This window comes from Pimephales promelas, chromosome 2 (genome assembly GCF_988280905.1).
Source record: "Pimephales promelas chromosome 2, fPimPro1.hap1.1, whole genome shotgun sequence".
Lineage (NCBI taxonomy): Eukaryota > Metazoa > Chordata > Actinopteri > Cypriniformes > Leuciscidae > Pimephales > Pimephales promelas.
Window position 1 is genome coordinate 9,096,613 of NC_142770.1, and position 50,841 is coordinate 9,147,453.

The 50,841-nt window shown below is 42.1% G+C and overlaps 1 long non-coding RNA gene across 1 annotated transcript; it reads right to left on the reverse strand.

Moving 5' to 3' along the window:
- Positions 1-42,209: 42,209 nt before the first annotated feature.
- On the reverse strand, positions 42,210-44,448 carry LOC148995793 (uncharacterized). The gene is made up of 10 exons (XR_016168832.1): positions 44,314-44,448; positions 44,180-44,230; positions 43,916-44,039; positions 43,482-43,581; positions 43,299-43,400; positions 43,078-43,188; positions 42,857-43,002; positions 42,591-42,747; positions 42,449-42,508; positions 42,210-42,330 (listed from the first exon to the last, which is right to left on the reverse strand). It is a non-coding gene; the product is annotated as an uncharacterized LOC148995793 (long non-coding RNA).
- Between the last annotated feature and the right edge of the window lie 6,393 nt (positions 44,449-50,841).

A 50,841-nucleotide genomic window follows, 5' to 3' on the forward strand; every position in this document is an offset into this window, starting at 1 on the left:
TCTTCCCAAAACTCTGGATTCTGATAGAGGGCCATGAGACTTAGACCTGAGTGCAAAAATGGAGGCTCTAGCCCCTTCCAGAGCTGAGATATCGAAACTCAAAAATTCGACCCGAAAAAAAAAACGACAGTGGTACCCCTTACGTTTTTTTTTTTGGGGGCGAAAAATTAAGTTTCTCCAATCTTCCCAAAACTCTGGATTCTGATAGAGGGCCATGAGACTTAGACCTGAGTGCAAAAATGGAGGCTCTAGCCCCTTCCAGAGCTGAGATATCGAAACTCAAAAATTCGTCCCGAAAAAAAAACGACAGTGGTACCCCTTACGTTTTTTTGGGGGGGCGAAAAATTAAGTTTCTCCAATCTTCCCAAAACTCTGGATTCTGATAGAGGGCCATGGGACTTAGACCTGAGTGCAAAAATGGAGGCTCTAGCCCCTTCCAGAGCTGAGATATCGAAACTCAAAAATTCGGCCCGAAAAAAAAACGACAGTGGTACCCCTTACGTTTTTTTCTTTTTTTGGGCGAAAAATTAAGTTTCTCCAATCTTCCCAAAACTCTGGATTCTGATAGAGGGCCATGAGACTTAGACCTGAGTGCAAAAATGGAGGCTCTAGCCCCTTCCAGAGCTGAGATTTTGAAACTCAAAAATTCGGCCCGAAAAAAAAAACGACAGTGGTACCCCTTACGTTTTTTTTTTTTGGGCGAAAAATTAAGTTTCTCCAATCTTCCCAAAACTCTGGATTCTGATAGAGGGCCATGAGACTTAGACCTGAGTGCAAAAATGGAGGCTCTAGCCCCTTCCAGAGCTGAGATATTGAAACTCAAAAATTCGGCCCGAAAAAAAAAACGATAGTGGTACCCCTTACGTTTTTTTTTTTTTGGGCGAAAAATTAAGTTTCTCCAATCTTCCCAAACTCTGGATTCTGATAGAGGGCCATGAGACTTAGACCTGAGTGCAAAAATGGAGGCTCTAGCCCCTTCCAGAGCTGAGATATCGAAACTCAAAAATTCGTCCCGAAAAAAAAACGACAGTGGTACCCCTTACGTTTTTTTGGGGGGGCGAAAAATTAAGTTTCTCCAATCTTCCCAAAACTCTGGATTCTGATAGAGGGCCATGGGACTTAGACCTGAGTGCAAAAATGGAGGCTCTAGCCCCTTCCAGAGCTGAGATATCGAAACTCAAAAATTCGGCCCGAAAAAAAAACGACAGTGGTACCCCTTACGTTTTTTTTTTTTGGGCGAAAAATTAAGTTTCTCCAATCTTCCCAAAACTCTGGATTCTGATAGAGGGCCATGAGACTTAGACCTGAGTGCAAAAATGGAGGCTCTAGCCCCTTCCAGAGCTGAGATTTTGAAACTCAAAAATTCGGCCCGAAAAAAAAAACGACAGTGGTACCCCTTACGTTTTTTTTTTTGGGCGAAAAATTAAGTTTCTCCAATCTTCCCAAAACTCTGGATTCTGATAGAGGGCCATGAGACTTAGACCTGAGTGCAAAAATGGAGGCTCTAGCCCCTTCCAGAGCTGAGATATTGAAACTCAAAAATTCGGCCCGAAAAAAAAAACGATAGTGGTACCCCTTACGTTTTTTTTTTTTTGGGCGAAAAATTAAGTTTCTCCAATCTTCCCAAACTCTGGATTCTGATAGAGGGCCATGAGACTTAGACCTGAGTGCAAAAATGGAGGCTCTAGCCCCTTCCAGAGCTGAGATATCGAAACTCAAAAATTCGGCCCGAAAAAAAAACGACAGTGGTACCCCTTACGTTTTTTTTTTTTGGGCGAAAAATTAAGTTTCTCCAATCTTCCCAAAACTCTGGATTCTGATAGAGGGCCATGAGACTTAGACCTGAGTGCAAAAATGGAGGCTCTAGCCCCTTCCAGAGCTGAGATATCGAAACTCAAAAATTCGGCCCGAAAAAAAAACGATAGTGGTACCCCTTACGTTTTTTTTTTGGGGCGAAAAATTAAGTTTCTCCAATCTTCCCAAACTCTGGATTCTGATAGAGGGCCATGAGACTTAGACCTGAGGGAAAAAATGGAGGCTCTAGCCCCTTCCAGAGCTGAGATATCGAAACTAAAAAATTCGGCCCGAAAAAAAAACGACAGTGGTACCCCTTACGTTTTTTTTTTTGGGCGAAAAATTAAGTTTCTCCAATCTTCCCAAAACTCTGGATTCTGATAGAGGGCCATGAGACTTAGACCTGAGTGCAAAAATGGAGGCTCTAGCCCCTTCCAGAGCTGAGATATCGAAACTCAAAAATTCGGCCCGAAAAAAAAACGACAGTGGTACCCCCCTTACGTTTTTTTTTTGGGGCGAAAAATTAAGTTTCTCCAATCTTCCCAAAACTCTGGATTCTGATAGAGTGCCATGAGACTTAGACCTGAGTGCAAAAATGGAGGCTCTAGCCCCTTCCAGAGCTGAGATATCGAAACTCAAAAATTCGGCCCGAAAAAAAAACGACAGTGGTACCCCTTACGTTTTTTTTTTTTGGGCGAAAAATTAAGTTTCTCCAATCTTCTCAAAACTCTGGATTCTGATAGAGGGCCATGAGACTTAGACCTGAGTGCAAAAATGGAGGCTCTAGCCCCTTCCAGAGCTGAGATATCGAAACTCAAAAATTCGGCCCGAAAAAAAAACGACAGTGGTACCCCTTACGTTTTTTTTTTTTGGCGAAAAATTAAGTTTCTCCAATCTTCCCAAAACTCTGGATTCTGATAGAGGGCCATGAGACTTAGACCTGAGTGCAAAAATGGAGGCTCTAGCCCCTTCCAGAGCTGAGATATCGAAACTCAAAAATTCGGCCCGAAAAAAAAAGACAGTGGTACCCCTTACGTTTTTTTTTTTGGGCGAAAAATTAAGTTTCTCCAATCTTCCCAAAACTCTGGATTCTGATAGAGGGCCATGAGACTTAGACCTGAGTGCAAAAATGGAGGCTCTAGCCCCTTCCAGAGCTGAGATATCGAAACTCAAAAATTCGGCCCGAAAAAAAAACGACAGTGGTACCCCTTACGTTTTTTTTTTTTTGGGCGAAAAATTAAGTTTCTCCAATCTTCCCAAAACTCTGGATTCTGATAGAGGGCCATGAGACTTAGACCTGAGTGCAAAAATGGAGGCTCTAGCCCCTTCCAGAGCTGAGATATCGAAACTCAAAAATTCGGCCCGAAAAAAAAACGACAGTGGTACCCCTTACGTTTTTTTTTGGGGGCGAAAAATTAAGTTTCTCCAATCTTCCCAAAACTCTGGATTCTGATAGAGGGCCATGAGACTTAGACCTGAGTGCAAAAATGGAGGCTCTAGCCCCTTCCAGAGCTGAGATATCAAAACTCAAAAATTCGGCCCGAAAAAAAAAACGACAGTGGTACCCCTTACGTTTTTTTTTTTTTTTGGGCAAAAAATTAAGTTTCTCCAATCTTCCCAAAACTCTGGATTCTGATAGAGGGCCATGAGACTTAGACCTGAGTGCAAAAATGGAGGCTCTAGCCCCTTCCAGAGCTGAGATATCGAAACTCAAAAATTCGGCCCGAAAAAAAAAACGACAGTGGTACCCCTTACGTTTTTTTTTTTTTTGGGCGAAAAATTAAGTTTCTCCAATCTTCCCAAAACTCTGGATTCTGATAGAGGGCCATGAGACTTAGACCTGAGTGCAAAAATTGAGGCTCTAGCCCCTTCCAGAGCTGAGATATTGAAACTCAAAAATTCGGCCCGAAAAAAAAAACGACAGTGGTACCCCTTACGTTTTTTTTTTTTTTTTTGGGCGAAAAATTAAGTTTCTCCAATCTTCCCAAAACTCTGGATTCTGATAGAGGGCCATGAGACTTAGACCTGAGTGCAAAAATGGAGGCTCTAGCCCCTTCCAGAGCTGAGATATCGAAACTCAAAAATTCGATCCGAAAAAAAAACGACAGTGGTACCCCTTACGTTTTTTTTTGGGGGGGCGAAAAATTAAGTTTCTCCAATCTTCCCAAAACTCTGGATTCTGATAGAGGGCCATGAGACTTAGACCTGAGTGCAAAAATGGAGGCTCTAGCCCCTTCCAGAGCTGAGATATCGAAACTCAAAAATTCGGCCCGAAAAAAAAACGACAGTGGTACCCCTTACGTTTTTTTTTTTGGGCGAAAAATTAAGTTTCTCCAATCTTCCCAAAACTCTGGATTCTGATAGAGGGCCATGAGACTTAGACCTGAGTGCAAAAATGGAGGCTCTAGCCCCTTCCAGAGCTGAGATATCGAAACTCAAAAATTCGGCCCGAAAAAAAAACGACAGTGGTACCCCTTACGTTTTTTTTTTGGGGCGAAAAATTAAGTTTCTCCAATCTTCCCAAAACTCTGGATTCTGATAGAGGGCCATGAGACTTAGACCTGAGTGCAAAAATGGAGGCTCTAGCCCCTTCCAGAGCTGAGATATCGAAACTCAAAAATTCGGCCCGAAAAAAAAACGACAGTGGTACCCCTTACGTTTTTTTTTTGGGCGAAAAATTAAGTTTCTCCAATCTTCCCAAAACTCTGGATTCTGATAGAGGGCCATGAGACTTAGACCTGAATGCAAAAATGGAGGCTCTAGCCCCTTCCAGAGCTGAGATATCGAAACTCAAAAATTCGGCCCAAAAAAAAAACGACAGTGGTACCCCTTACGTTTTTTTTTTTTGGGCGAAAAATTAAGTTTCTCCAATCTTCCCAAAACTCTGGATTCTGATAGAGGGCCATGAGACTTAGACCTGAGTGCAAAAATGGAGGCTCTAGCCCCTTCCAGAGCTGAGATATCGAAACTCAAAAATTCGACCCGAAAAAAAAACGACAGTGGTACCCCTTACGTTTTTTTTGGGGCGAAAAATTAAGTTTCTCCAATCTTCCCAAAACTCTGGATTCTGATAGAGGGCCATGAGACTTAGACCTGAGTGCAAAAATGGAGGCTCTAGCCCCTTCCAGAGCTGAGATATCGAAACTCAAAAATTCGGCCCGAAAAAAAAACGACAGTGGTACCCCTTACGTTTTTTTTTTTGGGCGAAAAATTAAGTTTCTCCAATCTTCCCAAAACTCTGGATTCTGATAGAGGGCCATGAGACTTAAACCTGAGTGCAAAAATGGAGGCTCTAGCCCCTTCCAGAGCTGAGATATCGAAACTCAAAAATTCGGCCCGAAAAAAAAAACGACAGTGGTACCCCTTACGTTTTTTTTTTGGGGCGAAAAATTAAGTTTCTCCAATCTTCCCAAAACTCTGGATTCTGATAGAGGGCCATGAGACTTAGACCTGAGTGCAAAAATGGAGGCTCTAGGCCCTTCCAGAGCTGAGATATCGAAACTCAAAAATTCGGCCCGAAAAAAAAACGACAGTGGTACCCCTTACGTTTTTTTTTTGGGCGAAAAATTAAGTTTCTCCAATCTTCCCAAAACTCTGGATTCTGATAGAGGGCCATGAGACTTAAACCTGAGTGCAAAAATGGAGGCTCTAGCCCCTTCCAGAGCTGAGATATCGAAACTCAAAAATTCGGCCCGAAAAAAAAACGACAGTGGTACCCCTTACGTTTTTTTTTTGGGGCGAAAAATTAAGTTTCTCCAATCTTCCCAAAACTCTGGATTCTGATAGAGGGCCATGAGACTTAGACATGAGTGCAAAAATGGAGGCTCTAGCCCCTTCCAGAGCTGAGATATCGAAACTCAAAAATTCGGCCCGAAAAAAAAACGACAGTGGTACCCCTTACGTTTTTTTTTGGGGCGAAAAATTAAGTTTCTCCAATCTTCCCAAAACTCTGGATTCTGATAGAGGGCCATGAGACTTAGACCTGAGTGCAAAAATGGAGGCTCTAGCCCCTTCCAGAGCTGAGATATCGAAACTCAAAAATTCGGCCCAAAAAAAAAAAACGACAGTGGTACCCCTTACGTTTATTTTTTTGGGCGAAAAATTAAGTTTCTCCAATCTTCCCAAAACTCTGGATTCTGATAGAGGGCCATGAGACTTAGACCTGAGTGCAAAAATGGAGGCTCTAGCCCCTTCCAGAGCTGAGATATCGAAACTCAAAAATTCGTCCCGAAAAAAAAACGACAGTGGTACCCCTTACGTTTTTTTTTTTGGGCGAAAAATTAAGTTTCTCCAATCTTCCCAAAACTCTGGATTCTGATAGAGGGCCCTGAGACTTAGACCTGAGTGCAAAAATGGAGGCTCTAGCCCCTTCCAGAGCTGAGATATCGAAACTCAAAAATTCGGCCCGAAAAAAAAACGACAGATGTACCCCTTACGTTTTTTTTGGGGGGCGAAAAATTAAGTTTCTCCAATCTTCCCAAAACTCTGGATTCTGATAGAGGGCCATGGGACTTAGACCTGAGTGCAAAAATGGAGGCTCTAGCCCCTTCCAGAGCTGAGATATCGAAACTCAAAAATTCGGCCCGAAAAAAAAACGACAGTGGTACCCCTTACGTTTTTTTTTTTGGGCGAAAAATTAAGTTTCTCCAATCTTCCCAAAACTCTGGATTCTGATAGAGGGCCATGAGACTTAGACCTGAGTGCAAAAATGGAGGCTCTAGCCCCTTCCAGAGCTGAGATATTGAAACTCAAAAATTCGGCCCGAAAAAAAAAACGACAGTGGTACCCCTTACGTTTTTTTTTTTTTTGGGCGAAAAATTAAGTTTCTCCAATCTTCCCAAAACTCTGGATTCTGATAGAGGGCCATGAGACTTAGACCTGAGTGCAAAAATGGAGGCTCTAGCCCCTTCCAGAGCTGAGATATCGAAACTCAAAAATTCGGCCCGAAAAAAAAAACGACAGTGGTACCCCTTACGTTTTTTTTTTGGGGCGAAAAATTAAGTTTCTCCAATCTTCCCAAAACTCTGGATTCTGATAGAGGGCCATGAGACTTAGACCTGAGTGCAAAAATGGAGGCTCTAGCCCCTTCCAGAGCTGAGATATCGAAACTCAAAAATTCGATCCGAAAAAAAAAACGACAGTGGTACCCCTTACGTTTTTTTTGGGGGGGCGAAAAATTAAGTTTCTCCAATCTTCCCAAAACTCTGGATTCTGATAGAGGGCCATGAGACTTAGACCTGAGTGCAAAAATGGAGGCTCTAGCCCCTTCCAGAGCTGAGATATCGAAACTCAAAAATTCGGCCCGAAAAAAAAAACGACAGTGGTACCCCTTACGTTTTTTTTTTTTGGGCGAAAAATTAAGTTTCTCCAATCTTCCCAAAACTCTGGATTCTGATAGAGGGCCATGAGACTTAGACCTGAGTGCAAAAATGGAGGCTCTAGCCCCTTCCAGAGCTGAGATATCGAAACTCAAAAATTCGGCCCGAAAAAAAAAACGACAGTGGTACCCCTTACGTTTTTTTTTTGGGGCGAAAAATTAAGTTTCTCCAATCTTCCCAAAACTCTGGATTCTGATAGAGGGCCATGAGACTTAGACCTGAGTGCAAAAATGGAGGCTCTAGCCCCTTCCAGAGCTGAGATATCGAAACTCAAAAATTCGGCCCGAAAAAAAAACGACAGTGGTACCCCTTACGTTTTTTTTTTGGGCGAAAAATTAAGTTTCTCCAATCTTCCCAAAACTCTGGATTCTGATAGAGGGCCATGAGACTTAGACCTGAATGCAAAAATGGAGGCTCTAGCCCCTTCCAGAGCTGAGATATCGAAACTCAAAAATTCGGCCCGAAAAAAAAACGACAGTGGTACCCCTTACGTTTTTTTTTTTTGGGCGAAAAATTAAGTTTCTCCAATCTTCCCAAAACTCTGGATTCTGATAGAGGGCCATGAGACTTAGACCTGAGTGCAAAAATGGAGGCTCTAGCCCCTTCCAGAGCTGAGATATCGAAACTCAAAAATTCGACCCGAAAAAAAAACGACAGTGGTACCCCTTACGTTTTTTTTTTGGGGCGAAAAATTAAGTTTCTCCAATCTTCCCAAAACTCTGGATTCTGATAGAGGGCCATGAGACTTAGACCTGAGTGCAAAAATGGAGGCTCTAGCCCCTTCCAGAGCTGAGATATCGAAACTCAAAAATTCGGCCCGAAAAAAAAACGACAGTGGTACCCCTTACGTTTTTTTTTTTGGGCGAAAAATTAAGTTTCTCCAATCTTCCCAAAACTCTGGATTCTGATAGAGGGCCATGAGACTTAAACCTGAGTGCAAAAATGGAGGCTCTAGCCCCTTCCAGAGCTGAGATATCGAAACTCAAAAATTCGGCCCGAAAAAAAAACGACAGTGGTACCCCTTACGTTTTTTTTTTTTGGGCGAAAAATTAAGTTTCTCCAATCTTCCCAAAACTCTGGATTCTGATAGAGGGCCATGAGACTTAGACCTGAGTGCAAAAATGGAGGCTCTAGCCCCTTCCAGAGCTGAGATATCGAAACTCAAAAATTCGGCCCGAAAAAAAAACGACAGTGGTACCCCTTACGTTTTTTTTTTGGGCGAAAAATTAAGTTTCTCCAATCTTCCCAAAACTCTGGATTCTGATAGAGGGCCATGAGACTTAGACCTGAGTGCAAAAATGGAGGCTCTAGCCCCTTCCAGAGCTGAGATATCGAAACTCAAAAATTCGGCCCGAAAAAAAAACGACAGTGGTACCCCTTACGTTTTTTTTTGGGGCGAAAAATTAAGTTTCTCCAATCTTCCCAAAACTCTGGATTCTGATAGAGGGCCATGAGACTTAGACCTGAATGCAAAAATGGAGGCTCTAGCCCCTTCCAGAGCTGAGATATCGAAACTCAAAAATTCGGCCCGAAAAAAAAACGACAGTGGTACCCCTTACGTTTTTTTTTTTTGGGCGAAAAATTAAGTTTCTCCAATCTTCCCAAAACTCTGGATTCTGATAGAGGGCCATGAGACTTAGACCTGAGTGCAAAAATGGAGGCTCTAGCCCCTTCCAGAGCTGAGATATCGAAACTCAAAAATTCGACCCGAAAAAAAAACGACAGTGGTACCCCTTACGTTTTTTTTTGGGGCGAAAAATTAAGTTTCTCCAATCTTCCCAAAACTCTGGATTCTGATAGAGGGCCATGAGACTTAGACCTGAGTGCAAAAATGGAGGCTCTAGCCCCTTCCAGAGCTGAGATATCGAAACTCAAAAATTCGGCCCGAAAAAAAAACGACAGTGGTACCCCTTACGTTTTTTTTTTTGGGCGAAAAATTAAGTTTCTCCAATCTTCCCAAAACTCTGGATTCTGATAGAGGGCCATGAGACTTAAACCTGAGTGCAAAAATGGAGGCTCTAGCCCCTTCCAGAGCTGAGATATCGAAACTCAAAAATTCGGCCCGAAAAAAAAACGACAGTGGTACCCCTTACGTTTTTTTTTTTGGGCGAAAAATTAAGTTTCTCCAATCTTCCCAAAACTCTGGATTCTGATAGAGGGCCATGAGACTTAGACCTGAGTGCAAAAATGGAGGCTCTAGCCCCTTCCAGAGCTGAGATATCGAAACTCAAAAATTCGGCCCGAAAAAAAATAGACAGTGGTACCCCTTACGTTTTTTTTTTTGGGCGAAAAATTAAGTTTCTCCAATCTTCCCAAAACTCTGGATTCTGATAGAGGGCCATGAGACTTAGACCTGAGTGCAAAAATGGAGGCTCTAGCCCCTTCCAGAGCTGAGATATCGAAACTCAAAAATTCGGCCCGAAAAAAAAAACGACAGTGGTACCCCTTACGTTTTTTTTTTGGGCGAAAAATTAAGTTTCTCCAATCTTCCCAAAACTCTGGATTCTGATAGAGGGCCATGAGACTTAGACCTGAGTGCAAAAATGGAGGCTCTAGCCCCTTCCAGAGCTGAGATATTGAAACTCAAAAATTCGGCCCGAAAAAAAAAACGACAGTGGTACCCCTTACGTTTTTTTTTTTTTTTGGGCGAAAAATTAAGTTTCTCCAATCTTCCCAAAACTCTGGATTCTGATAGAGGGCCATGAGACTTAGACCTGAGTGCAAAAATGGAGGCTCTAGCCCCTTCCAGAGCTGAGATATTGAAACTCAAAAATTCGGCCCGAAAAAAAAAACGACAGTGGTACCCCTTACGTTTTTTTTTTTTTTGGGGCGAAAAATTAAGTTTCTCCAATCTTCCCAAAACTCTGGATTCTGATAGAGGGCCATGAGACTTAGACCTGAGTGCAAAAATGGAGGCTCTAGCCCCTTCCAGAGCTGAGATATCGAAACTCAAAAATTCGGCCCGAAAAAAAAAACGACAGTGGTACCCCTTACGTTTTTTTTTTTGGGGCGAAAAATTAAGTTTCTCCAATCTTCCCAAAACTCTGGATTCTGATAGAGGGCCATGAGACTTAGACCTGAGTGCAAAAATGGAGGCTCTAGCCCCTTCCAGAGCTGAGATATCGAAACTCAAAAATTCGATCCGAAAAAAAAAACGACAGTGGTACCCCTTACGTTTTTTTTGGGGGGGCGAAAAATTAAGTTTCTCCAATCTTCCCAAAACTCTGGATTCTGATAGAGGGCCATGAGACTTAGACCTGAGTGCAAAAATGGAGGCTCTAGCCCCTTCCAGAGCTGAGATATCGAAACTCAAAAATTCGGCCCGAAAAAAAAACGACAGTGGTACCCCTTACGTTTTTTTTTTTGGGCGAAAAATTAAGTTTCTCCAATCTTCCCAAAACTCTGGATTCTGATAGAGGGCCATGAGACTTAAACCTGAGTGCAAAAATGGAGGCTCTAGCCCCTTCCAGAGCTGAGATATCGAAACTCAAAAATTCGGCCCGAAAAAAAAACGACAGTGGTACCCCTTACGTTTTTTTTTTTGGGCGAAAAATTAAGTTTCTCCAATCTTCCCAAAACTCTGGATTCTGATAGAGGGCCATGAGACTTAGACCTGAGTGCAAAAATGGAGGCTCTAGCCCCTTCCAGAGCTGAGATATCGAAACTCAAAAATTCGGCCCGAAAAAAAAACGACAGTGGTACCCCTTACGTTTTTTTTTTGGGCGAAAAATTAAGTTTCTCCAATCTTCCCAAAACTCTGGATTCTGATAGAGGGCCATGAGACTTAGACCTGAGTGCAAAAATGGAGGCTCTAGCCCCTTCCAGAGCTGAGATATCGAAACTCAAAAATTCGGCCCAAAAAAAAAAACGACAGTGGTACCCCTTACGTTTTTTTTTTTTGGGCGAAAAATTAAGTTTCTCCAATCTTCCCAAAACTCTGGATTCTGATAGAGGGCCATGAGACTTAGACCTGAGTGCAAAAATGGAGGCTCTAGCCCCTTCCAGAGCTGAGATATCGAAACTCAAAAATTCGTCCCGAAAAAAAAAACGACAGTGGTACCCCTTACGTTTTTTTTTTGGGCGAAAAATTAAGTTTCTCCAATCTTCCCAAAACTCTGGATTCTGATAGAGGGCCATGAGACTTAGACCTGAGTGCAAAAATGGAGGCTCTAGCCCCTTCCAGAGCTGAGATATCGAAACTCAAAAATTCGGCCCGAAAAAAAAACGACAGATGTACCCCTTACGTTTTTTTTGGGGGGCGAAAAATTAAGTTTCTCCAATCTTCCCAAAACTCTGGATTCTGATAGAGGGCCATGGGACTTAGACCTGAGTGCAAAAATGGAGGCTCTAGCCCCTTCCAGAGCTGAGATATCGAAACTCAAAAATTCGGCCCGAAAAAAAAAACGACAGTGGTACCCCTTACGTTTTTTTTTTTGGGCGAAAAATTAAGTTTCTCCAATCTTCCCAAAACTCTGGATTCTGATAGAGGGCCATGAGACTTAGACCTGAGTGCAAAAATGGAGGCTCTAGCCCCTTCCAGAGCTGAGATATTGAAACTCAAAAATTCGGCCCGAAAAAAAAAACGACAGTGGTACCCCTTACGTTTTTTTTTTTTTTTGGGCGAAAAATTAAGTTTCTCCAATCTTCCCAAAACTCTGGATTCTGATAGAGGGCCATGAGACTTAGACCTGAGTGCAAAAATGGAGGCTCTAGCCCCTTCCAGAGCTGAGATATCGAAACTCAAAAATTCAGCCCGAAAAAAAAAAACGACAGTGGTACCCCTTACGTTTTTTTTTTTTGGGCGAAAAATTAAGTTTCTCCAATCTTCCCAAAACTCTGGATTCTGATAGAGGGCCATGAGACTTAGACCTGAGTGCAAAAATGGAGGCTCTAGCCCCTTCCAGAGCTGAGATATCGAAACTCAAAAATTCGGCCCGAAAAAAAAACGACAGTGGTACCCCTTACGTTTTTTTTTTTGGGCGAAAAATTAAGTTTCTCCAATCTTCCCAAAACTCTGGATTCTGATAGAGGGCCATGAGACTTAGACCTGAGTGCAAAAATGGAGGCTCTAGCCCCTTCCAGAGCTGAGATATCGAAACTCAAAAATTCGGCCCGAAAAAAAAAACGACAGTGGTACCCCTTACGTTTTTTTTTTTGGGGCGAAAAATTAAGTTTCTCCAATCTTCCCAAAACTCTGGATTCTGATAGAGGGCCATGAGACTTAGACCTGAGTGCAAAAATTGAGGCTCTAGCCCCTTCCAGAGCTGAGATATCGAAACTCAAAAATTCGGCCCGAAAAAAAAAACGACAGTGGTACCCCTTACGTTTTTTTTTTTTTGGGCGAAAAATTAAGTTTCTCCAATCTTCCCAAAACTCTGGATTCTGATAGAGGGCCATGAGACTTAGACCTGAGTGCAAAAATGGAGGCTCTAGCCCCTTCCAGAGCTGAGATATCGAAACTCAAAAATTCGGCCCGAAAAAAAAACAACAGTGGTACCCCTTACGTTTTTTTTTTTGGGCGAAAAATTAAGTTTCTCCAATCTTCCCAAAACTCTGGATTCTGATAGAGGGCCATGAGACTTAGACCTGAGTGCAAAAATGGAGGCTCTAGCCCCTTCCAGAGCTGAGATATCGAAACTCAAAAATTCGACCCGAAAAAAAAAAACGACAGTGGTACCCCTTACGTTTTTTTTTGGGGGGCGAAAAATTACGTTTCTCCAATCTTCCCAAAACTCTGGATTCTGATAGAGGGCCATGAGACTTAGACCTGAGTGCAAAAATGGAGGCTCTAGCCCCTTCCAGAGCTGAGATATCGAAACTCAAAAATTCGGCCCGAAAAAAAAACGACAGTGGTACCCCTTACGTTTTTTTTTTTTGGGCGAAAAATTAAGTTTCTCCAATCTTCCCAAAACTCTGGATTCTGATAGAGGGCCATGAGACTTAGACCTGAGTGCAAAAATGGAGGCTCTAGCCCCTTCCAGAGCTGAGATATCGAAACTCAAAAATTCGGCCCGAAAAAAAAAAAAAAAAAGACAGTGGTACCCCTTACGTTTTTTTTTTTTGGGCGAAAAATTAAGTTTCTCCAATCTTCTCAAAACTCTGGATTCTGATAGAGGGCCATGAGACTTAGACCTGAGTGCAAAAATGGAGGCTCTAGCCCCTTCCAGAGCTGAGATATCGAAACTCAAAAATTCGGCCCGAAAAAAAAACGACAGTGGTACCCCTTACGTTTTTTTTTTTGGGCGAAAAATTAAGTTTCTCCAATCTTCCCAAAACTCTGGATTCTGATAGAGGGCCATGAGACTTAGACCTGAGTGCAAAAATGGAGGCTCTAGCCCCTTCCAGAGCTGAGATATCGAAACTCAAAAATTCGGCCCGAAAAAAAAAGACAGTGGTACCCCTTACGTTTTTTTTTTTTTGGGCGAAAAATTAAGTTTCTCCAATCTTCCCAAAACTCTGGATTCTGATAGAGGGCCATGAGACTTAGACCTGAGTGCAAAAATGGAGGCTCTAGCCCCTTCCAGAGCTGAGATATTGAAACTCAAAAATTCGGCCCGAAAAAAAAAACGACAGTGGTACCCCTTACGGGTTTTTTTTTTTGGGCGAAAAATTAAGTTTCTCCAATCTTCCCAAAACTCTGGATTCTGATAGAGGGCCATGAGACTTAGACCTGAGTGCAAAAATGGAGGCTCTAGCCCCTTCCAGAGCTGAGATATCGAAACTCAAAAATTCGGCCCGAAAAAAAAAAACGACAGTGGTACCCCTTACGTTTTTTTTTTTTGGGCGAAAAATTAAGTTTCTCCAATCTTCCCAAAACTCTGGATTCTGATAGAGGGCCATGAGACTTAGACCTGAGTGCAAAAATGGAGGCTCTAGCCCCTTCCAGAGCTGAGATATCGAAACTCAAAAATTCGGCCCGAAAAAAAAACGACAGTGGTACCCCTTACGTTTTTTTTTTTTGGGCGAAAAATTAAGTTTCTCCAATCTTCCCAAAACTCTGGATTCTGATAGAGGGCCATGAGACTTAGACCTGAGTGCAAAAATGGAGGCTCTAGCCCCTTCCAGAGCTGAGATATCGAAACTCAAAAATTCGGCCCGAAAAAAAAACGACAGTGGTACCCCTTACGTTTTTTTTTTGGGCGAAAAATTAAGTTTCTCCAATCTTCCCAAAACTCTGGATTCTGATAGAGGGCCATGAGACTTAGACCTGAGTGCAAAAATGGAGGCTCTAGCCCCTTCCAGAGCTGAGATATCGAAACTCAAAAATTCGGCCCAAAAAAAAAAAACGACAGTGGTACCCCTTACGTTTTTTTTTTTTTGGGCGAAAAATTAAGTTTCTCCAATCTTCCCAAAACTCTGGATTCTGATAGAGGGCCATGAGACTTAGACCTGAGTGCAAAAATGGAGGCTCTAGCCCCTTCCAGAGCTGAGATATCGAAACTCAAAAATTCGTCCCGAAAAAAAAAACGACAGTGGTACCCCTTACGTTTTTTTTTTGGGCGAAAAATTAAGTTTCTCCAATCTTCCCAAAACTCTGGATTCTGATAGAGGGCCATGAGACTTAGACCTGAGTGCAAAAATGGAGGCTCTAGCCCCTTCCAGAGCTGAGATATCGAAACTCAAAAATTCGGCCCGAAAAAAAAACGACAGATGTACCCCTTACGTTTTTTTTGGGGGGCGAAAAATTAAGTTTCTCCAATCTTCCCAAAACTCTGGATTCTGATAGAGGGCCATGGGACTTAGACCTGAGTGCAAAAATGGAGGCTCTAGCCCCTTCCAGAGCTGAGATATCGAAACTCAAAAATTCGGCCCGAAAAAAAAAACGACAGTGGTACCCCTTACGTTTTTTTTTTTGGGCGAAAAATTAAGTTTCTCCAATCTTCCCAAAACTCTGGATTCTGATAGAGGGCCATGAGACTTAGACCTGAGTGCAAAAATGGAGGCTCTAGCCCCTTCCAGAGCTGAGATATTGAAACTCAAAAATTCGGCCCGAAAAAAAAAACGACAGTGGTACCCCTTACGTTTTTTTTTTTTTTGGGCGAAAAATTAAGTTTCTCCAATCTTCCCAAAACTCTGGATTCTGATAGAGGGCCATGAGACTTAGACCTGAGTGCAAAAATGGAGGCTCTAGCCCCTTCCAGAGCTGAGATATCGAAACTCAAAAATTCAGCCCGAAAAAAAAAAACGACAGTGGTACCCCTTACGTTTTTTTTTTTTGGGCGAAAAATTAAGTTTCTCCAATCTTCCCAAAACTCTGGATTCTGATAGAGGGCCATGAGACTTAGACCTGAGTGCAAAAATGGAGGCTCTAGCCCCTTCCAGAGCTGAGATATCGAAACTCAAAAATTCGGCCCGAAAAAAAAACGACAGTGGTACCCCTTACGTTTTTTTTTTTGGGCGAAAAATTAAGTTTCTCCAATCTTCCCAAAACTCTGGATTCTGATAGAGGGCCATGAGACTTAGACCTGAGTGCAAAAATGGAGGCTCTAGCCCCTTCCAGAGCTGAGATATCGAAACTCAAAAATTCGGCCCGAAAAAAAAAACGACAGTGGTACCCCTTACGTTTTTTTTTTTGGGGCGAAAAATTAAGTTTCTCCAATCTTCCCAAAACTCTGGATTCTGATAGAGGGCCATGAGACTTAGACCTGAGTGCAAAAATTGAGGCTCTAGCCCCTTCCAGAGCTGAGATATCGAAACTCAAAAATTCGGCCCGAAAAAAAAAACGACAGTGGTACCCCTTACGTTTTTTTTTTTTTGGGCGAAAAATTAAGTTTCTCCAATCTTCCCAAAACTCTGGATTCTGATAGAGGGCCATGAGACTTAGACCTGAGTGCAAAAATGGAGGCTCTAGCCCCTTCCAGAGCTGAGATATCGAAACTCAAAAATTCGGCCCGAAAAAAAAACAACAGTGGTACCCCTTACGTTTTTTTTTTTGGGCGAAAAATTAAGTTTCTCCAATCTTCCCAAAACTCTGGATTCTGATAGAGGGCCATGAGACTTAGACCTGAGTGCAAAAATGGAGGCTCTAGCCCCTTCCAGAGCTGAGATATCGAAACTCAAAAATTCGACCCGAAAAAAAAAAACGACAGTGGTACCCCTTACGTTTTTTTTTGGGGGGCGAAAAATTACGTTTCTCCAATCTTCCCAAAACTCTGGATTCTGATAGAGGGCCATGAGACTTAGACCTGAGTGCAAAAATGGAGGCTCTAGCCCCTTCCAGAGCTGAGATATCGAAACTCAAAAATTCGGCCCGAAAAAAAAACGACAGTGGTACCCCTTACGTTTTTTTTTTTTGGGCGAAAAATTAAGTTTCTCCAATCTTCCCAAAACTCTGGATTCTGATAGAGGGCCATGAGACTTAGACCTGAGTGCAAAAATGGAGGCTCTAGCCCCTTCCAGAGCTGAGATATCGAAACTCAAAAATTCGGCCCGAAAAAAAAAAAAAAAAAGACAGTGGTACCCCTTACGTTTTTTTTTTTTGGGCGAAAAATTAAGTTTCTCCAATCTTCTCAAAACTCTGGATTCTGATAGAGGGCCATGAGACTTAGACCTGAGTGCAAAAATGGAGGCTCTAGCCCCTTCCAGAGCTGAGATATCGAAACTCAAAAATTCGGCCCGAAAAAAAAACGACAGTGGTACCCCTTACGTTTTTTTTTTTGGGCGAAAAATTAAGTTTCTCCAATCTTCCCAAAACTCTGGATTCTGATAGAGGGCCATGAGACTTAGACCTGAGTGCAAAAATGGAGGCTCTAGCCCCTTCCAGAGCTGAGATATCGAAACTCAAAAATTCGGCCCGAAAAAAAAAGACAGTGGTACCCCTTACGTTTTTTTTTTTTTGGGCGAAAAATTAAGTTTCTCCAATCTTCCCAAAACTCTGGATTCTGATAGAGGGCCATGAGACTTAGACCTGAGTGCAAAAATGGAGGCTCTAGCCCCTTCCAGAGCTGAGATATTGAAACTCAAAAATTCGGCCCGAAAAAAAAAACGACAGTGGTACCCCTTACGGGTTTTTTTTTTTGGGCGAAAAATTAAGTTTCTCCAATCTTCCCAAAACTCTGGATTCTGATAGAGGGCCATGAGACTTAGACCTGAGTGCAAAAATGGAGGCTCTAGCCCCTTCCAGAGCTGAGATATCGAAACTCAAAAATTCGGCCCGAAAAAAAAAAACGACAGTGGTACCCCTTACGTTTTTTTTTTTTGGGCGAAAAATTAAGTTTCTCCAATCTTCCCAAAACTCTGGATTCTGATAGAGGGCCATGAGACTTAGACCTGAGTGCAAAAATGGAGGCTCTAGCCCCTTCCAGAGCTGAGATATCGAAACTCAAAAATTCGGCCCGAAAAAAAAACGACAGTGGTACCCCTTACGTTTTTTTTTTTTGGGCGAAAAATTAAGTTTCTCCAATCTTCCCAAAACTCTGGATTCTGATAGAGGGCCATGAGACTTAGACCTGAGTGCAAAAATGGAGGCTCTAGCCCCTTCCAGAGCTGAGATATCGAAACTCAAAAATTCGGCCCGAAAAAAAAACGACAGTGGTACCCCTTACGTTTTTTTTTTTGGGCGAAAAATTAAGTTTCTCCAATCTTCCCAAAACTCTGGATTCTGATAGAGGGCCATGAGACTTAGACCTGAGTGCAAAAATGGAGGCTCTAGCCCCTTCCAGAGCTGAGATATCGAAACTCAAAAATTCGGCCCGAAAAAAAAACGACAGTGGTACCCCTTACGTTTTTTTTTTGGGGCGAAAAATTAAGTTTCTCCAATCTTCCCAAAACTCTGGATTCTGATAGAGGGCCATGAGACTTAGACCTGAGTGCAAAAATGGAGGCTCTAGCCCCTTCCAGAGCTGAGATATCGAAACTCAAAAATTCGGCCCGAAAAAAAAAACGACAGTGGTACCCCTTACGTTTTTTTTTTGGGCAAAAAATTAAGTTTCTCCAATCTTCCCAAAACTCTGGATTCTGATAGAGGGCCATGAGACTTAGACCTGAGTGCAAAAATGGAGGCTCTAGCCCCTTCCAGAGCTGAGATATCGAAACTCAAAAATTCGGCCCGAAAAAAAAACCGACAGTGGTACCCCTTACGTTTTTTTTTGGGTGAAAAATTAAGTTTCTCCAATCTTCCCAAAACTCTGGATTCTGATAGAGGGCCATGAGACTTAGACCTGAGTGCAAAAATGGAGGCTCTAGCCCCTTCCAGAGCTGAGATATCGAAACTCAAAAATTCGGCCCGAAAAAAAAAACGACAGTGGTACCCCTTACGTTTTTTTTTTTTGGGCGAAAAATTAAGTTTCTCCAACCTTCCCAAAACTCTGGATTCTGATAGAGGGCCATGAGACTTAGACCTGAGTGCAAAAATGGAGGCTCTAGCCCCTTCCAGAGCTGAGATATCGAAACTCAAAAATTCGGCCCGAAAAAAAAAACGACAGTGGTACCCCTTACGTTTTTTTTTTTTGGGCGAAAAATTAAGTTTTTCCAATCTTCCCAAAACTCTGGATTCTGATAGAGGGCCATGAGACTTAGACCTGAGTGCAAAAATGGAGGCTCTAGCCCCTTCCAGAGCTGAGATATCGAAACTCAAAAATTCGGCCCGAAAAAAAAAACGACAGTGGTACCCCTTACGTTTTTTTTTTGGGGCGAAAAATTAAGTTTCTCCAATCTTCCCAAAACTCTGGATTCTGATAGAGGGCCATGAGACTTAGACCTGAGTGCAAAAATGGAGGCTCTAGCCCCTTCCAGAGCTGAGATATCGAAACTCAAAAATTCGGCCCGAAAAAAAAAACGACAGTGGTACCCCTTACGTTTTTTTTTGGGGCGAAAAATTAAGTTTCTCCAATCTTCCCAAAACTCTGGATTCTGATAGAGGGCCATGAGACTTAGACCTGAGTGCAAAAATGGAGGCTCTAGCCCCTTCCAGAGCTGAGATATCGAAACTCAAAAATTCGGCCCGAAAAAAAACCGACAGTGGTACCCCTTACGTTTTTTTTTTTTTGGATGAAAAATTAAGTTTCTCCAATCTTCCCAAAACTCTGGATTCTGATAGAGGGCCATGAGACTTAGACCTGAGTGCAAAAATGGAGGCTCTAGCCCCTTCCAGAGCTGAGATATCGAAACTCAAAAATTCGGCTCGAAAAAAAAAACGACAGTGGTACCCCTTACGTTTTTTTTTTGGGCGAAAAATTAAGTTTCTCCAATCTTCCCAAAACTCTGGATTCTGATAGAGGGCCATGAGACTTAGACCTGAGTGCAAAAATGGAGGCTCTAGCCCCTTCCAGAGCTGAGATATCGAAACTCAAAAATTCGGCCAGAAAAAAAAAACGACAGTGGTACCCCTTACGTTTTTTTTTTTGGGCGAAAAATTAAGTTTCTCCAATCTTCCCAAAACTCTGGATTCTGATAGAGGGCCATGAGACTTAGACCTGAGTGCAAAAATGGAGGCTCTAGCCCCTTCCAGAGCTGAGATATCGAAACTCAAAAATTCGGCCCGAAAAAAAAAACGACAGTGGTACCCCTTACGTTTTTTTTTTGGGCGAAAAATTAAGTTTCTCCAATCTTCCCAAAACTCTGGATTCTGATAGAGGGCCATGAGACTTAGACCTGAGTGCAAAAATGGAGGCTCTAGCCCCTTCCAGAGCTGAGATATCGAAACTCAAAAATTCGGCCCGAAAAAAAACGACAGTGGTACCCCTTACGTTTTTTTTTTTTGGGCGAAAAATTAAGTTTCTCCAATCTTCCCAAAACTCTGGATTCTGATAGAGGGCCATGAGACTTAGACCTGAGTGCAAAAATGGAGGCTCTAGCCCCTTCCAGAGCTGAGATATCGAAACTCAAAAATTCGGCCCGAAAAAAAAAAAAAACGACAGTGGTACCCCTTACGTTTTTTTTTTTTGGGCGAAAAATTAAGTTTCTCCAATCTTCTCAAAACTCTGGATTCTGATAGAGGGCCATGAGACTTAGACCTGAGTGCAAAAATGGAGGCTCTAGCCCCTTCCAGAGCTGAGATATCGAAACTCAAAAATTCGGCCCGAAAAAAAAACGACAGTGGTACCCCTTACGTTTTTTTTTTTTGGGCGAAAAATTAAGTTTCTCCAATCTTCCCAAAACTCTGGATTCTGATAGAGGGCCATGAGACTTAGACCTGAGTGCAAAAATGGAGGCTCTAGCCCCTTCCAGAGCTGAGATATCGAAACTCAAAAATTCGGCCCGAAAAAAAACCGACAGTGGTACCCCTTACGTTTTTTTTTTGGGGCGAAAAATTAAGTTTCTCCAATCTTCCCAAAACTCTGGATTCTGATAGAGGGCCATGAGACTTAGACCTGAGTGCAAAAATGGAGGCTCTAGCCCCTTCCAGAGCTGAGATATCGAAACTCAAAAATTCGGCCCGAAAAAAAAAACGACAGTGGTACCCCTTACGTTTTTTTTTTTTTGGGCGAAAAATTAAGTTTCTCCAATCTTCACAAAACTCTGGATTCTGATAGAGGGCCATGAGACTTAGACCTGAGTGCAAAAATGGAGGCTCTAGCCCCTTCCAGAGCTGAGATATCGAAACTCAAAAATTCGGCCCGAAAAAAAAACGACAGTGGTAACACTTACGTTTTTTTTTTTTTGGGCGAAAAATTAAGTTTCTCCAATCTTCCCAAAACTCTGGATTCTGATAGAGGGCCATGAGACTTAGACCTGAGTGCAAAAATGGAGGCTCTAGCCCCTTCCAGAGCTGAGATATCGAAACTCAAAAATTCGGCCCGAAAAAAAAACGACAGTGGTACCCCTTACGTTTTTTTTTTTGGGCGAAAAATTAAGTTTCTCCAATCTTCCCAAAACTCTGGATTCTGATAGAGGGCCATGAGACTTAGACCTGAGTGCAAAAATGGAGGCTCTAGCCCCTTCCAGAGCTGAGATATCGAAACTCAAAAATTCGGCCCGAAAAAAAAAAACGACAGTGGTACCCCTTACGTTTTTTTTTTGGGCGAAAAATTAAGTTTCTCCAATCTTCCCAAAACTCTGGATTCTGATAGAGGGCCATGAGACTTAGACCTGAGTGCAAAAATGGAGGCTCTAGCCCCTTCCAGAGCTGAGATATCGAAACTCAAAAATTTGGCCCGAAAAAAAAACGACAGTGGTACCCCTTACGTTTTTTTTTTTGGGCGAAAAATTAAGTTTCTCCAATCTTCCCAAAACTCTGGATTCTGATAGAGGGCCATGAGACTTAGACTTGAGTGCAAAAATGGAGGCTCTAGCCCCTTCCAGAGCTGAGATATCGAAACTCAAAAATTCGGCCCGAAAAAAAAACGACTGTGGTACCCCTTACGTTTTTTTTTTGGGGCGAAAAATTAAGTTTCTCCAATCTTCCCAAAACTCTGGATTCTGATAGAGGGCCATGAGACTTAGACCTGAGTGCAAAAATGGAGGCTCTAGCCCCTTCCAGAGCTGAGATATCGAAACTCAAAAATGCGGCCCGAAAAAAAAACGACAGTGGTAACACTTACGTTTTTTTTTTTTTGGGCGAAAAATTAAGTTTCTCCAATCTTCCCAAAACTCTGGATTCTGATAGAGGGCCATGAGACTTAGACCTGAGTGCAAAAATGGAGGCTCTAGCCCCTTCCAGAGCTGAGATATCGAAACTCAAAAATTCGGCCAGAAAAAAAAAACGACAGTGGTACCCCTTACGTTTTTTTTTTTTGGGCGAAAAATTAAGTTTTTCCAATCTTCCCAAAACTCTGGATTCTGATAGAGGGCCATGAGACTTAGACCTGAGTGCAAAAATGGAGGCTCTAGCCCCTTCCAGAGCTGAGATATCGAAACTCAAAAATTCGGCCCGAAAAAAAAAACGACAGTGGTACCCCTTACGTTTTTTTTTTTGGGCGAAAAATTAAGTTTCTCCAATCTTCCTAAAACTCTGGATTCTGATAGAGGGCCATGAGACTTAGACCTGAGTGCAAAAATGGAGGCTCTAGCCCCTTCCAGAGCTGAGATATCGAAACTCAAAAATTCGGCCCGAAAAAAAAAACGACAGTGGTACCCCTTACGTTTTTTTTTGGGGCGAAAAATTAAGTTTCTCCAATCTTCCCAAAACTCTGGATTCTGATAGAGGGCCATGAGACTTAGACCTGAGTGCAAAAATGGAGGCTCTAGCCCCTTCCAGAGCTGAGATATCGAAACTCAAAAATTCGGCCCGAAAAAAAACCGACAGTGGTACCCCTTACGTTTTTTTTTTTTGGATGAAAAATTAAGTTTCTCCAATCTTCCCAAAACTCTGGATTCTGATAGAGGGCCATGAGACTTAGACCTGAGTGCAAAAATGGAGGCTCTAGCCCCTTCCAGAGCTGAGATATCGAAACTCAAAAATTCGGCTCGAAAAAAAAAACGACAGTGGTACCCCTTACGTTTTTTTTTTGGGCGAAAAATTAAGTTTCTCCAATCTTCCCAAAACTCTGGATTCTGATAGAGGGCCATGAGACTTAGACCTGAGTGCAAAAATGGAGGCTCTAGCCCCTTCCAGAGCTGAGATATCGAAACTCAAAAATTCGGCCAGAAAAAAAAAAACGACAGTGGTACCCCTTACGTTTTTTTTTTTGGGCGAAAAATTAAGTTTCTCCAATCTTCCCAAAACTCTGGATTCTGATAGAGGGCCATGAGACTTAGACCTGAGTGCAAAAATGGAGGCTCTAGCCCCTTCCAGAGCTGAGATATCGAAACTCAAAAATTCGGCCCGAAAAAAAAAACGACAGTGGTACCCCTTACGTTTTTTTTTTTGGGCGAAAAATTAAGTTTCTCCAATCTTCCCAAAACTCTGGATTCTGATAGAGGGCCATGAGACTTAGACCTGAGTGCAAAAATGGAGGCTCTAGCCCCTTCCAGAGCTGAGATATCGAAACTCAAAAATTCGGCCCGAAAAAAAACGACAGTGGTACCCCTTACGTTTTTTTTTTTTGGGCGAAAAATTAAGTTTCTCCAATCTTCCCAAAACTCTGGATTCTGATAGAGGGCCATGAGACTTAGACCTGAGTGCAAAAATGGAGGCTCTAGCCCCTTCCAGAGCTGAGATATCGAAACTCAAAAATTCGGCCCGAAAAAAAAAAAAAACGACAGTGGTACCCCTTACGTTTTTTTTTTTTTGGGCGAAAAATTAAGTTTCTCCAATCTTCCCAAAACTCTGGATTCTGATAGAGGGCCATGAGACTTAGACCTGAGTGCAAAAATGGAGGCTCTAGCCCCTTCCAGAGCTGAGATATCGAAACTCAAAAATTCGGCCCGAAAAAAAACCGACAGTGGTACCCCTTACGTTTTTTTTTTGGGGCGAAAAATTAAGTTTCTCCAATCTTCCCAAAACTCTGGATTCTGATAGAGGGCCATGAGACTTAGACCTGAGTGCAAAAATGGAGGCTCTAGCCCCTTCCAGAGCTGAGATATCGAAACTCAAAAATTCGGCCCGAAAAAAAAAACGACAGTGGTACCCCTTACGTTTTTTTTTTTTTGGGCGAAAAATTAAGTTTCTCCAATCTTCACAAAACTCTGGATTCTGATAGAGGGCCATGAGACTTAGACCTGAGTGCAAAAATGGAGGCTCTAGCCCCTTCCAGAGCTGAGATATCGAAACTCAAAAATTCGGCCCGAAAAAAAAACGACAGTGGTAACACTTACGTTTTTTTTTTTTGGGCGAAAAATTAAGTTTCTCCAATCTTCCCAAAACTCTGGATTCTGATAGAGGGCCATGAGACTTAGACCTGAGTGCAAAAATGGAGGCTCTAGCCCCTTCCAGAGCTGAGATATCGAAACTCAAAAATTCGGCCCGAAAAAAAAACGACAGTGGTACCCCTTACGTTTTTTTTTTTGGGCGAAAAATTAAGTTTCTCCAATCTTCCCAAAACTCTGGATTCTGATAGAGGGCCATGAGACTTAGACCTGAGTGCAAAAATGGAGGCTCTAGCCCCTTCCAGAGCTGAGATATCGAAACTCAAAAATTCGGCCCGAAAAAAAAAAACGACAGTGGTACCCCTTACGTTTTTTTTTTGGGCGAAAAATTAAGTTTCTCTAATCTTCCCAAAACTCTGGATTCTGATAGAGGGCCATGAGACTTAGACCTGAGTGCAAAAATGGAGGCTCTAGCCCCTTCCAGAGCTGAGATATCGAAACTCAAAAATTTGGCCCGAAAAAAAAACGACAGTGGTACCCCTTACGTTTTTTTTTTTGGGCGAAAAATTAAGTTTCTCCAATCTTCCCAAAACTCTGGATTCTGATAGAGGGCCATGAGACTTAGACCTGAGTGCAAAAATGGAGGCTCTAGCCCCTTCCAGAGCTGAGATATCGAAACTCAAAAATTCGGCCCGAAAAAAAAACGACAGTGGTACCCCTTACGTTTTTTTTTGGGGCGAAAAATTAAGTTTCTCCAATCTTCCCAAAACTCTGGATTCTGATAGAGGGCCATGAGACTTAGACCTGAGTGCAAAAATGGAGGCTCTAGCCCCTTCCAGAGCTGAGATATCGAAACTCAAAAATGCGGCCCAAAAAAAAACGACAGTGGTAACACTTACGTTTTTTTTTTTTTGGGCGAAAAATTAAGTTTCTCCAATCTTCCCAAAACTCTGGATTCTGATAGAGGGCCATGAGACTTAGACCTGAGTGCAAAAATGGAGGCTCTAGCCCCTTCCAGAGCTGAGATATCGAAACTCAAAAATTCGGCCCGAAAAAAAAAACGACAGTGGTACCCCTTACGTTTTTTTTTTTTGGGCGAAAAATTAAGTTTTTCCAATCTTCCCAAAACTCTGGATTCTGATAGAGGGCCATGAGACTTAGACCTGAGTGCAAAAATGGAGGCTCTAGCCCCTTCCAGAGCTGAGATATCGAAACTCAAAAATTCGGCCCGAAAAAAAAAACGACAGTGGTACCCCTTACGTTTTTTTTTTGGGGCGAAAAATTAAGTTTCTCCAATCTTCCCAAAACTCTGGATTCTGATAGAGGGCCATGAGACTTAGACCTGAGTGCAAAAATGGAGGCTCTAGCCCCTTCCAGAGCTGAGATATCGAAACTCAAAAATTCGGCCCGAAAAAAAAAACGACAGTGGTACCCCTTACGTTTTTTTTTGGGGCGAAAAATTAAGTTTCTCCAATCTTCCCAAAACTCTGGATTCTGATAGAGGGCCATGAGACTTAGACCTGAGTGCAAAAATGGAGGCTCTAGCCCCTTCCAGAGCTGAGATATCGAAACTCAAAAATTCGGCCCGAAAAAAAACCGACAGTGGTACCCCTTACGTTTTTTTTTTTTTGGATGAAAAATTAAGTTTCTCCAATCTTCCCAAAACTCTGGATTCTGATAGAGGGCCATGAGACTTAGACCTGAGTGCAAAAATGGAGGCTCTAGCCCCTTCCAGAGCTGAGATATCGAAACTCAAAAATTCGGCTCGAAAAAAAAAACGACAGTGGTACCCCTTACGTTTTTTTTTTGGGCGAAAAATTAAGTTTCTCCAATCTTCCCAAAACTCTGGATTCTGATAGAGGGCCATGAGACTTAGACCTGAGTGCAAAAATGGAGGCTCTAGCCCCTTCCAGAGCTGAGATATCGAAACTCAAAAATTCGGCCAGAAAAAAAAAACGACAGTGGTACCCCTTACGTTTTTTTTTTTGGGTGAAAAATTAAGTTTCTCCAATCTTCCCAAAACTCTGGATTCTGATAGAGGGCCATGAGACTTAGACCTGAGTGCAAAAATGGAGGCTCTAGCCCCTTCCAGAGCTGAGATATCGAAACTCAAAAATTCGGCCCGAAAAAAAAAACGACAGTGGTACCCCTTACGTTTTTTTTTTTGGGCGAAAAATTAAGTTTCTCCAATCTTCCCAAAACTCTGGATTCTGATAGAGGGCCATGAGACTTAGACCTGAGTGCAAAAATGGAGGCTCTAGCCCCTTCCAGAGCTGAGATATCGAAACTCAAAAATTCGGCCCGAAAAAAAACGACAGTGGTACCCCTTACGTTTTTTTTTTTTGGGCGAAAAATTAAGTTTCTCCAATCTTCCCAAAACTATGGATTCTGATAGAGGGCCATGAGACTTAGACCTGAGTGCAAAAATGGAGGCTCTAGCCCCTTCCAGAGCTGAGATATCGAAACTCAAAAATTCGGCCCGAAAAAAAAAAAACGACAGTGGTACCCCTTACGTTTTTTTTTTTTGGGCGAAAAATTAAGTTTCTCCAATCTTCTCAAAACTCTGGATTCTGATAGAGGGCCATGAGACTTAGACCTGAGTGCAAAAATGGAGGCTCTAGCCCCTTCCAGAGCTGAGATATCGAAACTCAAAAATTCGGCCCGAAAAAAAAACGACAGTGGTACCCCTTACGTTTTTTTTTTTTGGGCGAAAAATTAAGTTTCTCCAATCTTCCCAAAACTCTGGATTCTGATAGAGGGCCATGAGACTTAGACCTGAGTGCAAAAATGGAGGCTCTAGCCCCTTCCAGAGCTGAGATATCGAAACTCAAAAATTCGGCCCGAAAAAAAACCGACAGTGGTACCCCTTACGTTTTTTTTTTGGGGCGAAAAATTAAGTTTCTCCAATCTTCCCAAAACTCTGGATTCTGATAGAGGGCCATGAGACTTAGACCTGAGTGCAAAAATGGAGGCTCTAGCCCCTTCCAGAGCTGAGATATCGAAACTCAAAAATTCGGCCCGAAAAAAAAAACGACAGTGGTACCCCTTACGTTTTTTTTTTTTGGGCGAAAAATTAAGTTTCTCCAATCTTCACAAAACTCTGGATTCTGATAGAGGGCCATGAGACTTAGACCTGAGTGCAAAAATGGAGGCTCTAGCCCCTTCCAGAGCTGAGATATCGAAACTCAAAAATTCGGCCCGAAAAAAAAACGACAGTGGTAACACTTACGTTTTTTTTTTTTTGGGCGAAAAATTAAGTTTCTCCAATCTTCCCAAAACTCTGGATTCTGATAGAGGGCCATGAGACTTAGACCTGAGTGCAAAAATGGAGGCTCTAGCCCCTTCCAGAGCTGAGATATCGAAACTCAAAAATTCGGCCCGAAAAAAAAAACGACAGTGGTACCCCTTACGTTTTTTTTTTTGGGCTAAAAATTAAGTTTCTCCAATCTTCCCAAAACTCTGGATTCTGATAGAGGGCCATGAGACTTAGACCTGAGTGCAAAAATGGAGGCTCTAGCCCCTTCCAGAGCTGAGATATCGAAACTCAAAAATTCGGCCCGAAAAAAAAAAACGACAGTGGTACCCCTTACGTTTTTTTTTTGGGCGAAAAATTAAGTTTCTCCAATCTTCCCAAAACTCTGGATTCTGATAGAGGGCCATGAGACTTAGACCTGAGTGCAAAAATGGAGGCTCTAGCCCCTTCCAGAGCTGAGATATCGAAACTCAAAAATTCGGCCCGAAAAAAAAACGACAGTGGTACCCCTTACGTTTTTTTTTTTGGGCGAAAAATTAAGTTTCTCCAATCTTCCCAAAACTCTGGATTCTGATAGAGGGCCATGAGACTTAGACCTGAGTGCAAAAATGGAGGCTCTAGCCCCTTCCAGAGCTGAGATATCGAAACTCAAAAATTCGGCCCGAAAAAAAAAAACGACAGTGGTACCCCTTACGTTTTTTTTTTGGGCGAAAAATTAAGTTTCTCCAATCTTCCCAAAACTCTGGATTCTGATACAGGGCCATGAGACTTAGACCTGAGTGCAAAAATGGAGGCTCTAGCCCCTTCCAGAGCTGAGATATCGAAACTCAAAAATTCGGCCCGAAAAAAAAAAAACGACAGTGGTACCCCTTACGTTTTTTTTTTTGGGCGAAAAATTAAGTTTCTCCAATCTTACCAAAACTCTGGATTCTGATAGAGGGCCATGAGACTTAGACCTGAGTGCAAAAATGGATGCTCTATCCCCTTCCAGAGCTGAGATATCGAAACTCAAAAATTCGACCCGAAAAAAAAACGACAGTGGTACCCCTTACGTTGTTTTTTTTGGGGCGAAAAATTAAGTTTCTCCAATCTTCCCAAAACTCTGGATTCTGATAGAGGGCCATGAGACTTAGACCTGAGTGCAAAAATGGATGCTCTATCCCCTTCCAGAGCTGAGATATCGAAACTCAAAAATTCGGCCCGAAAAAAAAACGACAGTGGTACCCCTTACGTTTTTTTTTTTTGGGCGAAAAATTAAGTTTCTCCAATCTTCCCAAAACTCTGGATTCTGATAGAGGGCCATGAGACTTAGACCTGAGTGCAAAAATGGAGGCTCTAGCCCCTTCCAGAGCTGATATATCGAAACTCAAAAATTCGGCCCGAAAAAAAAAAACGACAGTGGTACCCCTTACGTTTTTTTTTTTGGGCGAAAAATTAAGTTTCTCCAATCTTCCCAAAACTCTGGATTCTGATAGAGGGCCATGAGACTTAGACCTGAGTGCAAAAATGGAGGCTCTAGCCCCTTCCAGATCTGAGATATCGAAACTCAAAAATTCGGCCCGAAAAAAAAACGACAGTGGTACCCCTTACGTTTTTTTTTTGGGCGAAAAATTAAGTTTCTCCAATCTTCCCAAAACTCTGGATTCTGATAGAGGGCCATGAGACTTAGACCTGAGTGCAAAAATGGAGGCTCTAGCCCCTTCCAGATCTGAGATATCGAAACTCAAAAATTCGGCCCGAAAAAAAACGACAGTGGTACCCCTTACGTTTTTTTTTTTGGGCGAAAAATTAAGTTTCTCCAATCTTCCCAAAACTCTTGATTCTGATAGAGGGCCATGAGACTTAGACCTGAGTGCAAAAATGGAGGCTCTAGCCCCTTCCAGAGCTGAGATATCGAAACTCAAAAATTCGACCCGAAAAAAAAACGACAGTGGTACCCCTTACGTTTTTTTTGGGGGCGAAAAATTAAGTTTCTCCAATCTTCCCAAAACTCTGGATTCTGATAGAGGGCCATGAGACTTAGACCTGAGTGCAAAAATGGAGGCTCTAGCCCCTTCCAGAGCTGAGATATCGAAACTCAAAAATTCGGCCCGAAAAAAAAACGACAGTGGTACCCCTTACGTTTTTTTTTTGGGCGAAAAATTAAGTTTCTCCAATCTTCCCAAAACTCTTGATTCTGATAGAGGGCCATGAGACTTAGACCTGAGTGCAAAAATGGAGGCTCTAGCCCCTTCCAGAGCTGAGATATCGAAACTCAAAAATTCGGCTCGAAAAAAAAAACGACAGTGGTACCCCTTACGTTTTTTTTTTTGGGCGAAAAATTAAGTTTCTCCAATCTTCCCAAAACTCTGGATTCTGATAGAGGGCCATGAGACTTAGACCTGAGTGCAAAAATGGAGGCTCTAGCCCCTTCCAGATCTGAGATATCGAAACTCAAAAATTCGGCCCGAAAAAAAAACGACAGTGGTACCCCTTACGTTTTTTTTTTGGGGCGAAAAATTAAGTTTCTCCAATCTTCCCAAAACTCTGGATTCTGATAGAGGGCCATGAGACTTAGACCTGAGTGCAAAAATGGAGGCTCTAGCCCCTTCCAGAGCTGAGATATCGAAACTCAAAAATTCGACCCGAAAAAAAAACGACAGTGGTACCCCTTACGTTTTTTTGGGGGGGGCGAAAAATCAAGTTTCTCCAATCTTCCCAAAACTCTGGATTCTGATAGAGGGCCATGAGACTTAGACCTGAGTGCAAAAATGGAGGCTCTAGCCCCTTCCAGAGCTGAGATATCGAAACTCAAAAATTCTACCCGAAAAAAAAAACGACAGTGGTACCCCTTACGTTTTTTTTTTTTTTTGGGCGAAAAATTAAGTTTCTCCAATCTTCCCAAAACTCTGGATTCTGATAGAGGGCCATGAGACTTAGACCTGAGTGCAAAAATGGAGGCTCTAGCCCCTTCCAGAGCTGAGATATCGAAACTCAAAAATTCGGCCCGAAAAAAAACCGACAGTGGTACCCCTTACGTTTTTTTTTTTGGGCGAAAAATTAAGTTTCTCCAATCTTCCCAAAACTCTTGATTCTGATAGAGGGCCATGAGACTTAGACCTGAGTGCAAAAATGGAGGCTCTAGCCCCTTCCAGAGCTGAGATATCGAAACTCAAAAATTCGGCTCGAAAAAAAAAAACGACAGTGGTACCCCTTACGTTTTTTTTTTTTGGGGCGAAAAATTAAGTTTCTCCAATCTTCCCAAAACTCTGGATTCTGATAGAGGGCCATGAGACTTAGACCTGAGTGCAAAAATGGAGGCTCTAGCCCCTTCCAGAGCTGAGATATCGAAACTCAAAAATTCGGCCCGAAAAAAAAACCGACAGTGGTACCCCTTACGTTTTTTTTTTTGGGCGAAAAATTAAGTTTCTCCAATATTCCCAAAACTCTGGATTCTGATAGAGGGCCATTAGACTTAGACCTGAGTGCAAAAATGGAGGCTCTAGCCCCATTTCGGCCCGAAAAAAAAAAAACGACAGTGGTACCCCTTACGTTTTTTTTTTTGGGGCGAAAAATTAAGTTTCTCCAATCTTCCCAAAACTCTGGATTCTGATAGAGGGCCATGAGACTTAGACCTGAGTGCAAAAATGGAGGCTCTAGCCCCTTCCAGAGCTGAGATATCGAAACTCAAAAATTCGGCCCGAAAAAAAAACGACAGTGGTACCCCTTACGTTTTTTTTTTGGGCGAAAAATTAAGTTTCTCCAATCTTCCCAAAACTCTGGATTCTGATAGAGGGCCATGAGACTTAGACCTGAGTGCAAAAATGGAGGCTCTAGCCCCTTCCAGAGCTGAGATATCGAAACTCAAAAATTCTGCCCGAAAAAAAAAACGACAGTGGTACCCCTTAAGTTTTTTTTTTTGGGCGAAAAATTAAGTTTCTCCAATCTTCCCAAAACTCTGGATTCTGATAGAGGGCCATGAGACTTAGACCTGAGTGCAAAAATGGAGGCTCTAGCCCCTTCCAGAGCTGAGATATCGAAACTCAAAAATTCGGCCCGAAAAAAAAACGACAGTGGTACCCCTTACGTTTTTTTTTTTGGGCGAAAAAATTAAGTTTCTCCAATCTTCCCAAAACTCTGGATTCTGATAGAGGGCCATGAGACTTAGACCTGAGTGCAAAAATGGAGGCTCTAGCCCCTTCCAGAGCTGAGATATCGAAACTCAAAAATTCGACGCGAAAAAAAAACGACAGTGGTACCCCTTACGTTTTTTTTTTGGGGGGCGAAAAATCAAGTTTCTCCAATCTTCCCAAAACTCTGGATTCTGATAGAGGGCCATGAGACTTAGACCTGAGTGCAAAAATGGAGGCTCTAGCCCCTTCCAGAGCTGAGATATCGAAACTCAAAAATTCGGCCCGAAAAAAAAACGACAGTGGTACCCCTTACGTTTTTTTTGGGGGGGCGAAAAATCAAGTTTCTCCAATCTTCCCAAAACTCTGGATTCTGATAGAGGGCCATGAGACTTAGACCTGAGTGCAAAAATGGAGGCTCTAGCCCCTTCCAGAGCTGAGATATCGAAACTCAAAAATTCGGCCCGAAAAAAAAACGACAGTGGTACCCCTTACGTTTTTTTTTTTGGGCGAAAAATTAAGTTTCTCCAATCTTCCCAAAACTCTGGATTCTGATAGAGGGCCATGAGACTTAGACCTGAGTGCAAAAATGGAGGCTCTAGCCCCTTCCAGAGCTGAGATATCGAAACTCAAAAATTCGGCCTGAAAAAAAAACGACAGTGGTACCCCTTACGTTTTTTTTTTTTGGGCGAAAAATTAAGTTTCTCCAATCTTCCCAAAACTCTGGATTCTGATAGAGGACCATGAGACTTAGACCTGAGTGCAAAAATGGAGGCTCTAGCCCCTTCCAGAGCTGAGATATCGAAACTCAAAAATTCGACCCGAAAAAAAAACGACAGTGGTACCCCTTACGTTTTTTTTGGGGGGGCGAAAAATCAAGTTTCTCCAATCTTCCCAAAACTCTGGATTCTGATAGAGGGCCATGAGACTTAGACCTGAGTGCAAAAATGGAGGCTCTAGCCCCTTCCAGAGCTGAGATATCGAAACTCAAAAATTCTACCCGAAAAAAAAAAACGACAGTGGTACCCCTTACGTTTTTTTTTTTTGGGCGAAAAATTAAGTTTCTCCAATCTTCCCAAAACTCTGGATTCTGATAGAGGGCCATGAGACTTAGACCTGAGTGCAAAAATGGAGGCTCTAGCCCCTTCCAGAGCTGAGATATCGAAACTCAAAAATTCGGCCCGAAAAAAAACCGACAGTGGTACCCCTTACGTTTTTTTTTTTGGGCGAAAAATTAAGTTTCTCCAATCTTCCCAAAACTCTGGATTCTGATAGAGGGCCATGAGACTTAGACCTGAGTGCAAAAATGGAGGCTCTAGCCCCTTCCAGAGCTGAGATATCGAAACTCAAAAATTCGGCCCGAAAAAAAAACGACAGTGGTACCCCTTACGTTTTTTTTTTGGGCGAAAAATTAAGTTTCTCCAATCTTCCCAAAACTCTGGATTCTGATAGAGGGCCATGAGACTTAGACCTGAGTGCAAAAATGGAGGCTCTAGCCCCTTCCAGAGCTGAGATATCGAAACTCAAAAATTCGGCCCGAAAAAAAAAACGACAGTGGTACCCCTTACGTTTTTTTTTTTGGGCGAAAAATTAAGTTTCTCCAATCTTCCCAAAACTCTGGATTCTGATAGAGGGCCATGAGACTTAGACCTGAGTGCAAAAATGGAGGCTCTAGCCCCTTCCAGAGCTGAGATATCGAAACTCAAAAATTCGACCCGAAAAAAAAACGACAGTGGTACCCCTTACGTTTTTTTTTGGGGGGCGAAAAATCAAGTTTCTCCAATCTTCCCAAAACTCTGGATTCTGATAGAGGGCCATGAGACTTAGACCTGATTGCAAAAATGGAGGCTCTAGCCCCTTCCAGAGCTGAGATATCGAAACTCAAAAATTCTACCCGAAAAAAAAACGACAGTGGTACCCCTTACGTTTTTTTTGGGGGGGCGAAAAATCAAGTTTCTCCAATCTTCCCAAAACTCTGGATTCTGATAGAGGGCCATGAGACTTAGACCTGAGTGCAAAAATGGAGGCTCTAGCCCCTTCCAGAGCTGAGATATCGAAACTCAAAAATTCTACCCGAAAAAAAACGACAGTGGTACCCCTTACGTTTTTTTTGTTTGGGCGAAAAATTAAGTTTCTCCAATCTTCCCAAAACTCTGGATTCTTATAGAGGGCAATGAGACTTAGACCTGAGTGCAAAAATGGAGGCTCTAGCCCCTTCCAGAGCTGAGATATCGAAACTCAAAAATTCGGCCCGAAAAAAAAAAACGACAGTGGTACCCCTTACGTTTTTTTTTTTGGGCGAAAAATTAAGTTTCTCCAATCTTCCCAAAACTCTGGATTCTGATAGAGGGCCATGAGACTTAGACCTGAGTGCAAAAATGGAGGCTCTAGCCCCTTCCAGAGCTGAGATATCGAAACTCAAAAATTCGGCCCGAAAAAAAAACGACAGTGGTACCCCTTACGTTTTTTTTTTTGGGCGAAAAATTAAGTTTCTCCAATCTTCCCAAAACTCTGGATTCTGATAGAGGGCCATGAGACTTAGACCTGAGTGCAAAAATGGAGGCTCTAGCCCCTTCCAGAGCTGAGATATCGAAACTCAAAAATTCGGCCCGAAAAAAAAACGACAGTGGTACCCCTTACGTTTTTTTTTTTGGGCGAAAAATTAAGTTTCTCCAATCTTCCCAAAACTCTGGATTCTGATAGAGGGCCATGAGACTTAGACCTGAGTGCAAAAATGGAGGCTCTAGCCCCTTCCAGAGCTGAGATATCGAAACTCAAAAATTCGGCCCGAAAAAAAAACGACAGTGGTACCCCTTACGTTTTTTTTTTTGGGCGAAAAATTAAGTTTCTCCAATCTTCCTAAAACTCTGGATTCTGATAGAGGGCCATGAGACTTAGACCTGAGTGCAAAAATGGAGGCTCTAGCCCCTTCCAGAGCTGAGATATCGAAACTCAAAAATTCGACCTGAAAAAAAAAACGACAGTGGTACCCCTTACGTTTTTTTTTTTTTTTTGGGGGGCGAAAAATCAAGTTTCTCCAATCTTCCCAAAACTCTGGATTCTGATAGAGGGCCATGAGACTTAGACCTGAGTGCAAAAATGGAGGCTCTAGCCCCTTCCAGAGCTGAGATATCGAAACTCAAAAATTCGGCCCGAAAAAAAAAACGACAGTGGTACCCCTTACGTTTTTTTTTTTTGGGCGAAAAATTAAGTTTCTCCAATCTTCCCAAAACTCTGGATTCTGATAGAGGGCCATGAGACTTAGACCTGAGTGCAAAAATGGAGGCTCTAGCCCCTTCCAGAGCTGAGATATCGAAACTCAAAAATTCGACCCGAAAAAAAAACGACAGTGGTACCCCTTACGTTTTTTTTTTTTGGCCGAAAAATTAAGTTTCTCCAATCTTCCCAAAACTCTGGATTCTGATAGAGGGCCATGAGACTTAGACCTGAGTGCAAAAATGGAGGCTCTAGCCCCTTCCAGAGCTGAGATATCGAAACTCAAAAATTCGGCCCGAAAAAAAAAAACGACAGTGGTACCCCTTACGTTTTTTTTTTTTGGGCGAAAAATTACGTTTCTCCAATCTTCCCAAAACTCTGGATTCTGATAGAGGGCCATGAGACTTAGACCTGAGTGCAAAAATGGAGGCTCTAGCCCCTTCCAGAGCTGAGATATCGAAACTCAAAAATTCGGCCAGAAAAAAAAAACGACAGTGGTACCCCTTACGTTTTTTTTTTTTGGGCGAAAAATTTTGTTTCTCCAATCTTCCCAAAACTCTGGATTCTGATAGAGGGCCATGAGACTTAGACCTGAGTGCAAAAATGCAGGCTCTATCCCATTTCGGCCCGAAAAAAAAAAACGACAGTGGTACCCCTTACGTTTTTTTTTTTGGGGCGAAAAATTAAGTTTCTCCAATCTTCCCAAAACTCTGGATTCTGATAGAGGGCCATGAGACTTAGACCTGAGTGCAAAAATGGAGGCTCTAGCCTCTTCCAGAGCTGAGATATCGAAACTCAAAAATTCGGCCCGAAAAAAAAACGACAGTGGTACCCCTTACGTTTTTTTTTTGGGGCGAAAAATTAAGTTTCTACAATCTTCCCAAAACTCTGGATTCTGATAGAGGGCCATGAGACTTAGACCTGAGTGCAAAAATGGAGGCTCTAGCCCCTTCCAGAGCTGAGATATCGAAACTCAAAAATTCGACCCGAAAAAAAACGACAGTGGTACCCCTTACATTTTTTTTTTTTTGGGCGAAAAATTAAGTTTCTCCAATCTTCCCAAAACTCTGGATTCTGATAGAGGGCCATGAGACTTAGACCTGAGTGCAAAAATGGAGGCTCTAGCCCCTTCCAGAGCTGAGATATCGAAACTCAAAAATTCGGCCCGAAAAAAAAACGACAGTGGTACCCCTTACGTTTTTTTTTTGGGCGAAAAATTAAGTTTCTCCAATCTTCCCAAAACTCTGGATTCTGATAGAGGGCCATGAGACTTAGACCTGAGTGCAAAAATGGAGGCTCTAGCCCCTTCCAGAGCTGAGATATCGAAACTCAAAAATTCTGCCCGAAAAAAAAACGAAAGTGGTACCCCTTAAGTTTTTTTTTTTGGGCGAAAAATTAAGTTTCTCCAATCTTCCCAAAACTCTGGATTCTGATAGAGGGCCACGAGACTTAGACCTGAGTGCAAAAATGGAGGCTCTAGCCCCTTCCAGAGCTGAGATATCGAAACTCAAAAATTCGGCCCGAAAAAAAAACGACAGTGGTACCCCTTACGTTTTTTTTTTTGGGCGAAAAAATTAAGTTTCTCCAATCTTCCCAAAACTCTGGATTCTGATAGAGGGCCATGAGACTTAGACCTGAGTGCAAAAATGGAGGCTCTAGCCCCTTCCAGAGCTGAGATATCGAAACTCAAAAATTCGACGCGAAAAAAAAACGACAGTGGTACCCCTTACGTTTTTTTTTGGGGGGCGAAAAATCAAGTTTCTCCAATCTTCCCAAAACTCTGGATTCTGATAGAGGGCCATGAGACTTAGACCTGAGTGCAAAAATGGAGGCTCTAGCCCCTTCCAGAGCTGAGATATCGAAACTCAAAAATTCGGCCCGAAAAAAAAACGACAGTGGTACCCCTTACGTTTTTTTTGGGGGGGCGAAAAATCAAGTTTCTCCAATCTTCCCAAAACTCTGGATTCTGATAGAGGGCCATGAGACTTAGACCTGAGTGCAAAAATGGAGGCTCTAGCCCCTTCCAGAGCTGAGATATCGAAACTCAAAAATTCGGCCCGAAAAAAAAACGACAGTGGTACCCCTTACGTTTTTTTTTTTGGGCGAAAAATTAAGTTTCTCCAATCTTCCCAAAACTCTGGATTCTGATAGAGGGCCATGAGACTTAGACCTGAGTGCAAAAATGGAGGCTCTAGCCCCTTCCAGAGCTGAGATATCGAAACTCAAAAATTCGGCCTGAAAAAAAAACGACAGTGGTACCCCTTACGTTTTTTTTTTTTGGGCGAAAAATTAAGTTTCTCCAATCTTCCCAAAACTCTGGATTCTGATAGAGGGCCATGAGACTTAGACCTGAGTGCAAAAATGGAGGCTCTAGCCCCTTCCAGAGCTGAGATATCGAAACTCAAAAATTCGACCCGAAAAAAAAACGACAGTGGTACCCCTTACGTTTTTTTTGGGGGGCGAAAAATCAAGTTTCTCCAATCTTCCCAAAACTCTGGATTCTGATAGAGGGCCATGAGACTTAGACCTGAGTGCAAAAATGGAGGCTCTAGCCCCTTCCAGAGCTGAGATATCGAAACTCAAAAATTCTACCCGAAAAAAAAAAACGACAGTGGTACCCCTTACGTTTTTTTTTTTTTGGGCGAAAAATTAAGTTTCTCCAATCTTCCCAAAACTCTGGATTCTGATAGAGGGCCATGAGACTTAGACCTGAGTGCAAAAATGGAGGCTCTAGCCCCTTCCAGAGCTGAGATATCGAAACTCAAAAATTCGGCCCGAAAAAAAACCGACAGTGGTACCCCTTACGTTTTTTTTTTTGGGCGAAAAATTAAGTTTCTCCAATCTTCCCAAAACTCTGGATTCTGATAGAGGGCCATGAGACTTAGACCTGAGTGCAAAAATGGAGGCTCTAGCCCCTTCCAGAGCTGAGATATCGAAACTCAAAAATTCGGCCCGAAAAAAAAACGACAGTGGTACCCCTTACGTTTTTTTTTTGGGCGAAAAATTAAGTTTCTCCAGTCTTCCCAAAACTCTGGATTCTGATAGAGGGCCATGAGACTTAGACCTGAGTGCAAAAATGGAGGCTCTAGCCCCTTCCAGAGCTGAGATATCGAAACTCAAAAATTCGGCCCGAAAAAAAAAACGACAGTGGTACCCCTTACGTTTTTTTTTTTTGGCGAAAAATTAAGTTTCTCCAATCTTCCCAAAACTCTGGATTCTGATAGAGGGCCATGAGACTTAGACCTGAGTGCAAAAATGGAGGCTCTAGCCCCTTCCAGAGCTGAGATATCGAAACTCAAAAATTCGACGCGAAAAAAAAACGACAGTGGTACCCCTTACGTTTTTTTTTGGGGGGCGAAAAATCAAGTTTCTCCAATCTTCCCAAAACTCTGGATTCTGATAGAGGGCCATGAGACTTAGACCTGATTGCAAAAATGGAGGCTCTAGCCCCTTCCAGAGCTGAGATATCGAAACTCAAAAATTCTACCCGAAAAAAAAACGACAGTGGTACCCCTTACGTTTTTTTTGGGGGGGCGAAAAATCAAGTTTCTCCAATCTTCCCAAAACTCTGGATTCTGATAGAGGGCCATGAGACTTAGACCTGAGTGCAAAAATGGAGGCTCTAGCCCCTTCCAGAGCTGAGATATCGAAACTCAAAAATTCTACCCGAAAAAAAACGACAGTGGTACCCCTTACGTTTTTTTTTTTTGGGCGAAAAATTAAGTTTCTCCAATCTTCCCAAAACTCTGGATTCTTATAGAGGGCAATGAGACTTAGACCTGAGTGCAAAAATGGAGGCTCTAGCCCCTTCCAGAGCTGAGATATCGAAACTCAAAAATTCGGCCCGAAAAAAAAAAACGACAGTGGTACCCCTTACGTTTTTTTTTTTGGGCGAAAAATTAAGTTTCTCCAATCTTCCCAAAACTCTAGATTCTGATAGAGGGCCATGAGACTTAGACCTGAGTGCAAAAATGGAGGCTCTAGCCCCTTCCAGAGCTGAGATATCGAAACTCAAAAATTCGGCCCGAAAAAAAAACGACAGTGGTACCCCTTACGTTTTTTTTTTTGGGCGAAAAATTAAGTTTCTCCAATCTTCCCAAAACTCTGGATTCTGATAGAGGGCCATGAGACTTAGACCTGAGTGCAAAAATGGAGGCTCTAGCCCCTTCCAGAGCTGAGATATCGAAACTCAAAAATTCGGCCCGAAAAAAAAACGACAGTGGTACCCCTTACGTTTTTTTTTTTGGGCGAAAAATTAAGTTTCTCCAATCTTCCCAAAACTCTGGATTCTGATAGAGGGCCATGAGACTTAGACCTGAGTGCAAAAATGGAGGCTCTAGCCCCTTCCAGAGCTGAGATATCGAAACTCAAAAATTCGGCCCGAAAAAAAAACGACAGTGGTACCCCTTACGTTTTTTTTTTTGGGCGAAAAATTAAGTTTCTCCAATCTTCCTAAAACTCTGGATTCTGATAGAGGGCCATGAGACTTAGACCTGAGTGCAAAAATGGAGGCTCTAGCCCCTTCCAGAGCTGAGATATCGAAACTCAAAAATTCGACCTGAAAAAAAAAACGACAGTGGTACCCCTTACGTTTTTTTTTTTTTTGGGGGGCGAAAAATCAAGTTTCTCCAATCTTCCCAAAACTCTGGATTCTGATAGAGGGCCATGAGACTTAGACCTGAGTGCAAAAATGGAGGCTCTAGCCCCTTCCAGAGCTGAGATATCGAAACTCAAAAATTCGGCCCGAAAAAAAAACGACAGTGGTACCCCTTACGTTTTTTTTTTTTGGGCGAAAAATTACGTTTCTCCAATCTTCCCAAAACTCTGGATTCTGATAGAGGGCCATGAGACTTAGACCTGAGTGCAAAAATGGAGGCTCTAGCCCCTTCCAGAGCTGAGATATCGAAACTCAAAAATTCGGCCAGAAAAAAAAAAACGACAGTGGTACCCCTTACGTTTTTTTTTTTTGGGCGAAAAATTTTGTTTCTCCAATCTTCCCAAAACTCTGGATTCTGATAGAGGGCCATGAGACTTAGACCTGAGTGCAAAAATGCAGGCTCTATCCCATTTCGGCCCGAAAAAAAAAAACGACAGTGGTACCCCTTACGTTTTTTTTTTGGGGGCGAAAAATTAAGTTTCTCCAATCTTCACAAAACTCTGGATTCTGATAGAGGGCCATGAGACTTAGACCTGAGTGCAAAAATGGAGGCTCTAGCCTCTTCCAGAGCTGAGATATCGAAACTCAAAAATTCGGCCCGAAAAAAAAACGACAGTGGTACCCCTTACGTTTTTTTTTTTGGGGCGAAAAATTAAGTTTCTACAATCTTCCCAAAACTCTGGATTCTGATAGAGGGCCATGAGACTTAGACCTGAGTGCAAAAATGGAGGCTCTAGCCCCTTCCAGAGCTGAGATATCGAAACTCAAAAATTCGACCCGAAAAAAAACGACAGTGGTACCCCTTACATTTTTTTTTTTTGGGCGAAAAATTAAGTTTCTCCAATCTTCCCAAAACTCTGGATTCTGATAGAGGGCCATGAGACTTAGACCTGAGTGCAAAAATGGAGGCTCTAGCCCCTTCCAGAGCTGAGATATCGAAAATCAAAAATTCGGCCCGAAAAAAAAAACGACAGTGGTACCCCTTACGGTTTTTTTTTGGGCGAAAAATTAAGTTTCTCCAATCTTCCCAAAACTATTGATTCTGATAGAGGGCCATGAGACTTAGACCTGAGTGCAAAAATGGAGGCTCTAGCCCCTTCCAGAGCTGAGATATCGAAACTCAAAAATTCGGCCCGAAAAAAAAACGACAGTGGTACCCCTTACGTTTTTTTTTTTTGGGCGAAAAATTAAGTTTCTCCAATCTTCCCAAAACTCTGGATTCTGATAGAGGGCCATGAGACTTAGACCTGAGTGCAAAAAATGGAGGCTCTAGCCCCTTCCAGAGCTGAGATATCGAAACTCAAAAATTCGGCCCGAAAAAAAAAACGACAGTGGTACCCCTTACGTTTTTTTTTTTTGGGCGAAAAATTAAGTTTCTCCAATCTTCCCAAAACTCTGGATTCTGATAGAGGGCCATGAGACTTAGACCTGAGTGCAAAAATGGAGGCTCTAGCCCCTTCCAGAGCTGAGATATCGAAACTCAAAAATTCGGCCCGAAAAAAAAAACGACAGTGGTACCCCTTACGTTTTTTTTTTTTGGGCGAAAAATTTAGTTTCTCCAATCTTCCCAAAACTCTGGATTCTGATAGAGGGCCATGAGACTTAGACCTGAGTGCAAAAATGGAGGCTCTAGCCCCATTTCGGCCCGAAAAAAAAAAACGACAGTGGTACCCCTTACGTTTTTTTTTTTGGGGCGAAAAATTAAGTTTCTCCAATCTTCCCAAAACTCTGGATTCTGATAGAGGGCCATGAGACTTAGACCTGAGTGCAAAAATTGAGGCTCTAGCCCCTTCCAGAGCTGAGATATCGAAACTCAAAAATTCTACCCGAAAAAAAAAACGACAGTGGTACCCCTTACGTTTTTTTTTTGGGCGAAAAATTAAGTTTCTCCAATCTTCCCAAAACTCTGGATTCTGATAGAGGGCCATGAGACTTAGACCTGAGTGCAAAAATGGAGGCTCTAGCCCCTTCCAGAGCTGAGATATCGAAACTCAAAAATTCGGCCCGAAAAAAAAACGACAGTGGTACCCCTTAAGTTTTTTTTTTTGGGCGAAAAATTAAGTTTCTCCAATCTTCCCAAAACTCTGGATTCTGATAGAGGGCCACGAGACTTAGACCTGAGTGCAAAAATGGAGGCTCTAGCCCCTTCCAGAGCTGAGATATCGAAACTCAAATATTCGGCCCGAAAAAAAAACCGACAGTGGTACCCCTTTCATTTTGTTTTTTTCGGGCGAAAAATTAAGTATCCCCAATCTTCTCAAAACTCTGGATTCTGATAGAGGGTCATGAGACTTAGACCTGAGTGCAACAATGGAGGCTCTAGACCCTTCCAGAGATGTGATATTGAGATATTTATAATAGCATAAATGCCCTGAAAAATATATTATGCCCTTACTTATTTTGCCCGACTGAGCCTGGGTTCTCCCAAGGTTTTTTTTCTCCAGTCAATCGCCTGATGGAGTTCTGGTTCCTTGCAACTGTTGGCTTGCTTAGTCGGGGAAATTTAATATTCAACAATATTATTGACCTGTGTTGTATTACTTTCATGTTATTACTGTGAAGCAATTTGTATTGTACAAATCTATATCCATAATAGAATCTATAATATCTATATGTATAATAAAATCTATAATATGGCATTCATCAGGTCCAGATTTGTATCCAGCCTCTCATGGAGAATTTAGATGCCCCAACACCTGTGATGAGAAGACCATCGCCTGTGAAGAGATAGCTCAATGCCAACGATATTTTATGCCCTTAATATTACATGACTAACTAAATTTATTTTTTCCATGTACTTTTCTGATATGCATTGACTGTGCAGCTGCTTTGAAACAATATGTATGTTAGCCAGAGGAGAACTGGCCCCTGTCTGAACCGGGGTTCTCCCAAGTTTTTTTTTCTCCATTCAATCATCTGATGGAGTTTTGGTTTTTTGTCACTGTTGCCTTGCTTTTGATCTGTGTTGTATTACTTTCATGTTATCAGTGTGAAGCTGCTTTGATACAATCTATATTGTATAAATGTACAACTGTAATAAAATCCACAGCTTGGTCAAATGGAAAAATATTAATAATAAAATTAAATAAGTAACATTTAAAAAAAAAATAACACAAAAAAAGACAACATTTTAAGAAGTACTTTAATTTTCACAGTTTTTTTTTTTTTTTTTTTACTTTATTTTTTACAAAAATACTATTTCAGCACTCAGACATCTTCCTGGCTCCAAAATCCTGAAACCATCAGAACATCTCCCTCCACAAGAACTGCCATAGCCAGAGAAAATTGCAGAGACGCCTAAAAAAAAAAAAAGAAAAATAGCCACATGTCAAACGGCACACTAGCAGCAACTACATTCTCACTGAGAAGAACACTGTAGACCAGAATCTGCACTGCTGGAGCCATAGACACTCACCAACAACTGGAACGTCACAGAGCCGCTTGTGACTGCATCACCAGCCTTTGCTTTAACCGTCTGAAACCCATGGAGGAAGGTCACTCCTTTGGATAAGACTTGACAGAAAACAAACAAAACGACAAAACTAATATCCACTCACCATATAAATTATGTCAGCGCTGCATCTACCAGCCTCTCCAACAAGTGAATACTCCAGTCACTGGAAACAAAGCACCACATTTAAGCAGCTGATTGAGCTTCACTATAGTCAGATCACCAACCAATGGGTTGTCGGGAGAAGCTGACATCCCTTGTATCTATAGCCGTAAAAAAACAAAACAAAATTAGCACTCGCCTGGGGAAGATCAAACTTAATCAGTTTCATGCTAGAGAAAAATCTTCATTTTTACAAAATACAAGTCTTACCACCAGATTCAGATCAGCCTTAAGATTAGCAGTGTTTGAGGGAGAACAAAGCCCATCCATTCTGGTTTGTGGTTAGATTCAACAGCAGTTTGTTGAGCCAGTTGCTCCCCTCCAAGAGAAATACAGCTTTGTCAAGTCACGTAGATCTGTTAGGAAGGATCTAGGTAAGGAAAGCGAACCAATTTGAAGGCTTCTGCAATAAGGGATGATATTTTGCTTACCTTTCTATTAAGCATTGATCCAGGTTCAAAATAAGAAACCAGGAGGTCCACGAATGTGACTTTGCCGACTACAAACGTAAGGGACACAGTTTCAGATTGACACCATTATATCTGTGAGAGAAAATCCAAACAAACAGTGGAAAATATCAACTTTGTGGCTTAAAGTGGAGGTCTTGTAAAGATCATAAAGATTATAAGGTTCAGATCAGCCAATACCTCACCTGTTCCCTCCTCAGTAACATTCACAAGAAAGGTGTCTTCCATTTGGTGTTGAAAAACACTGACGCATCAACAGTCAGAGAGGCACAGCCCATGGCATTCATCTGGTAGGAGAACAAAGATAGACAATTAAGTCAAGCATAGGCATAAGGAAAACCCTCAGCAGGAAGGCAGGAGTCACAGACCTTTGCAGTTTGAGTCAGGCACTGTCTGGCCTGGTCAAATTAAGGATCACAGCGCACTTCCACTAAGGCTTGACCAGGTACAGGTTGGCCATGTGTATATCTGGGAAACATCACAACAAGATAAAGAACTGACCAACCACAAGACAAGAAAATAAAGCATCACTCAACTTTCAGTCACGTCAAACCTTTCACCTCAAAAACTGGGGAGACTTCTCGGTCAACAATAAAACCCAACTCCAGTCCTCACGACCCACTGCTCTGCATATTGTGCAGGTCTCCCTTATTTAACACACCTGATTCAGATCCTCAGCTCGTCTATCCTAATGAGCAGAGGATCTGAATCAGGCATGTAAAATAAGGGAGACATACACAATATGCAGAGCAGTGGGTCACAAGGACTGGATTTGAGAATCCCTGCTTTAGTGTGTACATACCCATCTTAAAACAAATTAACAGCTCAGAGAAAACCTGCAAAGAAAGAAAAACGCAAAAAGCTGCATTGGCTCCATTCAAAGTCTTCCACCGAAGCAAACTCGCCTCCACCACCACCAGATTGTACTGCAAGAAAAACAGGAATAATAAACATTCAAAAGCAGTTGCTATTTCTGCATCTTTAAAGAACCTGCATTCATTTTAACCTGCAATTTGCTTTTCATTTATGGTCAGAAAACCCAAAATGGTGAAACATCTGGACTTACCATTTGATGAATGCACAAATTTGGGATCCATGGAGACAACTCTGAAATTAACTGCAAAGATACCAACAAACTCACATATATTGCATAATGCATTTGAAGATGATAGCTTCAACCAAGGGTCATTCACAGCTCACCTGTTTGTCCTGGATTGTAAATAGGTTTGTCTGTTTGGATCAAGGTCAAGACAGGTTACGTCTGAACATGATTTTGTGCTCTGAAGACCCTGAACTTCAACCTTCAGCTTCTGCACCAAATCTCCATCTACCCAAGGAGCCTGTAGAGAACTTCAGTTAACAAACAAGAGCCACATGCATCTAATGACAGTTCCCTACAAAGGGCCACAAAGCTTACCAACAGCAGGAGTCGAAAGCAGTGAGTGAACAGATGTAAAACTAGGCTTTTTAAAGAGCCCAGCCAGCTGCAGCCACTGACGAGTAGGAGGAGTTCCAAGATCCAATCAGCAGTTGAATCACCAATCAGCTGCTGGAATGGTTACGGAAGCCATCTTATCTGTACCAGTTCTTTGGGCACGTAACAGGGTGAATAAACTCTGAGATTTAATGTTCAGAAATTATTGATAGAGATAGTGAAATGTGCAACCTGTCTCTTTTTTTTTTCTCGGTGCAAAAAATAAGTTTCTCTAATCTTCTCAAAACTCTGGATTCTGAAAGAGGGCCATGAGACTTAGATCTGAGTGCAAAAATGGAGGCTCTAGACCCTTCCAGAGCTGAGATATTGAGATCCCACGTAGCATTTGCAGACTAAAGACACATTTATTTGTTAAGGCTTTCAATTAGCTATTTGTGGGTTGATGTGATCATGTACTCTCTATGCTTTTATTGTGTGTATTTTATATAAATTGTTTTTTTGTTGTGAAGCACTTTGTGGCCCTATACCTGTGAGAGGTGCTATATCAATAAACTTTTACTTTACTTACTTACAGGGGTTGGACAATGAAACTGAACCACTGGCCAATGTTGGAGGTTTCACATCTATATACCTGGCGGCCAATCTTCAGAGTGAAGCACGGGTTGATCAGTGATGGTTTGAGCTCTAATATCATGACAATCCTGATTGTATTTGATGGACACGACACTGCCGAGGACTACCAAACCCTTCTGGAGGATCATGAGCACCTGATGCTCAAACCGTGTATCAGCATGATCATGCACCAACACACACAGCAAGACTTGTGACAGAAGGGTTTTGATGAAGATGAAAGTGACGTTGAACATCTCCCATGGTCTGCACGGTCACCAGATCTGAATATTATTGAGGTGTTTTGGAGGAGCGAGTCCACCAGCATCATACAGTGACCTGGACACTGTTCTGGAAGAGGAACGGCTCATAATCCCTCTGGTCACTGTGAAGGACTTCTATCTGTCAATTGGTGCTGTATTTGGATGCAAAATGAGGACCTCACCATTCTAAGAAATTATTGTGTTGTAAAACCAGGTGTTTCAGTTTCATTGTCCAACCCCTGTACTTACTTACATTTATGCCATTATAAATAACTCAATGTCTCAGCTCCGGAAGGGTCCAGAGCCTCCATTTTTGCACTCAGGTGTAAGTCCCATGGCCCTCTATCAGAATCCAGAGTTTGTGATCATGTACTGTCTATGCTTTTATTGTGTGTATTTTATATAAATTGTTTTTTGTTGTGAAGCACTTTGTGGCCCTATACCTGTGAAAGGTGCTATACAAATAAACTTTTACTTTACTTACTTAGAGGGGTTGGACAATGAAACTGAAACACTGGCCAATGTTGGAGGTTTCACATCTATATGCCTGGCGGCCAATCTTCAGAGTGAAGCACGGGTGGATCAGTGATGGTTTGAGCTCCAATATCATGACAATCCTGCCGAGGACTACCAAACCCTTCTGGAGGATCATGAGCACCTGATGCTCAAACCGTGTATCAGCATGATCATGCACCAACACACACAGCAAGACTTGTGACAGAAGGGTTTGATGAATCTCTGTTTCTCTGATCTTCTTGAAACTCTGGATTCTGATAGAGGGCCATGGGACTTAGACCTGAGTGCAAAAATGGAGGCTCTAGACCCTTCCAGAGCTGAGATATTGAGATTCCACGTAGCAATTATGCCATTATAAATAACTCAATATCTGAGATCTGGAAGGGTCTAGAGCCTCCATTTTTGCACTCAGGTATAAGTCTCATGGCCCTCTATCAGAATCCAGAGTTTCAAAAAGATTGGAAAAACGTTTTTTTCGCACCAAAAAGAAAACTAAAGGGGTACCACTGTCGTTTTTTTTTTTTTTTTGGGTTGAAATTTTGAGTTTCTCTGATCTTCTTGAAACTCTGGATTCTGATAGAGGGCCATGGGACTTAGACCTGAGTGCAAAAATGGAGGCTCTAGTCTAGACCCTTCCAGAACTGAGATATTGAGATCCCACATAGCATTTATGCCATTATAAATAACTCAATATCTCAGCTCTGGAAGGGTCTAGAGCCTCCATTTTGGCACTCAGGTCTAAGTCCCATGGCCCTCTATACAGAATTTAAAGCCGGATTGTTATCGTCTCACCTCTTGTTGGACAACGGAGGACCAAGTGAAGAAGGCAGAAAGGTTGGAAGTTTGTGCTGGGCAGCTCGGCGTGCACGATGACCGTGACATTTTGGATGGACGGTTTAGCCTGGTGTTCGGAAGCCCCGAGTCCTGGCTGCTAAACTGTTGTTGAAGATCCGCTCAGGAGTCATGTCAGTCGCTCATATTCCCAACAGGAAATTTACTGATTCTTGTGATGAAAAGAACATTTTGAGCCCCTTTGTGTACTCGTGCAGGAGGTTGGTGTGTCAGTTTTACATGTTGTAAATCATACAAATTGGTTGTGATTAAAAAAAAAAATAATTGTCATAAATAAAAATGTGAAAACCCATACTTTGAAGACTATATTTGATTTTCAGTTTTAGATGGCAATTGGTTAATTTGCTTTAATAAAAAAAAACTAAATACCATATAAAAATGTACAAACACATACTTTGAAGACCATAATTAAGGTAATTAAGAAACAATAAGACGTAATATGAAAAATTGTTGTTTATTACACATCTGCAGATAGAGACAAACTGATCATTCACTGTACAGCATTTGCGGCAGATCAGAAAACGACCGCAGCGGCGTATTTTTAATGATTAGACACAGCTGCAACTGTAGAATGAATACATCACTGTCCTTCATGTCAAATATACATTTCGAATTAATAATTGTTCCTAAATTAACAAAACCTGCAGGTCTCGTTGACTGAAATCCTATTGTAAACATAATCCTCTGATCATTCGGACTTGTTGTTTCCAGCCGTTTCAGCGCATGACATACGTCACTCACGACCACACGTTAGCGATTGGCTATGGCAGATTCTGAGTGACTCTGGGCAAATCCAATAGTTTTGAACTTTAATAGTAAACCCACCTAAAAGGAAGTAAACGTTTCTCAATGGAGAGAGGCCAGACTCTATGTACAAATGAAATGTACTAGAGTCTGGTTGAACCGCAGGCTAATGGGACTTAGATATTGAGATATTGAGATCCCACGTAGCATTTATGCCAGTCGAAATTTTGAGTTTCTCTGATCTTCTTGAAACTCTGGATTCTGATAGAGGGCCATGGGACTTAGACCTGAGTGCAAAAATGGAGGCTCTAGACCCTTCCGGAGCTGAGATATTGAGATTCCACGTAGCAATTATGCCATTATAAATAACTCAATATCTGAGATCTGGAAGGGTCTAGAGCCTCCATTTTTGCACTCAGGTATAAGTCTCATGGCCCTCTATCAGAATCCAGAGTTTCAAAAAGATTGGAAAAACGTTTTTTTCGCACCAAAAAGAAAACTAAAGGGGTACCACTGTCGTTTTTTTTTTTTTTTTGGGTTGAAATTTTGAGTTTCTCTGATCTTCTTGAAACTCTGGATTCTGATAGAGGGCCATTTGACTTAGACCTGAGTGCAAAAATGGAGGCTCTAGTCTAGACCCTTCCAGAACTGAGATATTGAGATCCCACATAGCATTTATGCCATTATAAATAACTCAATATCTCAGCTCTGGAAGGGTCTAGAGCCTCCATTTTGGCACTCAGGTCTAAGTCCCATGGCCCTCTATACAGAATTTAAAGCCGGATTGTTATCGTCTCACCTCTTGTTGGACAACGGAGGACCAAGTGAAGAAGGCAGAAAGGTTGGAAGTTTGTGCTGGGCAGCTCGGCGTGCACGATGACCGTGACATTTTGGATGGACGGTTTAGCCTGGTGTTCGGAAGCCCCGAGTCCTGGCTGCTAAACTGTTGTTGAAGATCCGCTCAGGAGTCATGTCAGTCGCTCATATTCCCAACAGGAAATTTACTGATTCTTGTGATGAAAAGAACATTTTGAGCCCCTTTGTGTACTCGTGCAGGAGGTTGGTGTGTCAGTTTTACATGTTGTAAATCATACAAATTGGTTGTGATTTAAAAAAAAATAATAATTGTCATAAATAAAAATGTGAAAACCCATACTTTGAAGACTATATTTGATTTTCAGTTTTAGATGGCAATTGGTTAATTTGCTTTAATAAAAAAAACTAAATACCATATAAAAATGTACAAACACATACTTTGAAGACCATAATTAAGGTAATTAAGAAACAATAAGACGTAATATGAAAAATTGTTGTTTATTACACATCTGCAGATAGAGACAAACTGATCATTCACTGTACAGCATTTGCGGCAGATCAGAAAACGACCGCAGCGGCGTATTTTTAATGATTAGACACAGCTGCAACTGTAGAATGAATACATCACTGTCCTTCATGTCAAATATACATTTCGAATTAATAATTGTTCCTAAATTAACAAAACCTGCAGGTCTCGTTGACTGAAATCCTATTGTAAACATAATCCTCTGATCATTCGGACTTGTTGTTTCCAGCCGTTTCAGCGCATGACATACGTCACTCACGACCACACGTTAGCGATTGGCTATGGCAGATTCTGAGTGACTCTGGGCAAATCCAATAGTTTTGAACTTTAATAGTAAACCCACCTAAAAGGAAGTAAACGTTTCTCAATGGAGAGAGGCCAGACTCTATGTACAAATGAAATGTACTAGAGTCTGGTTGAACCGCAGGCTAATGGGACTTAGATATTGAGATATTGAGATCCCACGTAGCATTTATGCCAGTCGAAATTTTGAGTTTCTCTGATCTTCTTGAAACTCTGGATTCTGATAGAGAGCCATGGGACTTAGACCTGAGTGCAAAAATGGAGGCTCTAGACCCTTCCGGAGCTCAGATATTGAGATCCCACGTAGCATTTATGCCATTATAAATAACTCAATATCTCAGCTCTAGAAGGGTCTAGAGCCTCCATTTTTGCACTCAGGTCTAAGTCCCATGGCCCTCTATCAGAATCCAGAGTTTCAAGAAGATCAGAGAAACTAAAATTTCGCCTCCCCCACCTCAAATCTCAATGTGCCACGACCCTGTATCCCCGTACGGGGGCCATCCCACAGACCACTTATTTCGTAGCGGTTTTGCGGACGAGCGTCCCTTTTTCGGCCTTTCGACCACTGAACGAGGTCCGAGGGCCCCCAAACTATTCCACCCGCCCCGGGGGACCGTGGCGAGAAGGAAAACGGCGCCCCCTAGTCGATAGGTTATTGCGAAGCGGTGTCCACGAAACCACTATGGCAAAATACATTCATTTAATGGGCGAGTGGTATTTTTACAGAAATGTCCCAGGGGCCCCAAATTCGACGCTGACTCTTGGGCCCGGCGCTTTTGGTGTGTCCTTCGGGGAGGGCCCAAGAGTCAGCGTTGATTTTGGGGCAGCGACCAATGGCAGCTTATTAATATGGGCTTTTGTCCACAAACCCCCGGTTTGGACTAACTCTATGGAAGTGTCTGCCGCCGGCGTTTGTCAGTAATTGACTTTCCTTGATGGAGTCAAAAGTATTACGATTAAAATCCAGGTTTCCGTTTTGCCCATAATCCTCGTGTTCCTATTCCCACCCTGTAGAAGTTCACGCCACCTGTGGCAGTAAGTCTGACAGTGAGATGATGAAATTCTTTGTCATGCCATCTTAACGGGAGGTACGAGACAGGGAAGAACGCCTCTCTGTGGAAACACATACTCTCAGTCACACACACGGGCGGACACAATAACTAAGGTGCCTAAAGTTGTGAACTTGTTGCATTATCTTAACGTGCAGGATTTTTTAAATGTCTTTAATTGAGGAGTTATCTGAAAATCCCCAATGACTTTCTGTAATACTTCGTAAAAGTCGAAAGCCCTGTGCTGGACGACAGGTAGACCTTTAAGGGACCATGACCAAAAATGAAAATTCTGTCATAACTTTAGCTACTCTAACAGTCAGGTTAGAGGCCATACTGAATTTTACGCAGCTTAAAACGAGTAGTCTTTACAATGCTGTATGTTTTGGTCAGAATCCTTCCTGCATTAGGTAATTTTCACAACTTTCAAAACAGTTTTGTGGCGTTTTTGTCTTCTACACACGGACATATCAGAGATGTCTGCATTTACATCTGCAATATGTATTTATTAGTGTTTTTGTTAATCATCTCTGAGACATATTCTCTCAGATGTCATATAGACATCTAGAATATGTTATGTATGGTGTTTATGGTCTAGAATGTATGCAAAACTGC